At 46.9% G+C, this 72,089-nt stretch overlaps 1 protein-coding gene across 3 annotated transcripts; it reads left to right on the top strand.

The window, feature by feature from the left end:
• The first annotated feature begins 11,663 nt into the window (after positions 1 to 11,663).
• LOC141086298 (D(4) dopamine receptor-like) lies at positions 11,664 to 61,170 on the top strand. Of its 3 annotated transcripts, none has more exons than XM_073572255.1 (3): positions 11,664 to 11,802; positions 26,933 to 27,943; positions 58,815 to 61,170. In XM_073572255.1, exons 2-3 carry the CDS (start codon positions 26,989 to 26,991, stop codon positions 59,015 to 59,017), a joined length of 1,158 nt encoding a protein of 385 aa, XP_073428356.1. In that variant the 5' UTR covers positions 11,664 to 11,802; positions 26,933 to 26,988; the 3' UTR covers positions 59,018 to 61,170. The 3 variants fall into 3 exon arrangements, with proteins under 3 accessions (XP_073428356.1, XP_073428354.1, XP_073428355.1); XM_073572253.1 differs by having other exon boundaries at positions 58,712 to 61,170; XM_073572254.1 differs by having other exon boundaries at positions 11,694 to 11,754; positions 58,712 to 61,170.
• The last annotated feature ends 10,919 nt before the right edge of the window (positions 61,171 to 72,089 follow it).

Raw genomic sequence — 72,089 nt, 5'->3', positions numbered from 1 at the left:
CTCCTTTCTAGTGCCATTCTCTGAGGTACTTGCTGCTGTAAATTCTATTCAAGTCCCTCTTTCTGTCTGATGATTAGGTAGAACTCCACTCGCATGACAGGCAGCTGTAGCCTGCTTCAGGGGTCGCTCCTGTCTGGCGTCTCCGGCTCACACGTGCTGCTGTGTCATTGAGTATCAGTTGGGAACAGAGTGTCTATGATCTTCTGCCCTCCAGATTCTGCTGCTGGAGCTTTAGTACCCACACAGCCTCAGGCTCCGGTGTCCGGTCACTGGCGCTCAATCCTGGGGTGAGCTCGGATGGAGCTTCTATCCCCAGCTCCTCTCCACACGTCCTCTCCCACCCTTGTTCAGGCTCTAGCTCTCTCCACTAACTTCCTCCTCCTGACCAGAGAGAGCAGCTCCCCTGAAGTCGGGTTTAGAGCTCCCCCTGCAAGCCTGGAGCCAGAACTGTGTTGTATGCTGGAACTACCTTGTAAGGGATTCCTTCTTTGCTTCCAGGCATGACATCACTCCCCCCTGGAGGGATGCAAGGCCATTGTGGCAACCGAACTCCTGGAGTGCCACACATGTTCTAAAAATCTCACGCCTCGATTACTGCAACCTCCTGCTCTGTGGCTTCCCCTCTAACACTCTCGCACCCCTCCAGTCTATCCTAAACTCTGCTGCCTGACTAATCCACCTATGCCCTCACTATTCCCCGGCCTCTCCTCTGTCAATCCTTTCACTGGCTGCCATTGCCCATAGCTTCCAGTTCAAAACCCTAAACATGACATACAAAGCCATCCACAACTTGTCTCAACATACATCTGTGACCTAGTGTCCCGATACTTACCTGCGCACAACCACCGATCATCACAATATCTCCTTCTCTACTCCTCTGCTACTTCCACTTCCCACAAAGGCATACAAGATTTCTCCCGTGCATTCCCTCTACTCTGGAACTCTGTACCACAACATATGAGACTCTCGCCTACCATGGAAACCTTCAAAAGGAACCTGAAGACCTACCTCTTCCAACAAGCCTACAACCTGCAGTAACCCTAGTTCATCATACCGCTGCACAACCAGTTCTACCCTCACCTACTGTATCCTCACCCATCCCTTTTAAACTGTGAGCCCTCGCGGGCAGGGTTGTCTCTCCTCTTGTGCCAGTCATTGAATTGTATTGTTTAAGATTATTGTACTTGTTTTTTCATATGTATACCCCTTTTCACATGTAAAGCGCCATGGAATAAATGGCACTATAATAATAAACAATAATAATAATCAGTATTTGTACGCCTAAATCAGGAATGGAACAATCAGAGGAAATGTATAATAGAAACACGTCACCACGTCTGCAATTTTCACCCTGGTTTTGGCTTACAGATACCTAAGCAAAATGCAAGCCAAATACTGAATGTGTGTGTAAGGAGGTGGCAGGGAACCTCAGTTGCCTCCTCTCTCCTACACACCGAGCCCATGTGGCATCTCAATGTTCCCTCATGTTTACATTGCTATACTGTGAAATGATGTGTAATGTATAAAGTGTAATGTATAATGTGCTGTATATAGTTAGCTCAGGGACAGAAGGAGTTAACAAGGGGGCCAGTCTAACAGGAAGGGTGTTGTGAGTTCATTTTTCCCTTCACCATTGAGGTCTGATGAACTCCCTCCTCTGGTGAAGGAAGGTAGTGAGGCTGATTAGCAAACACATGGGCAGCTAGTTGATGACTGGGTGGCTGGAATTGAGGACTGGATATAAGGCTGCCGACGCCCTTCTTCCTGGCTGGTGATTTTCCTGCTGGATTCTTGGAGACCAGTCTGCTTCCTGCATCTCAAAGCTAAGTTTTTCTGCTCTGCTTTGTACTCTTCAGTTTTGTTTTTGTTTTGCCTTTTTTTTTGGGAGTTCTGCCATCCCCGGCCGGGGGTGAGCTGAACTCCATTTTTGTCTCTGATCTGTTGATATTTTGCTCTGTCTTCAGAATATACCTGAGTGCTGATATAGTCTTTTGAAGCCTAGCGACTTCAGGGCCTGTTTTTCCTATCAGTCGGTTGGCTCATTTTGATAGGGTTTTTGCGGATGGCAGACAGCAGCTTTCCTATCCTGTCCTATGTAGTTAGCTTGGGCCCCATCATTTGCTCAACCTATCTTTCTATCTGTTTTAGTGTTTTCATCTTGCTTCACCGTCATTATATGTTGGGGGCTGCCTATTGCTTTGGTGTCTGCTCTGGGGCAGTTTAGTTTTTCCCCTTTCTGTCTTTAGGCTATATAGTTCTCCGGCTGTGATCGAGGGGTTTAGGGCACCGTAGGAACCCCCCACGGCTACTGCTAGTTGTTGTGGATAGGTTCAGGGGTCTGCAATCCGATAGCTGCAAACCTCTCTGGTTTTTCTGGACTTAGCTGGTATTTTGTTTTTTCCTCCTTCGGTGACTCATCATAACAGAAGGGATTTCTGATTCCTGAAGCAAAACCCAAGCAGGCTTGCCCAGGGCAGGAGGCTTTTCACAGCCAGGAGCAGAGGGTGCCCCGGTCGGGGGGACACAAGTTGCCACGGACTGTCGGGCTGTGTGGATGGGCCCTGGTGTTGTGACACTGACCCCAGAAGAACTTTTGTGGTTCCCAAACTGTGCCATCTCATGAAGTTGCGGGACAGAGCAGGAAGCATTGTGTTGTTACAGTAAAGTTTTCCCATTGGAACAGAACTGTGGCCTGTGGTGTTTTCCTGAGTACTCATCCCCAGAGGTTGAAGTAAGCGTGTGATGAAGGTAACTGACTGAACTGCAGGACTGGGACTTCACTTGTCCATTTGTATGCAAGGGGCCGGAGTGCTCACTGACTGTGTATTAGTAAACTCGGCCATGACTACCACCCTGTGCCACCTTGTTACATGTGAATGTGGACTTATTCGAAAAACTAAACAAACATAAGATTGTTGTTCACTATGACTTATTTTGAGGGAGAACAAAAGGATCGGCCTTTGGAAATCCTTCTTTACCCAAACATTACTTTGGACTGTCAACTGATCCCACTGATAATACTTTAGTCTAATCTGTATCGGGGTGGTTAGTCTTCTCCTTAGGGCTCATAACCATACATGTGAAAAAAACGTTCCGATATCAGGACTGAAAAACGGACGAGTGTCATGCGATTGTCATACGAGTGTCATGCGAGTGCAATCCAATTTGTAAATATGAAGATGTGTAAACAGGTAAGGATCACCTTGCATTAACAAACAAATTAAAATTTATTACAATTAAAAAAAAACAAGCTTGTGTCTCCCTGTGAACTCTTATTCCCTGTCTGATGGCACTGTGAGCGTGAGAAAGTTCTCCTGCTCACCGTGCCGTCAGACAGGTCCTGGGAGTTCACAGCCAATGAACTCACTTCACCTTTCTGACATCAGCGCGACCGCAGTGGGAAAATGTTCAGTGTCTGCTAGATGACAGGCTGTATGGCCCCTACCATGCAGCCTGCCATCTAGATGTAGCAGAGCTAGACCCGTCATTGTACAAATGGATTATCATCTTCTCTGCGGAAAGGTGAGGAATACTGTTGTTTTTATTTTAACTCTTTTGCAGAAGACAAGGGCGTCGGTGGAATGGGCGATGTCGTAAGTATGGTTTAATTGAGATTTATTGAGTCTGTGTCATTCTTTCAATTAAAGGACTTTATTCTAGGTGTCTGTGTTTTCATGCAATGTGACTATGGGGTTTGTAATGGGGGCATCTTATTAATGCCTCTCCATTACTAACCTCGGGGCTTGATGTCACCTGACAATGTTACACCCGGTCCCTGTCCTGGCTCTGCACCCCAGTCTGCCGCTGCCCCCCATTCAGGGCACTCACCTCGTGCCTCGCATGCTGTCCCTGTGCAGCAGCCGGCTACCTGTGTGTCCCGTGCTGCCTCTCAGCGTTCAGTTCTCTCCCCTTCCCCCACCTCCTGGCGTCCCATCGGCAGGTCTTAAGCTAAAGCTATTAGGGCACACACGTGTGCTCCCCTGGCTTCTTAAAGGGACAGCGTGCATTTTTCAAAATGGGTAATTATCCAATGGCAGCCCACTGTGTTGTGAACTCCCTTGCTTGGATTTCTGAGCTGAAGCTCCCTCTGCTCCCTCTGGTGGTTACTGAGAGTAGTGGAGCTGGCCCGGTGGCTGGAGGTTCTCCCCCTGATGGTGATAATTGGGAATCTGGGATTACTGGCTGGGAGCATATAATAGAGCTGGCTGCTCTTGAAGGTTGCTGGTGATTTTTTTCCTCTGTGTGCATTTGGAGCTATTTTGTCCCCTGCCTGATCTGCATGTTCAGCTAAGTGATTCTTTTGCTAATCCTTTGCATCTAATCTGGTTGTCTCTTTTTTTTGCTTTCTGTTTTGCGGTTAGGATTCAGCGTGCTCCCTGCTGGGGGCAGCGCCGGGCGCTGCTTCATGTGTTGCAGCTTGTTGAGTTCCGTTATGTTAGAATCTTTTTGCTAGTGGGGATGAGATCGTGTGATCTCAGGTTTTTTTGTATATCAGAAGTGTTGGACTTTTTCATGGTTTTGCACGTGATTGCAGACAGTATCTTTTTCTGTCCTGTCCTGTCTAGACAGCTTGGGCCCCACCGTTTGCTCAGTCTGTTCTCTGCCTGTGTTTGTCTCATCTTGTCTCACTGACAATATATGTTTGGGGGCTGTCTTTTCCTTTGGGCATCTGCTCCAGGGCAGTTTAGATTTCATCTTTCTTTCTTTAGGCTTAGTTAGTCCTCTGGCTGTGACGAAGCGTCTAGGGCATCGTAGGAACGCTCCACGGCTACTGCTAGTTGTGCGGATAGGACCCGGGGTCTGCAATCCACTTAGTTACCAACCTCTCTGGTCTTCTGGTGGCTTAGCCTGATCCTGCCATCCTCCTCGGTGACCCATTCATAACAGAATCAAAAAAACCTGAGATCACACGATCTCACCCCCGCTAGATCAGCACTCTGGTATAAACTGGCAGCAAGCAAAAAGATACTAACACAACAGGGGACTGAACAAGCTGCAACATATGAAGCAGGGCCTAGCGCTGCCCCCAGCAGGGAGCACGCTGAACCCTAACAGCAAAACAGAAAGCAAAAAAAAGACACAACCAGATTAGATGCAAAGGATTAGCAAAAGAATCACTTAGCTGAACATGCAGATCAGGCAGGGGAAAAAAGAGCTCCAAATGCACACAGAGGCAGGGCCGGTTTTAGGCAAAGTGGGGCCCTAGGCAAAGTTTAAAATGGGGCCCCAAATGCTAACATATTGCACATCACACAGAAGCAATTCGGTTGTAGTTACATGCGCTGAGTTCAGGTCGCTAAATGAGTGTGATCGACAAAATTGAAGAAGTCGTTCAACATTTCAACAATTCCAACCCTAACCCTAATTCTAACCCTAAACCTAATGGAAAAATGAAAATAAATATATTTTCTTTATTTCATTATATTTCCCTAACTATTTTTTTATTTTGATCAATGTGATAGTTTATCACAGTGATCAAAATGTACATTGAATGAATGAATGAATGGAATCTGCCAGTCGGCAGATTCGTCGGGCGCACTGCGCATGCGCCAGCCATTTTCTTCCTGGACCAAGATGGCGGCACCCACTGGGGGAGGCAGGGGGGCCCGAGGACTGGTTAGGTACTGGGGGGGGAATCGGGAACCCTATTTCTCTCTCCTCTGATGTGCGATCACATCAGAGGAGAGTGAAAGTAAATACCCAATTGCGGCTTTTTTTTGTGGTCGCCATTATACGGTTAATAACGGCGATTGCAAAATCGGGGTCCTTAAAAACCGACCCGAATCATGTTCTCTGGGGTCTTGGCTACCCCCGGCAGCTGAGACCCCAGAGAAAATCCGACTCTGGGGGGCACTATACACTTTCTCCACAGCGCCGTGAATTAACGGCGCTGTGGTTTAAGTACCCTTAACTACCACCGTTAAAAGGTGTATCTGCGGTCGTTAAGGAGTTAATAAACACTGAGGTGCCGCAGATGACTGTGTGAACAGTGCCAGAGAGAGAGAAGGCATTTGAGGTTCCCCGCCACCTCCTTCAATTCCTGCGAAGGCATACTTCTCTGTCCTGTAGAGGGTAGAGCAAAGTACTGCAGTGCGTAGGCATAATGGCTATCTGGCCTTTTCCGGCTCCTGCACTCTGCAGTACTTTGCGCTACCCTCAGCACGGCAGAGAAGTATGCCTTTGCAGGAGCGCGATGCCGAGGCAACTGTGTGGATGATGCAGGGATGTGTCATCCACACGAACCAAGCAGGAGTTCAGCATCACAAGAAGATGGGAGGCGTCAGACCAAGAAGGACGACACCCCCTCAGACCGGACAGCCCCGCAGGTGAGTATAATAAAAGTTATTTTTCTTCTCTTACAGGTCAGGTTGGGGGCACAAATACCACATTATAGAATGCTGTATATCAGCCCTGAAAGATGATGGCTGTATCTCATATTGGCCAAACCTGTCCTTGCTAAATGCAGACAAATATAGCAACAGGCCATATACAGACAGCACACTGATCTGTTTTACTCTAAGTATCAGTGCAACATGCACTAGTCTGTTCTGTTTTATGGACCAAAACAGTGATCTATACACAGGGTCACATGCAGATATCCAAGTGCCCATAGCAAGGGACTGTCCCATTGGCAGCCAGCTGCAATTAAATAACACATTGGGTTCTCGAGATCACATTGTGGTGTCCCCCCAACCATGTAGATGTAGGGAAGGTGACCTGACGGACGGACGGACTAGTCAGAGTGAAGAAAGATAGGTTTGCACAGTGTAGGTAGGAGACAGTGATTACAGTGGGGAAACAACTAGAAAAGTGTAGTGGACGTGCAGTACCTTGGGATGACCATTAGATGGCAGGGTGGAGTGTGAGCAAAGGACTTTACAGCAGCTTAGGGCTTTAGAAACCGTTGGTCATGGGGGGCGTGGTGACAGTTAGTGACAGTTTCAAGGAACCGGGGAAGTTATAAATTCTGAGGGAGGGTTCCAGAAGATTCCAGTCCCCAGGGGGAGCCCAGGTGACAGGAGGACTATGCCAGTCTGTGTGCCCTGTGGAGAATCCGACCAAGGGGACTGAGGAGAGGAAACGTCAGGGGGGTGGTCCTGACAGGGAAGGACCGCAGCAGAGACAAGGCTCTGGGTGGAAGACACCGTATGTGTAACGACGAAACTGACCAGTAAAGTGCTGTTGGTGTACGGGCCTAGGGCAGCCACAGTAACCAAGCTGTCAGGATTGTCACAGTGTGAGACGGGACGTTACGTATAGATACGTCCCTAGTGTAACATACGGTGTTGAAGCGGCCCTGGACACGGAGGGCAGAGAGAGAGATATCGCGGTGTACCGCGAGGACCGTCAGTCGGACGGTGTGAAATAAACTTGGACCTGTTGCACCCAGAATCTGCCTCATCGTGTCTCTGTATCATCTCTGCGCGGTAAGAAGTGGGATCACCCCCTATCACCCCCCCAGCTCGGCACCCCACCACCGACACTACATTTGGCGTAGTCGGCAGGATCGCCGCCGCTAATACGCTATCTTCTGCGGCAGGCCTGCAACTGAAGGACTGAGGAAAACTTGGACTGCTCTATTTCGGATTATAAATACCTGTGGACTACCAATTACTGACCTGTGGATTACAAATTGGGACGCTGTGTCGGATCTGTGTTGCTTGCAGAGGATCCAAGGCAGTAGCTGATTCTGCCCAAGATGGCGGTATTACTTCAGCGCAGAGGAGAGGTCCGGGTGTTTGCAGTTGTTCAGAATGGACTGGGACCCCCTCCAACGTACCCCAAAAGGAAGCAATATATGCCCGGAGACCGACGTTTCCATATATTGGACCCTGGCAGATGGATGGAAAGGTCTGCCAACGCCCCACCCAGCAGGAGGAGTGGCACAGAAGAAAAACTTGGCTGCGGCTGTCTGACGCCATTCGAGTGCTGCCCAACGGACGGTATGAGATGCTGCGGGTGTCGGGGCATCGGCCGCCTAGAGTGGCAATGGCGGCGAGAGATGGAGCTGCACCAGAAGTCATCTTCAGATTTACGGGCAGGCAGCGGGATGCTGAGCCGGGGAGCGGAGCCTGAGGGGAGTCAGCGAGAACGGCTGCCACCAATACCAGCAGAGGACTTCTCAGCGGAGCCCCCGAGTCCGGAGGGAAGGCCCGCAGGACAGTGGAGCAAGGAACGGAGGCTGCGGGGGAAACTGCGTGATGATGGAACGGAGGCCGCAGCGCCGGGGAAGGTGAGAGTACCCCCGGCCCTACCAGTGCCTCCGCAAGCGGCCCCCACCATTCTGCTGCAGCACGCGGCCCCCTGCGCACCGGAAGGCCTAGTTACCACGGGCCCCGTGGTGTATGCAGAGCTGAGCGAGGTCCCCGCTCATGTCCCCGAACTACCCCGCCCGGAGTCACCAGTGCAGAGCTCACCCAAAGAAGATGCTGCTGCGCTTTCCCTGCTAATAGCAGCTGCATTGTTGAAATCGGCCGTTACTCCGACTCCGTTGGAAGTAGTGGATGCGGCCTGTCCTGAGGCCGCAGTTATGCCGCTGCTGGAGTCGGCTGCGACCGATTTAGCGGGCCCTGTGATTCCAGCCCCCGAGGACCCGGTTCTCCCCATTTGACACCTGACCCCAGCGGCTGCTGGGCCGCAGAAATCTTCGGCCGTTTCTGTCTTGCGGTCTTTTTCAGCGGAGTCCCGCCCACCGGACTCCAGGGCCCGTGCTGTTCCCTCCGTGTGGGAAGCGGAGGTGATCAGGAAGAAAAAGGCCCGGGAGCAGGAAGTGTGGAACCTGCTCCACACTCAAGGAGAGGCCGTCATGGAAAAGAAGAGGACTTGAATGGACACCCTCAGTATCCCCGTGGAGCCCTCACCTCTGTCCATTGAGAGTGGTATAGACTGTCAGGAGTTCGATGCACCGTTGTGCAGATTATAAGGACAGTTGCATTTAGAAAAAAGTTTTGTTGTTGTTTAACTGATGCAACTATTTTCTCTCTCTCTTTCTTTCTTCTTTCTATGTTCTTTATATACGAAAATATGTTTACCTGACAGAACGGGGATACGGAAAAGTGGAGGAGTGTCCAGGTCCAAGGAAGGGGGGGAGGAAGAAAGAGGAAATGCAATGTTATGTTATATTTTAGTTTTAAAGCAAAAGAAAATGAAAAAAAAAAATAATATAAAAATGGGTACTTGTGCTATTATAAAGTTGTTTATTGTATAATATGCCAAAGTAAAATGCAACAGGTCCGGGTTAAGGGAAGGTCTGCGGGACCAAAGGAAAGTGTGAGATCCGGTAGGGATCTAAGAGTTGAGGTCTGGGAGACCGGGACGCCGACCATGACATGTAATTGAAAGAAGGAAAATGAGTTGGAAGACGTGAGAAAGACAGCCGTCCTAGGTCAGGTCCCCAACACCACGGACACCCCTGAAGAAGGAAAGGCGGGCGCCGGCAATGATCTGGTAGGTGAGTGGCCTCGATCATGGCGTACCGGATAGTGAAAGGTAACAGTAGGGGAGAGTAGGGGAAAGATACACGCCGTAGAGAGAATACGGGTGTACCTTGCCCAATTTGAAAGACGTTGTCATGTGGCGTGCGCGCTGGTGAGTAGCAGTAGGCTGCTCAGAGCATAGTGCTCCCAGTATGGTTCGGCCCCCGCAGATAGTGGGTTTGGCTCAACTTCTGGTCCGACAACAGAATGTAGGTGTAGATTCAGAACGACGAAGGCAGGGATGACGATTGTCGAGGACGACAATGGACAAAGGAAGGGGGAGTGTAGGGAAGGTGACCTGACGGACGGACGGACTAGTCAGAGTGAAGAAAGATAGGTTTGCACAGTGTAGGTAGGAGACAGTGATTACAGTGGGGAAACAACTAGAAAAGTGTAGTGGACGTGCAGTACCTTGGGATGACCATTAGATGGCAGGGTGGAGTGTGAGCAAAGGACTTTACAGCAGCTTAGGGCTTTAGAAACCGTTGGTCATGGGGGGCGTGGTGACAGTTAGTGACAGTTTCAAGGAACCGGGGAAGTTATACATTCTGAGGGAGGGTTCCAGAAGATTCCAGTCCCCAGGGGGAGCCCAGGTGACAGGAGGACTATGCCAGTCTGTGTGCCCTGAGGAGAATCCGACCAAGGGGACTGAGGAGAGGAAACGTCAGGGGGGTGGTCCTGACAGGGAAGGACCGCAGCAGAGACAAGGCTCTGGGTGGAAGACACCGTATGTGTAACGACGAAACTGACCAGTAAAGTGCTATTGGTGTACGGGCCTAGGGCAGCCACAGTAACCGAGCTGTCAGGATTGTCACAGTGTGAGACGGGACGTTACGTATAAATACGTCCCTAGTGTAACATACGGTGTTGAAGCGGCCCTGGACACGGAGGGCAGAGAGAGAGATATCGCGGTGTACCGCGAGGACCGTCAGTCGGACGGTGTGAAATAAACTTGGACCTGTTGCACCCAGAATCTGCCTCATCGTGTCTCTGTATCATCTCTGCGCGGTATGAAGTGGGATCACCCCCTATCACCCCCCCAGCTCGGCACCCCACCACCGACACTACATAGATTTCATGGCCGTTGCTCAGTATAGTGTTAACTCCATTGTCACAGTTAAATGCGAGTCTGCTGTGTAAGGCCATGTTCACACTGTCAGTATTTGGTCAGTATTTTAACTCAGTATTTGTAAGCCAAAACCAGGAGTGAAACAGTCATAGGAAAAGTATAATAGAAACACGTCACCACTTCTGTATTTATCACACACTCCTGGGTTTGTCTTACAGATACTGAGGTAAAAAAATGATCAAATACTGATAGTGTGAATGTGGCCTAACACAGTGGGCACCTGTCAGTTATGGAGCAAACTAAAGGTACTGTCACACTTAGCGATGCACCAGCGATCCCGACCAGCGATATGACGCTGTCAGGATCGCTGGTGCATCGCTAAGTGGTCACTAGTGAGCTGCCACACAGGCAAATCTCACCAGCGACATAGCAGGGGTCGGGGGTCGCTACCTACCTGTCAGACGAGGCGATCCTGACGTCCTCCCGTCCGCGTCCACGCATCGCTCGTCGGCGCCACAGGAAGCCCCAGCAGGAAGCTGACGATGAGAAACGGTCCAGGACGTTCTCGCGCGATCAGCGATAACCAGCGGGGGAGCGGTTGGAGGTAAGTATCAGACACAGCGATATCGCTATAACGTCACGAAAACCAGTGACGTTATAGCGATATTGCTTAGTGTGACAGGGCCTTAAGCATTTGATGTGGGTGCAAGCCAAGCAGAGGCTGTGGCTATTCGGTACTAGGCGCCTCATTATGGACTCCAAAGCAGTCATGTGGCGTCGTGCCATTGGTAGCACACCACAGTCTATGCACACAGAGTCAGTAAAGTCCCCAATCTGCAGACACGAGTGGACAATTTTAACAACAGCCATTTGCACCTGCCATCAATCCTGACATATTTTGACAGTACATAGACATGACATTTCTTTATGACATCTGCAGTACAAAAGTGTGGGATAGCAAATAGGGTATACGGGTTGTGTATTATAAATGCAATCAATTTATTCTATTTATGTGTCTTTTGACATGAAGCTTATGGCATATTCTTTGATGTTCTTGGCATAGAAACAGCATAGACATCTGAGTAATGGGAGGCAGCTATATCGGGCTCTCTGCTGCCCCTGCTGGTCTTCATCATCTATATAAGGCAATTACAGACAGCTGGGAGGCTTTTTTTTTTTTATTACCCCCAGATGCCCTTGGTATTTCAGGTGAGGATTTCCTGTCAAGAGAAAAGCAGATTTACAAAAGAACCGAAAGTAAGCGATCAATGCAAAACATTGTTTTTCATCTATGTAGAGCTCCTCACATTGAGTTGGTATAGATGTATTTATTAATTGACATTAGTATACTGGGTCTTTGTATACAAAGCAACGATTTATCAAAACTGAAACAAGCCAAACGTCATAATCTGATTCCCACTATCACCATTAACCTGCAGTTCAAAATATTAGACCTTATGTTTTTTTTTTTTTTTTTTTTTATGGGCACCGTCTTTATAGCGCCTGGTATTAGTTTTGCTAAGTCTCCTGCGATGTATATTTCGCAGTGAGCGCTGTGCAATTTGACACATTTTCCAAATATGGTGGGTAAATGTGCAAATGTAAACTTTATTTACGCTCTTAATTTCTTGGTAAAGGTTTTGCTTTATTCACATGACTGGATCTGATTATTATTGCCACTATGGCCACAATTCATCAAAGCGATTTTCATTCTGTCAAATCACTTTAAAAGTCACACATTTTTTTTACAATGTGGAATTATACTAAAATTTGTCACCTCTTGACGTTTTCACACCAGCTCTGCCCAAGTGGGTGAAGTTGGGTGGGATAAGGACTGGGGGTCATGCCACAGCTCTTCTAATTCATGACAAACTGTGACATACCTTACGGTACATATCTTACCCCAGTGCCCAACTGGAGTAAGGTTTATGGCCAGGTACCTGCTGGTTTTATTAATGGGGGGGGGGGTCTGACTTTATTATGCACCCCCCCCCTTTATGTATCTGGGCCTAAATCAATCACCCAAATTTCCTTTCTGGCACAAGGTCTTCACCTCAATAGTTCATATGAATATTTACCCCTTTACGATTGATAAAGTATAGGTACGTCCTAGGTTGTGTCCTGGCATTTGATGCAGTCTCCAGCGCTGACCGCTTGTTTTTAGATACATCACAGCTGATCTGATCAGTTGCTCAAAACATCCACCTGTGGCTGTTGGCATGCTTAGTGACGCTGTCAACTTAACTTGCGCAAACTGGATGCACGTCACTAGTTCTGCCCATTGGAGCTCCTGTTACATGATCACTGGGCGCCAATGGGTTGACATGACAACCCAGGGTCTGCAAGAGACCCTTGTGGTTGTCATTGCTAATCTGCTATGAGAGCTGCCCCGTGGCTGTCATTCATGGATGACAGTTCTCCTTCAGCCCTGCTATGTGTAGCACAGACGATCGCAGCTTCAAGTATCCTAAGCAGACTACTAACGTAAATGAAAAGTTAAAAAAAATATATAAAATTTAAATATTAAATATAAAAGTTCAAATCACCCCCCCTTTTGCCCTATTCAAAATAAAACCATAATAAAAAATACAAACTCCTGATCTATCAAAATGTAAAAATAATTAATCCAATTGGTAAACAGGGCAACGAAAAAAATCAAACTCCAGAATAAAGTTTTTTTTTTTTTTTTTGGTCGCTGCAACATTGCAATAAAATGCAATAATAGGCGATGAAAACATGTTGTCTACCCCAAAATGGTATAAATAAGAAAGTCAGCTCAGCGCTCAAAAAATAAGCCATCACCCAGTCCCAGGTCCTGAAAAATGGAGATGCTACGGGTCTTGGAAAATGGTGCCACTTTTAAATTTTTATACAAGCTTTAGAATTTTTTTTTTTTCCCCTTTTAAATAGAAAAAAAAAAAAAAAAACCTAGACATGTTTGGTATCTGTGTACTCGTAATGACCTGGAGAATCATAAGTCAGTTTTAACCTTTAGTGAACATGGTAAAATAAAACCCAATTTTCAAATTGTACTTTTTTTTTTCCAATGTCACCCACCTTGGAATTTTTTATCCCTATTTTTCATACTGAATATTATAAGCATTGAGAGAAAAAAACACATTTAGCAGGCGCGGCCGCCTGCGCTGCAGCATGATCGCCTTTATAATATGCATTAATTTGTTTTATTTAGTCATATAGCCTTTTTTTCAGAATAAATGTTTCTCAAAATGCCGACGCCTGCGCAATTGCATCTATCAGCGAGCAATCCGATAGATGTTACTGCACAGGTGCTGCCGGCGCCATTTTGCTAGAGGGAAAAAAAATTGTCTTCATCAAGATGATCACCCCCACAGACCGCCCCGGAGTGCGAGTATATCATTAACTGAAAACTAGAAATAAAGACTAAACAATCACAAGACGGATTTCATCATCTCAGGTATCATTTTAATCAGTATAAGGGTGAGTGCACACAGTGCGGATTCACCTGCAGATTTTTCCGCGCGGATTTGCAGGTAAAACCGCAGGTAAAGTGACCTGCGGTTTATCTGCGGATTTGCCAGCGGTTTTCCCCTGCGGTTTGACACCTGGACAATGGAACAGGAGTCAAACCGCTGCGGAATCCGCAGAAAGAACTGACATGCTGCGGATTTAGGCTGTGTGCACACGATGCAGATTTGCAGTGGATTTTACCACGCAGAAACGCTGCATATCCACATTGTGATGTACAGTTTTTTTGGAAAAAAAACGAATCCGCCATTTTTCATTGCGGATCCGTTTTTTTCCCCATTGACTTTCATTATTGGCGGATCTTGACGGATTGCCGTCCGTTGCATCCGTTTTTGTGAGGATCCGCCAAAATGTTGGTGTCCGTCAACATCCTCAATGATTTCCAAACGGAGCTTGCAACGTTTTTTTGGGCGGCGGATCCTCCAGACAATGGCGGATTCTCTCTGTGTCTCTCTGTGTCTCTCTGTGTCTCTCTGTGTGTCTCTCTGTGTCTCTCTGTGTGTCTCTCTGTGTGTCTCTCTGTGTGTCTCTCTGTGTGTCTCTCTGTGTGTCTCTCTGTGTCTCTCTGTGTCTCTCTGTGTCTCTCTGTCTCTCATATTTTTTATTTTTTTTTTACCTGGTTTGCGGCCTTTGAATCCTGAAGCGGTTTAAAGAAGCTCAGATAGCCTGAATATATGCACAGCAAGTTTTTAGCATTCTTATGGTCATTATTTTAAACACTTTGTGCTTTTTCAGGCAGATTTCGGAGCAGACTTGCCTGAAAGACTTGTGCACCATTTTCTTTTTTTTTTTTTTACACATTTTAGCAGCTTGCTGCGGTCATCGCGATATGATATATTTTTCCTACTTTAAATTTGGCACTTGTATTATCCACACTCCTATACCTGTCGATTTGAAGTTAAAATTTTTTTTTTGCTCAAATTTTGTCTCGTTAGCGTCACCCTGATATACAGGTAGTAGAAAGTAGTAAGCGATTTATAGCACTGAAATATACAGCTATTTTTTTAAGATTTGTTTTACTCTAAGCATTTTAGTACAGCTCAAAACTACACCACAACCTTCAGGCCATGTTCCCACATAATGAATCAAAAAAACCCACGCAGGATTTGCACTACCCATTTTTGACCAGCTGCGTTTAACTGTTCGAGCAAATTGGACGTGATTTCACAAATACTCATTGCCACTGCGTTTAAAGACCGCGATCAATGTGTCAAATCCCCCAGAGTGGGCCCGATCACTGTCACAATCCATGGCGTCGCTTACGAGAGCAATAGAGTCCCTTCAAGCCCCAGATAGGAGCAGGGACTGTGGCTCGCTGTCTTTAGAAGGAACCTCCACCTCACTAGAGCCTCCGGCCTGCAGGGGCCGCTCTCACTCCAGGCAGACCCGGAGGAAACGAATCTACATGGTGTCGCCCAGTCCATCCGGTGCCTTGGCATCCGTAAGCTCTGCTTCTCGCTCCCCGTCACCAGTGGTTGATAGCGAGCAGACCTCGGATTGCGACTCAGATGAGCCCCTTGGCCTGGATACTCCAGGGTCACGTGATTCAGTGGATACCCTCATAGAAGCCGTCAATCAGACCCTGGGGATTGAGGATGATCCTGCAGCGGCTACGGGGCATAAGGTGGCATTTAAGCGAGTGAAGCACCCGCACAGAATTTTTTCCCCTCAACCTGAGTTTGAGGACATAGTGCAGCGGAATAGAGAATGTCCAGACCGGCGCTTCTCGGGTCAAAAAGCGCTTGAAACAAGGTATCCGTTTGCTCCGGACCTCCGTAAAAAATGGATGGAATCCCTGATGGTGGATCTGCCGGTTTCACGCCTGGCCACTAATACCCTGTTATCTGTCTCTAGTGTTTCCTCCATTAAGAATCCCACGGACCGCCTTATTGAGAACTTAGCTCAGTCAGTATATGCGACGTCAGGGTCTGCATTCGCTCCCTCGTTCGCAGCAACTTGGGTAACTAAGGCCATGATATCATGGTCAGAAACATTAAACAAGATCGCGCAGGAACAGGATCTACCTGCAGAGATTTCGGAGGTCGCAGGTCAGATGGCGATGGCCGGAGACTATGTAATTAATGTGTCTTTGGATGCGGCCAATAGTTCGGCACTTGCTGCCGCTAATGCAGTCTCTATCAGAAGAGCCCTGTGGTTGAGGACATGGCGAGCCGATTCTACTTCTATGAAGTCCTTGACTTCCCTGTCTTATCAGTGCGGCCGCCTATTTGGGGAAAAGTTGGACCAACTTATCTTCGACTCCACAGGAGGAAAGAGCGGGTTTCTCCCTCAACAAAAGGTCAAACCGCTTTTTCGTCACCCTTTTGAGGCACGTTTTCGGGCCTTTCGCAACCCAGGGTGGACTACAGGGCCCAATTCCGCCGCCTCACGCCGCCCCAACCAGGATAGGGAGCGGCAGGTCTCATATAGAGCCAACCCTTTCTGGAGAATGCATGCTCAACGGGCCAGATCGAGAGGATCCAGATCCCAAAGATCATCAGCCAAATGACTTGAGGCCTTTACCAGACGACACCAGCAGGGTGGGTGGCTGCCTACTCTGGTTTCACCACATCTGGGCCAATGTCTCTTACGACGCATGAGTAGAAGAATTGGTGTACTCAGGTTACAAAATAGAATTTGTCAGATGCCCTCCAAGACGGTTTTTTCTTTCCTGGCTTCCCAGGGTAGATGCCCAGGCAAGGGTTCTATTGGGAGCCATCAAATCGCTCCAGCACAACGGAGTCATTATTCCATTGCCGGATCCCAAAAGAGCTCAGGGATTCTATTCCAACCTCTTTGCGGTTCCCAAAAAGGATGGGTCGGTCAGGCCTGTGTTGGACCTGAAGCTTCTGAACAGATTCGTCAGGATCAGACATTTTCAGATGGAGTCTCTCCGTTCAGTCATATCGGCCATGGAGCAGGGAGAATACTTGGCCTCAATAGACATCCAAGATGCATACCTGCATATTCCCATTTTTCCTCCTCATCAGAGGTTCCTACGCTTCGCCATCAACGATCAAAATTTTCAGTTCGTAGCGCTACCCTTCGGGCTAGCCACAGCTCCCAGAGTGTTCACAAAGGTTATGGTAGTTGTCATGGCCATACTGCATTCTTGAGGCAGACCTGGACGACCTCTTGGTCAAAGGCCCTTCAATACAGGCGTGCAAGGAAAATGTCAGCATCACGCTGGATACGCTTGCCCGCTTAGGGTGGTTGGTCAATGCAAAGAAGTCATCACTGGTGCCAGCTCAGAAGATCTCCTTCTTGGGAATGATCTTCGACACTTACCGAGGGTTGGTGATTCTCCCTCGGGTAAAGGTACTGGCTCTCCGGCAGGGAGTCCGGGCACTTCGCCAACCAGTCCGTTATACCATCCGATCTGGGATGAGGATTCTATGAAAAATGGTGGCAGCAATGGAAGCGATACCTTTCACCCAGTTCCATCTTCGCCCCCTGCAGCACACCCTCCTGTCAGCTTGGGACAAGAGCCCTTTCACGCTCGATCGGCAGTGTCGTCTGTCCTCTCAGGTCAGACAGTCTCTCGGATGGTGGATAACCAGTTCCTCTCTGACCCAGGGGAAACCATTTCTCCCAGACCATTGGCTGGTAGTGACAACCGACGCCAGTCTCCTCGGCTGGGGAGCGGTGTTTCACCACCACACAACCCAGAGATGGTGGTCGCCACAGGAGGCACGCCTCCCGATCAATTTGTTAGAGATACGAGCAATTCGGCTGGCACTCCAGAAGTTTCATCACCTCCTAGCAGGCCGCCCTGTCCGAATTCAATTGGACAACGCCACGGCGGTGGCTTACATAAATCTCCAAGGGGGCACTCGCAGCAGAGCAACCATGCGTGAGGTAGGGCATATTCTTCAGTGGGCCGAAGGAAACTACTCGGTAATTTCAGCAGTTCACATCCCGGGTGTGGAAAACTGGGCAGCAGACTTTCTCAGCCGGGAGGGTCTTGCGGCCGGAGAGTGGTCTCTAAATCCCCAAGTCTTCCAGCAGATTTGTCAGCGGTGGGGAACACTGGATGTGGACCTGATGGCTTCCAGAGTGAACGCCAAGGTGCCCACATATGTCGCTCGGGCCAGGGACCTGCAGGCAATCGCGGTGGATGCGTTGGCTCTGCCATGGAACCAGTTTCGCCTCCTGTATCTTTCCCCCGCTGCCACTACTTCGGGAGTTGTCAAGAAGATCAAGACGGAAGGGGTGCAGGCAATCCTGCTGGCCCCAGATTGGCCCCGTCGAGTGTGGTACGCAGATCTAATGCTGCTACTTGCCGACGTCCCTTGGCGTATACCAGAGCGCCCGGATCTACTTTCTCAAGGGCCGATTTGCCACCCGAACTTGGGGGCCCTGTGTTTGACGGCATGGCCATTGAATCTTGGATTCTAACCCAGGCAGGGTTCGGGAGCAAGGTGGTCACTACAATGATTAGTGCCTGGAAGCCTGCTTAAGCATGAGTTTACCACCACACCTGGAAGGTGTTCTTCGCTTGGTGTCGAGGCCGTGGTGTTTCTCCGCTGAGATTCTCGGTCCCCCAACATCTTGGCTTTTCTCCAGTCGGGCCTAGACTCAAGCTTGGCCCCGAATTCCCTCAGGAGACAAATATCGGCCTTATCTGTTTTGTTCCAGCACAGAATTGATACCAATTTGCAGGTGAAGACTTTTATCCAGGGAGTCTCCCATTTGGTACCTCCCTATAGGGCGCCTATGGACGCCTGGGACCTTAACCTGGTACTAAGTGTTCTGCAGGAAGCTCCATTTGAACCAATGCAGGATGTGACTTTGAGGTACCTTTCCTGGAAAGTGGTGTTCCTGGTGGCCATCACTTCTATCAGGTGGGTCTCGGAGCTGGTGGCCCTATCCTGCCGAGCTCCATTCCTCCCTTTCCATAAGCATAAGTTGGTGCTCAGACCAGACCCTCCTTTTCTCCCGAAGGTTGTGTCCTCATTTCACATTAATGAGGATGTTGTCTTGCCTTGTCCAGCACCAGTGCACCGTGTGGAAAAGGCTCTTCACACGTTAGACCTGGTAAGAGCCCTCCGGAGGTACGTGTCGAGGACGACGCCCTTTCATCAGACGGACACGCTGTTCGTGCTCCCCGAACGTCGCAGGAAGGGAATCGCTGCCTCAAAATCGACCATAGCCAGATGGATTCGTTTGACTATTCAGGAGTCCTACCACATTAGAGGCATGCCGATTCCAGCAGGGATCGGAGCGCATTCTACTCGGGCTGTGGGCGCCTCTTGGGCGCTTCGGCATCAAGCTTTGACGGAACAGGTTTGCAAAGCAGCAATCTGGTCCAGCCTGCACACATTTGCCAAACATTACAATATCCATACTCAGGCCTCAGCGGATGCGAGCCTGGGTAGAAGGATTCTCCAAGCAGAGGTGGCGCACCTTTAAACAAGAGGTGCATGTAGCTTGGATCGGTGAGTCAATCTCCCACCCAGGGACTGCTTTTGGACATCCCACAGTCTGTGTCCCCCAATGAGGCGAAGGAGAAACATGGATTTTTGTGAGAACTCACCATAAAATCCTTTTCTGAGACGCTCATTGGGGGACACAGCACCCACCCTATTAGCCAGTTGGCTCTTGTTTTGTTTAAAAAAATGTATGTTTACTTATTTGATATAGGGGTGGTGTTTTTCATTAGACATGTTGTACCTGTATTAAAGCTGATTTTGTTGTCCTCCTACTGCTTTGGCACCAAACTGATTTCCGCCCACAATAGGGGCGAGGGTGTATACTGCGGAGGAGGAGCTAACCGCTTTTTTCACTTAGTGTCAGCCTCCTAGCGGCAGAAGCATACACCCACAGTCTGTGTCCCCCAATGAGCGTCTCGGAGAAAAAGATTTTACGGTGAGTTCTCACAAAAATCCATGTTCTATTCAAAAGCAATCCAGAGCACGTGTTTTTTTTTTTTTTTTTTTTTTTTTCTCCATTTGCTTGTTGACACTGCAGAACACAGCCAGATCCTTTTCATAGTACAGCATGAAAACCCAGCTATTTTAAATGGGTTTGTCCATCCTAGCGATCACATCTGAGTGTGCAGAAAATTCTGCCATTTTTGTGGTACTGTAAAAGTTTTTTGGACTGTATTATACAATTTCCTGACACCATTTTGATGGCGAAAAAAAAATATTTAGCTACAGGGCAGATATTTTCCACTTGGTTTTGCGGTCAAAATTGTGCCACTTCAGGCCTCCATAGAATTGCTTTAGTTGTGTCTTAGCCTACTTATTGACCCAATTTTATTGGCCAAAAAAATATATAGGCCAGATATTTGAAAGTGTAGTATCTCCTTCGCGTGCCTAATCTATCTGTGGGCTACAAATTGTGGCATTTGAGGCCTCCATTCAACTGTTTTTGTTGTGTTACCCTATTTCTTGACACTATTTTCTTGTAATACAATAAAAATACAGGCCACATATTTTAAACTGTGGTTTTCTCGCACACAGATCACATAGAAGTTTGCTCCAAATTCAGCCATTTGTAGTAAACGTCGAGGCCATGCTTCCACACAGTCAAGTCTGAGTAGCTGTTAGTCTGGAATGCATATTCCTCACCCTGATCCTCCTTCTTCCCAAAATGCTGAGTGCCCGGAGACAACTGATCCTACACTTGGACACTCCGAAGAGCTGTTCACTTTTCCATTTATAGATTTGGGCCTCCCGCCTGGTCCACTTGAAGTGAGGCAAGATAAGATTGCATGCAGCGATGCCCAAATATTTGATCAGCCACGGTCACACGAAGGAGCTAGTGGGAATGTTTCACAAGAGGTGGATGATGACACAATTGCCAGAAAGTCAGGAGGTGGACCAGGATGTGGAAGTGGAAGACAAGCTGGTGGAAGATATAGTAACTGACAACCTGGCAGGAGGACAGCAGCACACATGGGGAGGGAGGAATAGCACCCCAACAGGCAGGAAGAAGCAGTGTGGTGGCCGCAGACAGAAGGCGGGAAACCATTCCTCCTAACACCAACATGTTGGAAGTTGGCAGTACAGCTGTTAGGTTTTCCCGATTCTGGTTGGTTTTTAAAGACTCTGCCAATAACGCCAAACAGGCCATTTGCACCACCTGCCATGCCCACATCAGCAAGGGTAGCAAACCTACCATCCTGACCACCTCCAGCATGATCAGGCACATGGCAGCAAAGCACCCAACTTTGTGGGCCAAATACAAGGCTCCAGGAACAGTGTCTGCGGGTGACAGCACTGCTTCTTTCGCTGTTGTGCATGCAAGCCAAACCCCTGTCCACAGTGCATGCAAAGATGCCCACACTCAACTAGCACCATTATCAAGCATGTCTACGTCCTTGTCACAGCACAGCCTTCAGTTGTCCATACCATAGTCACTGGAACGCAGGCAGAAATACGCAGCCAACACCACACAGGCCACAGTACTAAATTCACACATTTCTCATCTGCTTGCGCTCGAATTGTTGCCTTTTAGGCTCTTGGAGACAGAAGCTTTCCACAACCTGTTTGCGGCAGCCGTCCCAAGGTACTTGGTCCCCAGCTGCCATTATTTCTCCTGGTGTGCTGTTCTGTCATTATACAAGCACGTGTCCTACAAAATTACCCATGCCCTCAACAATGTTACTGGGAAAGTCCACCTAACCACAGACATGTGGGGACAAGTGCTTGTGGGCAGGGATGGTACATCTCACTGATGGCACACTGGTTAACATAGTGGAAGCTGGGACCCAGTCAGACCTTGGGATGGAACACGACCTCCCAATGCCAAGTATTGCGGGCGCTAAGTCAATCACGGTTGCCCCCACAGTCTACAGCTCCTGCAAACTCCTTCTCTTCAGCTTCCATCTCTGAAATGACCACATCAGTTACAAGCTGGAAGCACTGCCTCAGCCAAGTGGCAACAGGCTGTGCTGAAGATAATATGCTTAGGTGACAAACTGCACAATGCTGAAGAGTTGTGGACTGCTCTGGAAGAGCAGGCAGATCTGTGGCTGACACCACTGAACATACAGCCAGGCATGGTCATGTGTGACAATGACCGGAACCTGGTGGTGGCTCTGAGGCAAGCCGAGCTCAAACACCTACCATGCCTGGCTCATGTGCTTAACCTCACTGGTCAATGGTTTCTCAATCTACCCAGAGCTGCCGGATCCGCTTGTAAAAGTACGCTGCCTGTGTGCCTATTTTAGAATGTTAGCTACAGCTTCCGCCGCCCTTGCCAAGCTTCAGCAGTGTTTGCAGCTTCTGGCTCACAGACTGGTGTGTGATATGCGTTGGACTCTACACTGCATATGTTGCAAAGGATTTGTGCGCAGAAGAGGGCAGTTGTTGACTACCAGCATCAACAAGGCCATTGTTATTCAGTTCAGACTCCACACATAAGACCTCAGGAGTGGACATGGATGTCAAACATATGTACCATCCTACAAAACTTTGAGGAGTCCACCAAGATAGTGAGCGACAATGATACCATAATTAGCATCCCACTTCTCTGCATGCTGAAAAGCTCTTTACTCACAATGAAAGAGGATGCATTGCAGGCAGAGCACATTGAGATGGAGCAAGGAACCATACAGGGTGATTACACACAGCCCAGCCTCATGTCATTCCAATGTGGAATGGCTGAGTTTTGTTACTCTGCCTTTCCTGTGACCCTCCCATTCTCAAAGTTTTTGGTGACACTCGTTACTGGTTAGTGACACTTCTAGACCCACACTACAAGGAGAACTTTCAATCTTTTTTTTCAGAGGCAGACAGGTCTACTAAAATGGGGCAGTACCAGAGGGTCTTTGTTGTGGAATTATTAAAGAAATTTTTTTTTTATCTAAAAACGCTGGTGGCATAGGTCAGTTTGTTGGACAACCAAGGAGTACAGGTGAGAGACACAACTGCAATACAGCAGAGGCAGGGGAACACTGGCAAAGTTCTGGGAGAGTTTTCTCAAACTCTCCCATCGCACTGGCCCTGAGGTGCGGGGTACTCTCACAAGGAGTGCAAAGGTTTGGAAGATGCTGAGGGAGTACCTTGCTGACAGTACCAACCTCCTCTGTGCCTTTTAATTATTGGGTATCCAAGCTGACACATGGCATGAACTGGCTCTCCATGCCTTGGAGGTCCAGGCCTGCCCTGCCGCTAGTGTTTTGTCTGAGTGGGTTTTTAGTGCCGCTGGTGGAGTTATAACTGATAAGTGCATCCACCAGTCAACTGAAATTGCTGACAGGCTGACTCTTGTAGATATGAACAAGGGCTGGATTGGGCCAGACTTCTCTACACCACTGAATGTTGACCGCGAAACATAACCTCAAATCCAGTGTCATTTTGTGGGAGGTATATTTCCATGCACCTCTTCACACCCACACGTGGGTATACGCTTCCTGATTTTGCCTATTTGCCGTTATCATTTTCCTTCTCATCCTCATCAGCCCCCACCACTAGATCACCAGGGTGAACATGTTCTGTGATGTTCACCCTGATGTGATAACAGCCAAGTTTTTTTCAAGGGTGTCTGTACAAAGAATGCCTGTACAAATAATGTTTACACAGTATGTCGAGGTGTACCCCCAGGGGGAAGTGTTTGTCAGCCCACACACTTAATATATGGACATTACAAGTATAGGAGACCAGCTCTTTTAAACTGGGAAAACATTTTTCGGAGGCCATCCTCCATATTTATTACAAGGGGGATAGTGGTGCATGTAAATTTGGAGCAGGCCTTGCATTCACTTCATGGGAAAACTTTATGGGAGTACCAAATGATTCATAATGGGAACTTTGGTTTCATGTTGCCATTCAGTACGTCAGTTCAAAGGCTAATTGGGATGCGTGTAACTTTAGTGCAGGGCAGACCTTGCATTCAATGCATAAGCAAACAGTATGGGAGAACAAAATGAATAATGGAAGCTTTGGTTGCATGTGGCCATCCAGGATGTCTGTTCAATGGGTTATTGGGGTGCATCCAAATTTTGGGCTGCCCTGCCACTTACTGCATAGGCAATGACAGTATGAGACCCACTCTTTAATAATGGGAACAACAAAGCATAGCCAGCTGATGGCTCTCTAAGAATACTGAGGGCTGACTGCTGGCACTATAAAAATGGGCTTTGTGACTTGCAGAGTCCCTCTTTCATAAATGAAGCAGGATGTGTCTGATGTGTCACGCACTACATGGCCAGATAAGGTTGCAAAACGTTCAAATGACATTTCCCAGTGAATGCATTTCTCTTGGTTGAAAGCAATGCTAAAGTTGAAAAACGCATCAAAAACACTATGTGTGAACATAGCCCAAGTGGTGGAGGAACATTTTTTGTTTAGGGTTATTTGGCCTTACATAGAAATCATTACCCTGGAAAGGATGTGCCTTAACATTTCCTAGGAAAATCCATTTTGGTTCTGTTTTTGTATGTTTTATTGTGCACCTGTAAAAGTGGCATAAGACTCTGACAACATTGTTCATAGCAGTGACCTGGGAGTCAGAAATGCTTCCAGTGGTATTCCCCATGATGTTCCCATGTTATATGAGCACTTTTCCCATCGATTTCCAACATTTTTAGACCCTAAAAAGACCCCGGGGTTGCGGCAAAAATGCTTGTGTTTCCCATAGACTTACATTGGTCTTGCTGCTCAGGTCGAGCACCCAAGCATTCTAATTTGCTTGACCCGAGCAATGAGCACCCGAGCATTTTAGTGCTCGCTCATCACTAGTGTACATATCTTCATATAAAAGTATTGGAGGGTATTACAAATACATTCAAGCAATTGCATGTTCACAGTTCTGCAAAGACTCGCGCCTCGTAATTCTTTACTTTGCTTTACTTTTTACTTCATTAAAATAATGGACAACGGAAAGGGTGCCAGATGAATCAGATTAGTCAATTGGGTCCTTCTGGTGCCATTTGCTGCATTTGTGTCTGATGCTTTCTCTGCATAATAATTCTGTTTTTTTTTTTTTTTTTTTTGTTTCTGGACTTGAAGAGACAAATCTTAATACAAAATTTAGCTGTTAAGTGTTTAAGTTCTCTAATGAAAAAAATCTATTTTTCATTATTTAAAAAAAAAAAAATTACAAAAGTTAAGCAATTTGAAATACCTTTTTATTACGTTTTTGGATGGCAATATAGGTCACCCAAATATGTACCCCATGGTGAGCATGGCAAAAAAAAAAAAAAAGAAATCACCCAAAGAAGATATTGTAACTTTTTTTTAATACTAACCCAGAAAGAACTTAAGTTTTTCAATGTTAAACTAAATGGTGTTATTAAAAAATACAAATCTCCTGCAATAGAATTGTGACTGAAGACTGGTATATCAGTAGAAAAATGTTATGACTGTTGTAAAGCAGGAATGTGAAAATTAAAGGAGGACAAAGATCAGGTAGAAAAGAATTTAAAATACCCCCAGTGTCTGACGGATGGGCAACATGTATCAGCTGTCTGGTTCCCTTTAACTACTGTACCTATGCAAGTTTCAAACATTTGACACTGGCTCACGATAACCAAATCTTTTATTGGTCTTCTGACCAAACTCAACAGCCTCATATATGCCTATGAGGATGCAGAGGTCAAATTGGGAGACTCATGGTCAGTTAAATTGCATCCCATACTCTTGCCGTGATTGTCAAATCTGCCTTGGTGAAAGCAAAAATATTAAAGTGGAAAGAAAAAAACTTACAGTGCGAAAATAATTAATTCACAAACATACCCCAAATATTGATAACTCCATGACTCTTGGGGATTACTATATACCACAGAATAAGTCAATCACTGTTGTGATAACCATGTAGTAAAAAATAACTCAAAGGCAACATAGGACACAAGCTGTTGTGGAAACAAAACAACCTAAAACGAGACCTATGCAACTGCATAATTGTAGCATCATTTGGTTTAGAAATTCCATCCTAGCATTTGTCTACTAAATGGTGCTAGTTCCCATGATATGGGTTGACTTTGTGACCATTGGTATGTGATCTCTGGGACTCCCACTAGCTCTGAGAATGAAGGGTGTGCAGTACTATATCCCCTTCAGGGATGCCTCTGTGCAGTAGTTGCCTGGGGTATGGCTGGTGAATAAAATACAGGCTCATAAGCAAAAACTAATTGTTAAAAGATATCATTAATTGATCAAATTTAAAACCAGAACAAAAATTTTTTAAGGAAAATCACACACAAATATGTGCAGTGATTAAAAAATAGGGGATGTAGTGGACCTATATGACCCAAGTAGGCCCCTACCTAACAGCGGAGGTTGATATCCTCTTGAGATGCAAATGGCGCCCCCTCTTCATGGCGGCTATCCCTAATCACCCTGTTGAACCCTATTATCAAGGACAAATATCAAATCCACCAATAAAACTGAATAACCAGGATGCTTAGTCCAATACACTAAAGCAGTCCAGGGATATAAGGGTATAAAATAATCATCAACCACCAATTACCATAAACCAAACAAATATGCACACAAGATAAAGGCTCAATCAGTAGCTGAAAAAACAAATTAATTTATTTTGTTTTAGGGTGGGGGGAGGGAAGGATCTAGTCCTAATGTCCCTATTTAGAGATCCCTACCTAGCAGCGGAGGTGTCTACACCCTAATTTGTACTGATGCCCCCGCTCCGCGTCAGCTGTCCCTTAATGACCCTGGATATCCCCCTCTAATCAACCAAACCTGTATTCCCACAGGAAGGGAGGACAGGGGCAACCAGATGACTGGGAGCATCGCCATGTGGGGAGATTCAGAAGAAGATGCAGCCCTAAACTAGTACTACAGCTCCTTCATTTTTAGTCTCTGTGGCAACCCAGAAGTTGGATTGAGATATGGTTTATTATATAGGACTAATCTTTTAACACATTTTACGATTTGAAATGATTGCTATTTATGCACCTCTTTCTTTGTAGAATACATGTCCAGTTCCTGAACGCCTTGCTTTGGACCATCTGTTTCTGTTGCCATTATGCTGTCATCATTTTTTCTCAAAGCCTTGACAAATGTATCAACATGGAATTCAAGCTCCATAACGATGAATCAGAATCGCATGATGGAAGGCTGGTTCACTGATGGTAATCATGTACTGAAAATGGGCATCATCACGGCACTTGGTTGTCTAATCATCTTAGGGAACGTTTTTGTTCTTTTAGTCATTGTCTCGTCAGTTTCTGGCTGGTCCAGTAATAGTCGGTATATTCTAATCTCCTTGACCGGCACAGATGTCACATTGGCCTTGATAGTAGTGCCACTTAATCTGTATGGAAGCATTGTTCTAGAACCTGGTGATGAAGATGCTGTCAATTCTACTATTGGGTCATATTGTCACATAGTGGCCTTCGTTAATTCTTCCGTATTTGCCTCCTCAATCTACTCACTGGCAACCATTAGCCTGGAGCGCTACGTATCAGTTTTCTTTCCCTTACACTACAACAGAGTAATGAGCCGCCGCCGGGTCAAGTTATTGATTGCTGCAGCTTGGTTGCTGCCACCAATCTTCTTGTTTCCTATTTCCATCCCTGGTGGGAGAATAATACGTGTCTATTTCTCCCGGGCCTCTCTTATCTGTAACCCAGACTATGCCAGTAATATGACTTACTCTCTACTTCTCACAACAGTCATCTTTTTCCCTTGCTCGGCTATAGTCACATTTGCCAACCTTCGTCTGTGGCTGGTGGCAAAAAAACAGAGCCGAAGGATGAGCGTGTGCTTAGCTGGCAGAAGTCAGAAATTGGGAATCCCTACAGTATGTGAAAATGTGCCTTCAAGAAAACAGCTTGGAGTAAATACCAGTGTGTTCATAACCAAGGAAGCGGGAGGAAAGGGACAACGAAAGGGAGATGCTGCATCCAGGGTCCTCGTTCCAGTTGTCTGTGTATTCTACGCATGTTGGGCACCATGTATGATCACTATCCTGTATAATGGTAAGACATGTTCTTTTCAGTGTGCATTTTCAATCCCATACCAATTTACCTTTTGGTGGAAGTGGAACCCAAGTCCAGAAATATTTATTATGCCTAGCAATCCATAATGGAACTTGTACATGTTATTACAAAGATTTCTATTTTCACTCTATTACAGTTAATTACTATTCTCAATGCACTTAGTGATCTGTGCATTCCTTTGTCAAGGAAGTAAAATGTGCTGAATATTTTTTTATTTTTATCTCAATTATAAGTGGAGTATCTCTTCTGTATTTACGGTCACTCTTGAGTTTAAGACTACATGTCCATGGAGAATATTTTAAGTTTTTGATGTTTGACAATTTCTGCAACTATTAAGTAAATCGGGTTGCTGGAGTTTTTTTTTTTCTTGTGTTTTTGACGCTGCTGTTTTTCTTTTTGGTATTTCAGGTTTTAAATAGTGGTGAGCGAATGTGCTCGGATAAAGCGCTATCCGAGCACAAGTGTGCTAACCAAGGGTCTTCGGCTTGCTCGAAAAATATGTTGGAGTTCCCACAACTGCATGTCTCACGGCTGTTCGACAGCCGTAAAACATGCATGGATTGCCTGTTTGTCAATCCCTACATGTGCTGCAGTTGTCCAACAGCCGCGGGGGACTCTAACATATTTTTCTAGCACGCCGAAGACACTTGGTTAGCACATGAGGATGACCAGATAACTTGTTGTCCAAGCACATTCGCTCATCGCTAGTTTTAATCAAAGCTGCATTGTTATTGATACTTTTTAGGCTGTGTGCCCACGTTGTGTTTTTGTAAGCATTTCCGCAGCGTTTGTGCCAGCTCAGACGCTGCAGAAATGCTTACATGATGCTTCTAATTCATTTGCATGCGTTTTTGGCTTTTTGTGCCAATGCATGCGGTTTTAACCGCTCAGGAATCGCTTAGCGGCTAAAAATGCAGCATGCACATTATTTTCCACATAGCTGAGTGTTTTTAGCCATCCCCAATGTTCCCAGAAATCGCGTGTCAAAAAACGCGTAAAAAACCGCGCAAAAAACGCGTGTCTTTTTCCACGCATTTTCTGGGAAAGGGGATCCTTTTCCTGAGCGTTTAAAAACACTAGTGTGGGCACATAGCCTTAATATTTGTCTTTAACATCTTTCATGATAGTCATGTGCGAAATAAGGCTGTGTGCCCACGATGCGATTTTTAAGCGTTTTTGCCGCGATTTTCGGCGTGAAAACGCTGCGAAAACGTTTAAAAAAACTCATACAGAATGCACCCCATGCATTCCTATGGCATTCCGCACATGCTGTGCTAATGCTGCGCTTTTTTCTGCGGCGGAATCGCATCGCGGAAAAAAACGCAGCATGCTCATTCTTTTTTGCGGAATCGCAAAGAATTGCTGCGATTCCGCACCCATAGGAATGCATGAGAACCGCTTACTTCCCGCATGTGGCTATGCCCACCATGCGCGAAGTTAAGCGTCTCATGTGCAGTTGGTATGAGGCGCCCCTGAGGCTCGGTCGCCACAGAGGTACTGCACCTTCTCCTAAGGTGTAGTGCCCCACCACCTAGGTAAGTTGGGAGGTCCTTTCCACACTCCAACACCTGCACCCCACAAACAGGATAGTTCAGCAGGACCACATTGCGGCTCCATGCTTAGAGGGTAGCAGAGCACCTTTCGTGGGTCCTTGCTTCGTAACACGAGATGAGCTGGGAGGTGGGTAGAGTTGAGATATATAAAAGGTTGGGAAGGTTTAGAATGACAGGTCAGTCGGGTAGGAAGTCACTCAGACAGGAGTGAGGATCCCTGGAAGAAGGGATGGAGGAAGGAGTGCTGCAGCTGCCTCAGTGATCTGAGCCAGCTGGCACGGGAAAGGAACAGAAGGAGAAAGATGTAGAACTGCAACCTAAGCTTCCATAAGAGAGAGAAGGAACAGTGCGGAACGAAGGAGTAGGAGAACAGAGAGGAGTTGTGGGTTGGAAGAGGAACCCTGCCTATAGGTTCTCAGTGCAAGGCCGAGGCCCGGTCCCCGAGGTTGTATGGACACTTATGGTTCTGCAGCAGACACCGGTGGAGTAGTTGGCTGTAAATGCATTACTCCCATCCAAGACTCGGGGCACAACAGCAACTGAATAGAGAGCCAGGACTCGGGAGAAGGGAGTCCCTGAGAGAGGCTACAGCTGTCTGCCATACGAGTAGAGTTGTTAGGAACATCTGACAGGAGGAACTTCAGAGTACCACGGTGCTGGAGCTCTTCACACCTTAAGGCGCAAAAGAGGAGTCATTCAGGAAAGGTACATGTTGGCGGAGTGTTGGAGAGGAGAATCCTGACTTGTCCGGGAGGTTGATTGAGTCTCTGCCCCGGAAGACACGGCACGGAGGCAGGCACCAGTGTGTACTACGGACTGTGAGTAAAGCTTTGGAACTACAAGCCCTGGTGTCTACCATTCATTTGTGCGCTAACATCGTCAGCACTGCTACATCTGGGTACCAACATTCCTCACACCGCCCGCACCTATACATTGCCCTGGGGTTACAGCTTCACCTGTGGGGAGCTATACCATCTATGCTGCAACACACCATCAGCCTCAGAGGATCTGCACGCAGCATTGGCTTAACATCTTGCTTGCCAAACACCACAGGTGGCGTCACGAACTATCACATAAACTATATCACAAACCACCCTTGATTTGGGCGCCCAGGGCCACGGACCGGGTCACCGCCGCTGTGACACCACATTCCCCGGACACCGGCCCGGTACCGAGTACCCCACAGCCCTGGGAGGGTGACCCAGGTACCCACGGTGTGGAGGAGAGGAGACTGTCCTCCAGGCCCTGGGTACCATAGCCCTGTAAAAAAAAGAATAAAAAATAAAAAATCGGGATATATTTACCTTCCGGTGTCACACGCAGCCTTCCCGGGCCTCAGCGTTCCCAGTAATGCCTTGCGGCAAGGTCCTGTGATGACGTAGTCTCGCGTTACTCTAGCGGTCTCCTGAGATCGCTATAGCAACGCGAGACCAACATCACCACAGGTCTCGCAAGGCATCGCTGGGAACGGGAGCGTCGCTGAGACTGCGCGGGATGTCGGAAGGTAAATATACCCCGACTTTTTATTTTTGTATCATTTTTAACATTCTATCTTTTACTATTGATCCCGCATAGGTAATAGTAATTTCATATCCACGTTGCTGTGATCAGGGATACAGAAATGTTTTGCCACAGGTAGATCCATTCTTTTTTCTCTTATTGTGTGACGATGAGCATTCATCCTTGTTCTAAGGTCTGTATGTGGGGGAAGACAGGGCAAAAGCTTAGAACAAGGATGAATGCTCATCGTCACACAAAAAGAGAAAAAAGAATGGATCTACCTGTGGCAAAACATTTCTGTATCCCTGATCACAGCAACGTGGATATGAAATTACTGGTATTGAAAGGTAACTTCAATTCTCAGAGAGACGGACGAGTTTGGGAGTACAAATTTATGACGACCTTTGACACTCTCAGTGCTGGAATGAATGTGTCGCATGGATTTATGTCTTTTTACATCAATTAAGGAATTTCCTTTTAAAACCGTGGGGGCTTCACAACACAGAACTAGACCCCAATCAGAGGACCATAAAACATCCGGACTCCTTATCTATGAACTGGTCCAATGTTTATATTTATGTTTCTCCCTCTCCCATATTGATAGTTCTGCTTCACGTCACTTGTCTTATCTATTGCATTTTTTCTAGACTGTATTGTGCATAAATATGTGACTTCAGATTTTGTATTAGTCTAGCCTGATGAAGAGACCTGAGTAGTCTCGAAAGCTTGCAATGTGTTAGCATCTTTTCAGTTAGCCATTAAAAGGTATCAACTACTGAGGACTCTCAATCCTGAATATTTTTCCAGCTTTGTAGTATGTCTCATCAGAGAAATCTACATCTTTCTCCTCCTGGACTTATCAGTTATTTTTAAAATTCTCAATTTGTGGGTAGAATTTGTGTTCAGTGAAGTCAGACTTTCCAATTATTGAGATAGGAGATGACATTTGGTGTTTAGAAGATTCTATGTAGATGTGAGTAGGAAGAGGAGGCTCTGCCTTTATTCCAACATCATAACAGGAGCAGGGAAAGGGACTAATGTTGCCTCACAGGGATCTGAATGAACTCAGGTGCCAGGAACAAGTTGCTGGATACGTGCTCATTAGTAATAGTAAGGAAAGGAAAAAAGTTCCATCACCAGGTGTCTCTTCATTAAAATCTTCAATATTTTATTTTCATGTCAAGAATAAAACATCATGTGGGGGCGCAGCCCCTTAATGCCTAGGCGTTTATGGGCTGCGTCCCCACATGTTTTTTTTTTTTTTCTTGACATGAAAATAAAATATTGAAGATTTTAATAAAGGCGCTTGATGCTGGAACTTCTTTCCTTTCCTTACTATATGCCTTTATTACCTCTACCATTCTCCTCCTCTCTCCCTTTTACATAGAAGATGACAGTTACTAAGATTGTACCTCAGTCATGTAAAAACCTGTCTTTATGGAATACAGATTTTGTGAATTGAGAATTTTGATAATGAAATTTCAGTCCTGGCTGAGAAAGCAGTTTTGTCTAAGATATATTAAAGTTGTTTTAATGTGTATTATTGATTTATGAAATTAAAGTGATGGTTATGCTTTAAGACTTTTCCCACCATAGACCTTTCCATAATTTAACTGAGAGATAAAGTTGTAAGTAGAGTGACAGTGAGAGTTGTAGTTGTATCTGGGCCCTTAACCACATAGGTGGGGGGGAGGGGGGCAAAGAGTCTTTTTGATCCATTTAATAATATTAATACTAGAGTTGAGCGAAACGGGTCGAAAAAATTCAAAAGTCGCCGACTTTTGGCAAAGTCGGGTTTCATGAAACGAAACCCGACCCTAGGATGAGGTCGGCCACGAGGTCGGCGACTTACCCGCCAAAGTCGCGTTTCAAAAGTTTGTTTTGCGCTCTTTTTCAGCCAATCAGGATCCACGGACACTGTGGGCAACGTGATGACATAGGCACGGGTCACCACCATCTTTCAGAAGGGCATGCAAGTGATTGGCTTGCTTTGGTGGGCGTCACAGGGGGTATAAAAGGGCGTGCACGCCGACCGCCATCTTACTTCTGCCGATCTTAGTATAGGGAGAAGTTGCTGCTGATTCTGTAGGGAGAGCGTTAGGCAGGGAAGAAGACAAAAAAACTGCTTCTGCTGCTAGCGATTTGGCCTGCACAACACACCAGTCACTGTGTGTGCAGTGCAAGGGGAGGCTATATAGTGGTGTATCAGTGGTGTTGGTTGTTGGGCTGCCTTCTAAGGCTTCCTGACATTCCTGCATTGCTGTTTACCCACTGCTCCGCAAACTGCTTTTTTAAAAGCAATCACAATTTTTTTTTTTTTTGTCCTGCTGAGAAGAAAAAAAAACTGCTTCTGCTGCTAGCAATTTGGCCTGCACAACACACCAGTCACTGTGTGTGCAGTGCAAGGGGAGGCTACATAGTGGTGTATCAGTGGTGTTGGTTGTTGGGCTGCCTTCTAAGGCTTCCTGACATTCCTGCATTGCTGTTTACCCACTGCTCCGCAAACTGCTTTTTTAAAAGCAATCCAATCTCCCTTATCCTCTAGTCACTTTTGTCACAGCTGTGCCATCGAGCCTGTCACATAGCGCTCAGATATTCTTTGGGCCTCACACAATCCAAAAGTGTCCAGTGTCCAAAAGTGTGTGCAGAGATTCAAAATCTCCCTTATCCTCTAGTCACTTTGGTCACAGCTGTGCCATCGAGCCTGTCACATAGCGCTCAGATATCAGTGGGCCTCACAAAATCCAAAAGTGTCCAGTGTCCAAAAGTGTGTGCAGAGATTCAAAATCTCCCTTATCCTCTAGTCACTTTGGTCACAGCTGTGCCATCGAGCCTGTCACATAGCGCTCAGATATCAGTGGGCCTCACACAATCCAAAAGTGTCCAGTGTCCACAAGTGTCTGCAGAAATTCAAAATCTCCCCTGTCCTATAGACACCTTGTACCTTGTTTTACATTACTATATAGTTTGTTGGATTTTGTCTACATTTCTACCAAAAATGAGGAAGGCTGGTGGAAGAGGCCGTGGAATTGGGCGGGGGTTGGCAGCTGGTAATGATGGTGTTGGTGGTGTATCTGATGGTAGTGGCAAGAGCAAAATAGGACCGAATGCAGGAGGTGCTGACCCTGCGTCATCGTCTGGCTACATAAGGCCTCGAACGCTTAGTTTTCTAGGAGTTGGCAAACCGCTTTTAAAGCCAGAGCATCAGGAAAAAGTTTTGTCTTACATTGCTGACTCAGCCTCCAGCTCTATCGCCTCCTCTTCTTCAGTTGTAAAAAGTAAAAGCACTGAGTCGTCATTGGAGGCTCATGTTCATGAACCACACCTTTCCTTGTGTCCTTCACCCCAACCAAGATTGAAGGATGACGCAGGCCATACTACTGATTACTCCATGGAGCTGTTTTCACATACCATGCCTGGATTATCAAGTCAAATGGTGAATTACCCAGGCCAAGATGAATCTGACATGGAGTGCACTGATGCACAGCCGCTGATGGATGATTCTGCTGGTACATTCACTCAGAGCACTACATTGTCCTCGCAGTGTACAGAGCCAGATTCTGACCCTGATGAGACTCAGGTGCCCCTTCCCTCACACTATACCACCATACACGGTGACAGAGGAAGGTGTACATGACATAGAAGAGGAGGTGATGGATGACCCAGTTGTTGACCCAGATTGGCATCCATTGGGGGAAGAGGGTGCTGCTTCCAATAGCTCAGATGAGGAGCATCCACAGCAGACATCGACATCGCAACAGCTGTTATCTGGCAGGCCCGGAGCACTCCAAAGACAGGTTCCAAACATCAAAAGAGTTGCTGGACAGCTTGTCCAGAGGGTCAAAAGATCACAGCGTGCTAGGCCGCAAAATGTCTGCCAAAGTAGGAAGAGTGCAGTGTGGCACTTTTTTGACCAAAATCCTCATGATCAGGCCAAGGTTATCTGTAAGAAGTGCACAAAGACCTTTAGCCGAGGGAAAAATCTGAAAAATTTGAATACCAGTTGCATGCTTAGACATTTAACCAGCATGCACTTGCAAGCGTGGACACAACACCAAACCTCAAGTGCCACATGTGCAACTGATCACAACGAAGGTAGTCAGCAACGCTACATTGTTTCCCCCACTGTAAGCCCACCGGTTAGCACAGCAGCAAATGTTGAGGTGTCGTTGCAAGGCCACAGCAGTCAGGGAATCCCACTGTTATATCAACGAAAGACTGATTCTAGGCCATCAGAAAGAACACCAACTCCATCACCATCATCAACCCTCTCTCAGTCCGCCCTGTCCACCGCTACTTCCACCATATGCAGCTCTCAAGTCCAGCTCACCCTCCCAGACACTATGAGTAGGTCAAGAAAGTACTCAGTCTCTCATCCACGTACACTGGGTTTGAACGCCCACATTGCCAAACTAATCTCGTTTGAGATGATGCCCTTTCGGTTGGTGGAAAGCACAGCTTTCCGCGAACTCATGGCCTATGCAGTACCACGCTATGACCTACCCAGTCGCCACTTCTTCTCTCGCAAAGCCATCCCAGCCCTCCACCATCATGTGAAAGACCGCATTGTCCATGCACTCAAGCAGTCAGTGAGCGGAAAGGTGCACCTCACAACTGATGCATGGTCCAGTCGGCATGGCCAGGGCCGTTACGTGTCCATCACTGCGCACTGGGTTAATGTGGTGGATGGAGGGTCCACAGGGGACAGCGGTGGTGGGACAGTGCTGCCTAGCCCACGGTATAGGAAACAGTTGGCTGTAGGCGTTCGACCCTCCTCCTCCTCCTCCAGAAGCGAAAGCTCGTCCACAGAGCGCAGTCGTACGAGCACTCCATCTGCAGCTGCCACTGTTGCACACGATGTGTCCCCCTATCGAGCAGCTAGTGGAAAGCGTCAGCAGGCTGTGTTGCAGATGATGTGTTTGGGCGACAGACACACCGCCGAGGTGCTGGCCGAGTACTTGAAGCGACAAACTGAGTCATGGCTGGGCAGTGTACATCTTGAGGCAGGCAAGGTAGTTAGTGATAATGGCCGTAATTTTGTGGCAGCCATAGCCCTTTCAAAACTCAGCCACATATCTTGCTTGGCTCACACCTTGAACCTGGTGGTGCAGTGCTTCCTCAAAAATTATCCGGAGTTAACAGCCCTGCTCCAGAAGGTGCGAAGACTGTGCGCGCACATCCGCCGGTCGCCTGTACACTCCGTTCGTATGCAGAAGCTGCAGCGATTGCTCCACCTTCCCAACCACCGCCTCATTATCGACATTGCAACAAGGCGGAACTCCACCCTGCACATGGTGGAGCGGCTGTGCGAGCAGAGGCAGGCCATAATGCATTTGTGGGAGGATACACGGCCAGGCACTTTGAGAGCAGACATGGAGTTGACAGGTGTGCAGTGGTCGAAGCTGAAAGACCTTTGTAAAGTCCTTCAGTGTTTTGAGGAATGCACACGGCTGGTAAGCGCAGACGACGCCATCCTAAGCATGAGCATTCCACTTATGCGTCTGCTCATGCAAACTTTGACGCACCTTAAGGAGCAGGCGTCTGCAGCCAATGTTGATGAGGAGGAAGAGGAGGAGGGAATCCTTGATGACATTCAGCCATTGTCTGCTCAGGGACCTCTCCTGGACGAGGTGGAGGAGGAGGATGATGATGGGGATGATTACTTAGGGGAGGAGGATGCATCTCGTGGGGCAAGTGAAAATGTTGGCGTGGCAAGGTCTGGTACAGGGTTTGTGCGTGACTGGAGGGATGTGGATTTGCCAGAAAGTGCTCCTCCACCCAGCACTCGCAGTGCATCATTGACACCGGGAACATTGGCCCACATGTCAGATTATGCCTTGCGGATCCTAAAAAGGGACCCCCGCATTGCCAAAATGATGAACGATGACGACTACTGGTTGGCCAGCATCCTGGATCCACGCTATAAAGGCAAATTACAAAACATCATGCCACAGGAGAACCTTGACCTAATATTGGCTAATAAACAAGCAACTCTGGTAAATCGGTTGCTTGAGGCATTCCCAGCACACAGCAGCGGTGATGGATCTCACACGAGCTGTACGGGCCCGGGGGCAGCTTGGCAGAGGTGTTCGTGGTGCACACAGCAGAAGTGGCGTTGGAGACAGGGGTTTCATGACAATGTTGTGGACTGATTTTTCAAATACCGCTCACACAACTGGTAATACTGCATCGATGGAAAGTGACAGGAGACAGCAGTTGTCAACTATGGTTACAAACTACTTTTCCTCCCATATCGATTTTCTCCCACACAGGTCATTCCCCTTTGACTATTGGGCCGCTAAACTGGACACCTGGCCTGAATTGGCCCAATATGCCTTACAGGAGCTCGCTTGCCCAGCTGCAAGTGTGCTATCGGAAAGAGTCTTCAGTGCAGCTGGATCAATCCTGACAGAAAAAAGGACCCGTCTGTCAACCCAAAATGTGGATGATCTAACCTTCATTAAAATGAACCACGCATGGGTTTCCAAGGATTTTGTCCCACCTTCCCCTGATGACACATAGGGTGACAGAAAAATGGCTTGCTTTGGTCCACCTCTTCCTGGTACTTCACCTATTTCGCCTTTTGCATCAGCTGAATGTCCAACATCAACATATGCCACTTTCTAAAACTCCCTAACTGTGCTGCCTCCCCCCCCATGGCCGGGGTCACCACCTAGCGCACGACACCGTGCGAGTGCCGTTGCCCTGGACAGGTGGGTAGGCCGACTCTTGGGCGCGGGCACTGGCACAGGGTCCCTCATAGTGCAATCAAGTGTCTCTGACGGTGGTGGTGCACACCCGCCGTCAGACACACCGCTGTACTATGAGGGGCCCAGTGCCAGTACCGACGCCCACGAGTGGGCCCCACTTGCTTGGGCAGGGCCCCAGCATTTGCAATCTTTACCTCTCCCTGCTCCTCCGCTGTGTAATCTGGGCCGTCAAATCCATACTGTGCCTGACACCGTCTGAGCCTGCCTCCTGATGTATAGACATAAATTTTGAATGTGTACGCTATCCATACATGTTATCCGGGGAAAAGGGACCCTTTCTAACCTTTGTGCAATCACGTGCAATCCATACTGGGCCTAACACCGTCTGAGCCTGCCTCCTGAGACATATATTTTGAATGTGTACGCTATCCATACATGTTATCTGGGGATACGGTACCCTTTCTAACCTTTGTGCAATCACGTGCAATCCATACTGGGCCTAACACCGTCTGAGCCTGCCTCCTGATGTATAGACATATATTTTGAATGTGTACACTATCCATACATGTTATCTGGGGATACGGTACCCTTTCTCACCTTTTGTGCAATCACGTGCAATCCATACTGGGCCTAACACCGTCTGAGAATGATAGATGGGGCCCACCATACACTGGAACATTCCAAAGGTGGACATCAGACACTGGAGCAGCATTTACAGGGCCCATTATACACTAGAGCATTAGAAATGGGGCCCATTATGTTTGGAGCATTATTTGGGCCCATAAGACAGTAGAGCTTCATCCATGGGGACCAACATATACTGTAGCATTATGTGGAGCTCATCATATACTGTTTCAAACATTATATGGGACCAATGATTCTGTATGGAGAAATAGATGGGACTCGTCATGAGATGTAAAAAGTGAGGTATTTTTCATTGTACTATACCGCTATTTCTCTGCTTATCGGAGCATGATGAGTTGTGGTATGTGTTAAAGGGGCGCTCCTTCGCCCAGGGCACATGAAAACCTGGAGCCAGCCCTCCCCCCCCCCCCCCCCCCCCCCACAGTCTGTAGCCAAATAACCCCCATTTTTCAGTGCGTAACTTGTATTATGAAGTTAATTAAGGTTGACAAGCTTAAGTAAGAAGAATTGATGCTTTTGGCATTCAAATGGGCACTGTTGGTGTGTTTCCTGTCCTCCTCTCACTGCCGACTTTTATTCCCCATTGACTTACATTGGGTTTCGTGTTTCGGGACGACCCCGACTTTTCCCTATAATCGGACGATCTTGCTCGACCCGACTTTTGGAAAAGTCGGGTTTCACGAAACGAAACGCGACCCTAAAAAAACAAAAGTCGCTCAACTCTAATTAATATTATTAGACTATTGTCAGAAGCCCTGTTAAAGATTTTGCATGGGGCCCACAGGCTTCAGGGTAAGTCACTGGTGATAATAATCTGATTATGTGGGTTCCACTTTTGGGATTAACATGATCACTAGCTCAACTGCAGAAAAGAGGACTTCAAATAAGCAATAGTTGAACATGCATGGTGCTGCCTCATTTTAAGTCAATAAGGCTGATGGAGTCAGCCAAGTACACCTCTCCACTGTTTAATTCATACTTTGACATTAAATGGAGAGTCCGGCTAAGGCCAGAGTCACACTCCCGTACAACACAGCCGAGTACTATGTGATAAAACATGGCATAGTAATTGGCCCTGTTACTCTATGGGGCAGCTCACATCTGCGATTATTTTCTCACTAGAAATAGGCCCGATGCTATTGCATCGGGAGTGCGGTGAAATGAACATCTGCCAGTGGGCGGCTCAGCCAATGAGCCGTGCCACACGGCTTTGGAGGGGGATTTGAATCCCCCGCCCCACCACCTGAGCCAATTAGCGGTGCCGAGTGGGATTTGAATCCCCCGCCAAAGCTGCGTGGCACCGCTCATTGGCTGAGCGCCGCGGGATTCAAATCCCCCGTCGGCTGAGCCAATGAACGGTGCCGCGAGGGATTTGAATGTATGCATGGCCCTCTCACCCTCCTATCCTGGTATGCATGGCCCTCTCACCCTCCTATCCTGGTATGCATGACCCTCTCACCCCCCTATCCTGGTATGAATGGTCCCCGAACCCCCCAATCCTGGTATGCGTGGTAACCTCACCCCCCTATCCTGATATGCATGGTCCCCGAATCTCCCTATCCTGGTATGCATGGTCCTCTCACCCCCTGTCAAGGGGTCCTTCTCCGATACCACACAATCAACAGAGCGGGGAAGTGTGAACAATCCCAAGACCTTTATTATAGGCAAAACTAAAAGGTCCATAAACAATCCACCACACTGAGGATACAATAGTCCAGAACACGAATGCAGTTCAGTAACAGGATGAATGTCCAAGGAGATCAGAGTCCAATAATCCAGCAGCTAAAGGAGAAAATGGGTCCATATGCTTCCTCTTCTCTCTGACGTGCTGTCTTCACACGATCATCACCACACAGGGTCTGACTTGAACAGCTCCTGTCCTCCCCAGCCCCCTTCTTATGTCGGGGTAGTCAGACAGATTGAGGATGTTTTCAGGCCTCTCAGACCTGACAAAGGTTCCTTGGGGATTAAGGCACTACAGGGGGTTCATCAAGAGGCATAGATACAGTCAAGCTGCAGACAGTAAGTGAGCTAATTCAATTATCTGACTCTTGGAAGATAATTGAGACTCTAGACAATATGGGAATACACGGAATGATACAGGGCAACAAGAGAACACTATGGAAATCCGTAAACTATAAATATACACAAAATGATACCCATGTAAAATATCACACCATCACAACCTCTCCCCCCCTCATAAATAAGTGAGGACGCCATGAGGGCTACACAGACCTTTGGCCTGCTCACTTTAGTTCACATTGTTCAATCGCTTATAGTTCCTTGTACAGTGGCAGGGGTAGGTCGGCCTGGGGAGCGTATGTTTCTTGTCGAGACAGTCCATCGTAGTTCTGGTGTTGGCTTCCCTGCTTGTATTGGATAGAGAAGCTGTAGGGTTGTAAGGACAAGCTCCACCGCAGCAATCTTCCATTGTCCCCCGATATGCGGTTCAGCCATGTGATGGGGTTGTGGTTTGTAACAATTGTTAAGTCTCTGCCATACAAGTATGGCTGCAATTTTTTAAGCGCCCATACAATGGCAAGGCACTCTTTTTCAATAGTGGCATAGGCATCTTCCCGACCCAGTAGTTTCCGACTGGAAAAAGCAACAGGATGTTTTTCTCCAGCGGCATTCACTTGGCTAAGTACTGCCCCAATCCCAAAAGTGGATGCATCTGTCTGCATGAGGAACCTGCGCTTATAATCAGGGGCATCCAAGACAGGATCAGTGATGAGGGCAGTCTTTAACGCTGAAAAGGCATCCTTGCATGCAGTCGTCCACGTCACATTCCTAGGCATGTTCTTGCGGGTCAGGTCGGTTAGAGGCTTGGCCAAGGTGCTAAAATTAGGAACAAATTGTTCCCTTCCCCACGACAGCACTGCACATGAGAGAAGGCATCTGCCCCCAGGAACAGGAAACCTGCAGCAGAGATAAAAGAAGGGGGCGGCACCTCTCTCCTCAGTTTAAGGTTTCCTGTTCCTACGGGTGGATGCCTGCAGCAGGCTTACGCACCTTCTAGGGGGATCCCTCTCTGTGTTCGGTCAGGAGGCTGAGGTCCGGGTAGAGGGAATGGGACAGCTGGACGCGGTCGCGCGTGCCTGTAACCCCAGCTGAGGGGGGCTGTCAGTGACGCGCTCATCCCCCTCCGCTGGACTCCCCGGTGGTCGCTCCAGGCAGGAGGCTGGGCCGTGAGGAGGTGTGCCAATCATGACGCTGGTGCCGACTGAATGGGGGATAACTTCCTGTTGCATCGGAAGTAATGTCACATGCTGGGGGAAGCCTGTGTGCTGGACACTTCTAGGAGGGAGCTGATCCAGGAGCGCGCACACCGCTCCCCCGTATAAAGAAACGGGACACACTCAGGTGGCAGCAGCTGGAAGCATGGCAGACCCCGCAACTGAAGTGCGCAGACCAGAAGATCCAGAGGCTACCGTGGTACCCGAGGGGTGGGTGATTGCCTTTGTAAGGCAAAACTGTGTGGGTAATGATGCCCTTTATGTCATGTCTCCCCCTAGGCAAAAAAGGCCACCTCCAAAGAGAAAAACAATCCTTGTGCTTTGTGCAAGAAAAATCTCCCTAAAGCGTACGCCAAGCGACTGTCGCTCATGTATTAGGAAAACAGCGGCTGAAGGATCACCATCCGTACTCCAGAATATAAGAAACATCATCCGGGATGAGGTCGCAACCACTGTAAAGGAGCAGTTAAAAACTGCGCTCAGCTCCATCAAACCCACCCCACCCCCACCTGCGAAGGCCCAAACAGATGACGACTCAGATGAAGAGCTGAGGGAGTTGGGATCCTCTGGTGACTCCGACCTGGACTCCTCGGATGAGGAGGAAGGTCACCCTTATTTTTTTTATCCGAGGACATCGGAAAATTACTTAAATTGGTTAGATCTACCATGGGGGTGGAAACTCCTAAAGAGCCACGTACAGTACAGGACTCTATGTTCAGTAATTTAGAAGTAAAGAAACGTAGAGTTTTTCCCTTCCACCATTATTTGCTAAATTTAATAAAAAGGTAGTGGAAAGAGCCCAACAAAAAGATGGCCATACCACAAGCACTTAAACGGAAATACCCGTTTGATGAAGAGGTATGTGAAAAATGGGGAAAAAGCTCCTAGACTGGATGCTGCCATCTCCAGTACCTCCAGAGGGATAGCCCTGCCATTTGAAGACATGGGTGCCTTAAAGTACCCCCTCGACAATAAAGCAAATGCTTTTTTTAAATCTGCCTGGGAGGCCTCAGCATGGTCATTTAAACCTGGAGTAGCCGCCAATTGCACAGCGCATGCTATGGTCAAGTGGTTAGAGCAACTCCGTGACCAGATAAAAAATAAATACCCAAGGGAATGGCTGCTAGAAGCAATACCTTCCTTTCAGAAAGCGGCAGGATTCCTTGCAGATACCGCAGTGGACTCCGTCTGAGGTGCCGCCCGTGCATGCACCTTTACTAACTCGGGTCACAGAGCACTATGGCAAAAAAATTGGGGGACAAATTTCCAGTCTAAGCTCAAGCTCTGTGCAGTCCCATGTGAGGGATAATAACTCTTCGGAAAGTCGCTGGACGAAATCTTAGAGAAAGCGGCAGATAAAAAGAAATGGTTCCCACCACCCCCTGTCTCTAGGCACCATTGGAGTGACGCTCGCTCGTCCGTTCATGGGGCAGGGAATAGAGGGGGCTGGGGCCGCTCGGACGACAGATCCATACGGGGCAGATCCTCGAGAGACAGGAAGGAAAAGGGGTTCCTCTTTAGTAAAACCACCCCAAAGTCCGACACCAAACACCAATGACGCCGGGATGGTGGTGGGGGGGGAAGACTTCGTTTTTTTTTATCCACCAGTGGGCAGCTTTACCCGCCTCAGAATGGGTAATCAATTTATTGGCCGAAGGTTTGCAACTAAGCTTTCGCAGCTCCCCACCACAACTAATAAAAATGACACATGTCGCCAAAAAGAACCAGGCTACATTAGAGAGGGAGGTTCAGCTCCTCATACAAAAGGAGGTGTTACTAGACGTACCACACCACCAAATAGGAAGGGGATTTTACAGCACCCTGTTCCTCACGCCAAAGCCAGATGGCTCACTGAGAACAATATTCAACTTAAGAGCATTAAACAAGTATATCCGAGTGGAAGCTTCAAGATGGAAACTCTAAAATCGGCAATAGGGCTACTCGACCCAGGCTACTACATGGCGGTAATAGATCTGACCGATGCTTACTACCATGTGCCCATATGGGAAGGACATCAGCAATACCCAAGGTTGGTGGAGATTGCTCAGGTCCCCACTCACCTTCAGTATCAATGCCTTCCCTTTGGAGTGTCAGTGGCCCCTCATATATTCACAAAGATCATTTCAGAGATAGCATCCTTTGTGAGAAAACAAAACATACTGCTAGTACCCTATTTGGACGATTTCCTCGTCGTTGGGAACAACGAAGAAAATTGTCGAGAGGCAGTTACAAAAGTGGTAGAGATACTAACCAAAGTAGGCTGGATGATAAACTTCCAAAAAATCAAGATTAATTCGGGGCCATAGACAAGAATTCCTCGGAATTCAATTAGATTCCGTCAAACAGCAATGTGTCCTCCCAGAAAGGAAGATCCGGACCATTCATCAAAAAATACAACAAATACATCCTGGTCAGGCCATATCAATAAGAGGGGCGATGTCACTTCTAGGTACCTTAACAGCAACAATCCCGGCGGTCCAGTGGGCACAAAGCCACACAAGAGAATTGCAATGGCAGATCTTGGCTGAGCAGGGAAAAGACCCTTGCAACTTAAATCGGAAGAGAATCTTGTCACCACAAGTTCAGGACTCATTAAAATGGTGGCTGAGCACCGAAAATTTAAGCAAGGCAGTACAGTGGTCTGTTCAGAACCCGGTGGTGCTAACCACGGACGCAAGTCCGTTAGGTTGGGGGGCACACCTAGGGGTCCGGATTCTACAGGGCAAATGGGAACCCTCAATGAGTACAGCATCTTCCAATTTAAAAGAAATGGCAGCTGTAAGGCGAGCATTTTTTCAGGCAAAAGAAGTCCAAGGCAAACATATTTCAATTTTATCCGACAACAGTACGGCCATCGCCTACATAAACCGGCAAGGGGGTACACGGTCAACTTTGCTGATGGCAGAATCCAAAAAATTATTTATGTCTGCAGAAAACAATCTTCTGTCCCTGACAGGGACACATTTGAAAGGGACAGACAATCTTCTGGCTGACTTCTTTTAGGTGGCATATTCCCTAAATCGGGAAATATTTTGGGAAGGTTTGTGCCATCTGGGGCACACCAGAAGTGGACCTATTTGCCACAAGAAGCAATCGGAAAGTAAACAAGTTCTACTCTCTAAACCCAAGAGAACACCCAGAAGGGGTGGATGCACTGCTACACCGCTGGGAATTTCGCCTAGCTTATGCACTTCCCCCGATTCCGCTAATCCCAATAGTCCTGAAAAAGATTCGGGAAGACAAGGCACGAGTAATCCTTATGGCGCCCTTCTGGCCAAAAAGGGCATGGTTCACATGGATCAGACGCATGTCTATCTCGGACCCATGGATCCTTCCGGATATCCCGAATCTCCTACACCAGGGCCCAGTACTACATCCTCAAGTGCACAGACTCCATCTCACCGCATGGAACTTGAGGGGACTCCTTTTGGCAAAATGATTCTCGGTCCCCTTGGTGACCACCCTGCTCGCTAGCAGGAAAGAGGTAACCTCAGTCAAGTACCAAAAAATCTGGGAAAGGTTCCTGGAGTTCTCAGGCCGACAGTTATCCGAAACGAGCCAGGAAGTTCCAATAAAGGAAATCCTAGAATTCCTCCAAAAGGGGCTAGAAAGAGGGTTGTCCATGAGCATCCTGAAGGTGCAAGTATCTGCCTTGGGTGCGCTGTTTAACCAAAAACTTGCCAATCACCCCTGGGTCTACAGGTTCTTTTGAGCCTCCTTCACAACCAGACCCTCGAAACTCCTGGTTTCCCTGACTTCAGCTCAACGTGTCTGCGAGCTGCAAGCTATCGCTGTATATCCCCCATATACTACCTTTTTGGATGACAGAGTAATCATAAAAACTGACCCGGCCTTCCTCCTGACAGTCAATTCCAAATTTCACAGGGACTAGGAGATAAGTTTGCCCTCGTTTTGTGCCAACCCAAAATCCCAGGGAGAGCAAACCTTTCATTGCTTGGATGTTAGACATTGCCTACTCCAATATATAGAGGTCTCAAAATTATGGCGACAGTCTTCAGCCCTTTTTGTCTCCTTCCAGGGGACAAAGAGAGGGGGAAAAAAGGCTTCAAAATCAACCATTGCACGATGGCTGCGCATGGCTATTTCACTGGCTTATTCTTCCTCAGGTCAGACTTCCCCACTGGGTGTAATGGCTCACTCTACAAGGGTCATAACCACATCCTGGGCCGAAAGAGCTAATGCATCTGTAGAACAGATTTGTAAAGCAGCAGTATGGTCTTCACCATCCACTTTTTTTCTGTCATTGCAGGCTAGATCTTGGGCTCTCGAATCTTGCCTTTGGGAGAAAGGTGTTATCTGTTGTTGTCCCACCCTAGGAGTCTCTTCTATTTCTTCCTCTCATGTGTGGTGCTGTCATGGGGAGGGGAAAAAATGATAATTACTTACCAGTAATTTGATTTTCCAGAGCCATGACAGCACTGCATTGATTCCCGCCCTATCTTGGTGATGGTTGTGTGATGCACAAATATATGTGTATATGAGGAAAATATATATATATATATATATATATATATATATATATATATATATATATATATATATATATATAAATAAAATATATCAAAGGTGGATAATAGTGACTTAATTAAAATAAAAAATACATGTCAACTATTAAGGCAGTTACCTTGCATACTCTGAAACAAACTGAGGAGAGAGGTGCCGTCCCCTTTTATCTCTGCTGCAGGTTTCCTGTTCCTGGAGGTGGGTGCTTTCTCTCATGTGCGGCGCTGTCATGGCTCTGGAAAATCAAATTACCAGTAAGTAATTATCATTTTTCAATAGTAACCAGCAGTTCCTAAAAATGCAAGTACCTGCTTTTTAGTCTGGGGTCTACACCAGTTGCTAATGGCTTCTACCTTGGCAGGTTCAGGCCTTAGGGTCCCACCCCTTACTCCATGCCCGAGGTACTGCACCTAAGCCTTCCCTATTTGGCACTTATCAGGGCGAATGGTCAGTCCTGCAGTAAGGATACAGTCTAGCACTATGCCCAAGTGTTTAAGATGTTCCTCCCAGGTGGTGCTAAAAATGGCAATGTCATCCAAGTAAGCACAGGCAAAGTCCTGACATTGTTCTAACAGTCAATCTACCAGTCTCTGGACAGTAGCGGAGGCAGTTTTCATCCCAAAGGGCATTCCCAGGAACTCAAAAAGCCCAAATGGAGTAATGAAGGCTGAGCGCTCCCGAGCGTCCTCCGTTAGTGGTATCTGCCAGTACCCCTTGCTCAAGTCTAACATGGTCACAAATTGGGCACTGGCCAGTCGATCCAAAAGATTATCAATCCTGGGCATGGGGTAAGAATCACTCTTGGTGGGATCAATTAATCATCTGTAATCAACGCAGAATCGTGTTGTACATCCTTCTTGGGGGACCAGGACGACAGGAGAGGCCCAAGAACTGTGAGATGGCTGAACAACTCCCAGTCATTTAATCTCCTCCAGTTCGTTCTTTATCATGCCTTGAACAGCCTCTGGAACCCGGTAGGCAGCCTGCTGGATAGGGTGTTGTCCGGGGGTTTCCACATGGTGGCTGGTGAGAGTAGTTTTCCCACTGCTTTGAGGAGAAAGCAGGAGCTCTCAGCCTTAGAACGGCGAAAATATCATCCTTTTGTATATCCAATAAATGGGAGCCCAGGGGCACTTGTTCCAGTGATCCTCCCGCTTGGTCAACCTGGAGAAGATCGTGGAGATAATCGTCGGCGGGGGTATCACTAGGGGGTGGCAGACAGAACAGGCAGAGATCGGTCGTGGTAGTCTTTCAGCATGTTAATGTGGACTGTTTTCTGTCGTTGACCACTAGACTCCAGGGCAATAAGGTAGTTAGTGTCATTAATTTTCTTGACAACCTGATAAGGGCCTTCCCACACTACTTGAAGCTTGTTGGCAGGGGAAGCAGTAATCATGAGTACTTGTTGTCCTTCCATAAATTTCTGGGTCCTGGCATTACGGTCATACCAGTTTTTTTGTCTGGACTGGGCCATTCGCTGATGTTCTTTAGCCAAGGTAGCTAGCTGGGCAAGAAGGTCTCTGAACTCTAGAGAAGTGTGAGAGGCCCATGGACCTTCCAGCTAAACAGTAGTTCAAAGGGCGAGAACCCTGTGAACTCTTGGAGAACCTCCCGATAGGCGAAGAGGAGATGTGGCAGGTATTTTTCCCAGTCTTTTTCAATGTCAGCAAAAGCCCTCAGCATATTTTCTAGGGTTCTATTAAAGCATTCACACAGTCCGTTGGTCTGCGGGTGGTATGGGGTGGTGCGAATGGCTTGAACACCACAGGTATGCCATAGGGACTGGACTAGATCTGACATGAACTGAGTGCTTTGATCCGATAATATTTCACTAGGAAACCCTACCCGGGTAAAGATGGTAACAAGGTCCTCGGCTACCTTTACTGCTGTGTAATACTGGACAGGGCCACAGCTTCAGGATACAGAGTTGCATAGTCCACCACTGTCAAGATATATTTTTTTCCCCGACCGGCTGGGGTGGGCCAGAGGATCTATGATGTCGACAGCTACACGTTGAAATGGTTCTTCAATTATGGGCAGGGATACCTTATGTCGAGCTCCTGGATGCCGCATTCGCTGGCACACATCGCAGGTGCGGCAATAATAGACTACTGACTGCGAGATGCCAGGCCAGTAAAAACTTTGGGTGAGTCTCTTTTCAGTTCTTTTCCTCCTTTGATTTCCAGCCAAGTGGATGTCATAGGCCAGTTGGAGTAGCTGTGCCCTGTACTTCTGAGGGACAATGAGTTGCCTGGTCGTTGTCATGGTTGCCCTTGTCACTGACCTTTGTTACATGGTAATACAGTATGTTTTCTAGACTGATGCCATCCCCATTATCTCCCATGTGCCCAGTTTCTGCCTTTCGCTTAAGGGCTGCTAAGGTAGTGTCACCCTCTATTTCTCTCCTAAACTCCTCTCTGTCCCAAGACTCTCCCACTGTAGTAGCATCAAACGTATTGCTTACCAACTCTGATGCGGTCCGTGGTGGTTGCTCCCCGGAGAGGTCTGGATGACGTAGTGCTTGAAGGGCCTGTAGTCGGGTGACTGCTCCCACAAATTGGCACTGTAACTCCCCAATGTCGTTCCCAAGGAGGATATCTACAGGAAGTCCTCCCATAACTCCAATCCAACACAGTTTTTCTCCACAACCATAATCCAAATGCACAGAAGCTCGCTGTATATAATTGCGGGCACCCCCCTGCCAGGACAATGGGAATTCCCGGACCTTTGTGAATTGCCTCGGGTCGAACCACACGGGGGTCAGCGATAGTCAGGAATGCCCCCGTGTCTCTAAATCCTGACACTTTGTATCCGTCAATTAAGACATCCTGCAGGTGGCGCTGCCGTTGCTCTGGGTAGCTAAAGAACAAATGCCGGAGTCCGTACACTCCAGGAGGGGTACCTAGGGTGCCATGGTCGATGGTCCACTCTGGTGGGGGTGGTGTTAGCTCTTCCTCAGGCAGGATGGAGTGCACAAGATGCACTGGGTGAAGTGGGGCTGTGTGGGGCTCCCTCCGAATCCTTGAGGGACAGCCTGCAAATGTCCAGGTTGCCCACACCCATAACATCTCCTCTCTGTGATACTCCCAGGTCGTGGTCAGAACTGTTGGGGCCCAGGATGGTGAGGCGTGATTGTCATTGGCTTGCGACTAGGTGGAAGGGCAGATATAATTGGAGGGGGATGGGGTGCGGGAGCAGGCCGTAGTTCATTGTCCAGAAGCCTCCTCCATTGCGGTTGGACAGTAAGGGCTTTATTGGCCAGGGCTGCAGCTCTATCCACAGTACACGGCATGTGCTCCTGGACCCATTCCTTACCTCTGCGGGGCGCTTGGCAAGAAATTGTTCTATAAGGAATGCCTGTATAACATCTTCCACAGTAAAGGTGTTTTCTGCTTCCAGCCATCTCCAACATGCCTGGGACATCTTATGTGCATACATCCTAAATGATCCCCCCCCCCGTGGTGCATGGGAGGTCTCAGAACTTGGCCCTATATGAGTCTGGGGTGATAGCATGGTAATCCAGGATAGTCCGCTTTACAGTGTTATAATCCCGATTCCGCTGTGAGTCAATGGTTCGATAAGCCTCTGCTATGCTTCCGTTCTGGAGTCCCACTAACAAACGCATCCAGCCAGGGTGGAGCACCTCCATCACAGCACACTGCTGCTCAAAGTCCTTAAAGAACCCCTCCACATCTCCGGAAGCCTCATCAAATGGCTTAAACTCTGTCCAGGTGATCCATACACACTCCCGGATCGTTGGGTTTACAATTCACATTGCATTACTCCCTCTTTCAAGCTCCATTGCTTCTTGTCTCCGCTGTGCCCGGTGGGCAGCCTCTTCTTTATACTCCTGAGAGATGCTGGGGCCCAGAACCACCATCTCTTCTTCATACCACACCAACCACTGGCTTTTTGGGGTGGGGATCCCGGTCTCCAGCGCTTGTCATTGAGACATCTGGGAGGAGGTGGATGGGCTAGCACACACCAGTAAATAACTTTAAGGCTTCTTTAGTCAGTCCCTGGTAGTTCAGGCCCAGGTCTCTGGGTCTCTCCTGTAAACTGGATACAGTCCAATTTCTGTACTCACTCTGTGGGTGGTTTCTCCATTGGGTTACACTCTGTTGATCCCACCGCTGCAACCAGTTGTCAAGGGGTCCTTCTCCGATACCACATAATCAACAGAGCGAGGGAGGTGTGAACAACCCAAGACCTTTATTATAGGCAAAGCTAAAAGGTCCATAAACAATCCACCACACTGAGGATACAATAGTCCAGAACATGAATGCAGTTGGGACAGTCAGACAGGTTGGGAAGGTTTCCAGGCCTCCCAGACCTGACAAAGGTGCCTTGGAGATTACGGCACTACGGGGGGGTTCATCAAGAAGCATAGATACAGTCAGGCTGCAGACAGTAAGTGAGCTAATTCAATTATCAGACTTTTGGAAGGTAATTGAGACTCTAGACAATATGGGAATACACGGAATGATAGAGGGCAACAAGAGAGCACTATAGAAATCTGTAGACTATAAATATACACAAAATGATACCCACATAAAATATCACACCATCACACCCCCCTTTCCTAGTATGCATGGTCCCCTCACCCCACAATCCTGGTATGCATGGTCCTCTCACCCCCCAATCCTGATATGCATGGTCCTCACCCCCCAATCCTGGTATGCATGGTTCTCACCCCCCAATCCTGGTATGCATGATCTCCTCACCCCCCTATTCTGGTATGCATAGTTCCCGAACCCCCCTTTCCTGATATGCAAGGTCCTCTCATCCCCCTATTCTTGTATGCATGGTCCCGAACCCCTCTTTGCTGATATGCATTGTCTTCTCACCACCGTTTCCTGATATGCATGGTCCCCTCGCCCCCCATTCCTGATATGCATGGTCCTCTCACCCCTCTTTCCTGGTATGCATGATCCTCTCACCCCCCTTTCCTGGTATGCATGGTCCTCTCAACCCCAAATTCTGATATGCATGGTTCTCTCACCCCCTATCCTGGTATGCATGCTACCTCTCACCCCCCTATCCTGATATGTATGGTTCTCTCACCCCTATTAAACTGCACACGTACAAAAAAAATTTATACTTGCCTTTCTTCCCTGTGCTCCAGCGCTGTCACCGTTCTGCCGGAGGCCAGGGAGGAGTATGGTGCCGGAGTCATATTGCTGAAGACACACTGCAAATGTGTCTTCAGTAAAATGTCGCCAGATGGCGCTATGCGCATGCGCGATTCCGGCACCGCATTCCTGCCTCGGTCTCTGGTGAGAAGAGAAGCTCCGTTGCAATGCTCCTCCAGGTCAGGTAAGTATGTAATCCCCTGCCCCGCTGCAGGCTGAGCCAATGAGCGGTGCCATGTGGGATTTGAATCCCCCACCAAGCCTCAGCCGGCAGGCGGCTCAGCCAATTCAAATCCTGCACGGCAATGCTCATTGGCTCAGCCGGCAGGGAGGGAGATTTGAATCCCGCGCCGCTCATTGAATCCCGGCCGCCATATCAAATACCCATAACTTGCCGTTTGTGTCACAGCTTCCTGCTGCAATGGATTGTGGGATAGCGACACAATCGCCGGAAGCTGTGACAGAGCCCATTGGCAATTATATAATAGACTAGAAATAGGCCCAATGCTATTGCATCGGGAGTGCGGTGAAATGAACATCCGCCTGCGGGTGGCTCAGCCAATGAGCGGTGCCACGCGGCTTTGGCAGGGGATGTGAATCCCCAGCCCCGCCGGCTGAGCCAATGAGTGGTGCCGGGCCGGATTTGAGTCCCCTGCCGGCTGATCCAATGAGTGGTGCCGTGTGGGGTTTGAATGCATGCATGGTCCCCTCACTCCCTTTCCTGGAATGCATGGCCCTCTCACCCCCCCTATCCAGGTATGCATGGTCCTCTCACCCCCCCATCCAGGTATGCATGGTCCTCTCACCCCCCCTTTACTGGTATGCATGGTCCTCTCACCCCCCTATCCTGGTATGCATTGTTCTCTCACCCCCTTTTTTCCTGGTATGCATGGTCCTCTCACCCCCTATCCTGGTATGCATGCTACCTCTCACCCTCCAATCCTGATATGCATGTTCCCCTCACCCCCTATCCTGGTAAGAATACCACCTCTCACCCCCCCATCCTGATATGTATGGTCCTCTCACCCCTATTAAACTGCTCACATACAAAAAAACCATTTATACTCGCCTTTCTTCCCTGTGATCCAGCGCGGTCACGTTCTGCCGGAGGCCGGGGGAGGTGTGTGGTGGGAGGAGTGTTGCGCCGGAGTACGCGCATGCCCATACCGCGCTGTCCGGCTCCATATTACTGAAGGCACGCTGCAAATGTGTCTTCAGTAAAATGGTGCAGGATAGCGCTATGCGCATGCGCGATTCCGGCACCGCACTCCTGCCCTGGTCTCCGGTGAGAAGAGAAGCGCCGCGGCAACGCTCCTCCCAGCACAGCACTCAGATATCACCCGAGTGTGGTGCAATATAAGCAGATGCTGGCAGCAGAGGAGGTGGAGAAACTTCTCCTTTTCCACAGCTACACTCCAATCCTCTGTGCGAGAGCATTGGAGCACAGTAGCATGACACTCAGCTCACACTATGCAGAGCAGGAGTGGAGAGTCATTAGCATATCACATCCTATGATGTGACTCCAGCCTAATGCTTGATGGAGGCTCTGTTCAATTTCTTCCTCCCCATGGAGGATGGAGTCTGGGAAGATTAGTGAGGAGCAACAGGTGGGTGTTTTCATTCCAGTGATTTTTGGGGGTCCCAATGGTGAGCCCTAGAAATCAGAAATAACTAATAAATGTCTTTAATGGGGAAAATTGCTTTAATTTGTTAGTATTATTTATATAATTAAGTCACTTGAGATGGTGGGAATAGATTACCAGGACCTGGTTTCAGCTGAATTGGTGGTCTGTGGCTGTTGGACTGGAGAACTGTCATTGGCTGCCCTCTTGATTAGCTCACCTGGTGTGGCATCATTGTAGTGGCGTGACACAAATTTAAGTGCAGCTTTTCAAGTGCACGTTAGAAATTTACCAGAAGTGATAAGAAAGTAATGGCTACAACGGTTTATTAACTGCACTGGCCTTTTCATTCTCCCACAATTACAATCAGCATTCTTACAAATGCCCTTAAAGTAACTGTTCCATCAATCCTTTATTTTGCTAACCCCATCACTCTCTCTAAATAAAAATTTCTCCCCTTCCCTCTTACCTCCCCACCTGACCTCCATTGGCTGACCTGCTTCTAAACCTCAGATCCTGCCCACTAAAACCCAAAATAAGTCTGGCACTCTCCTTCCCTTACTTGTTTGCTCTATTTGCTTCTCCTCACTGTTGGTGATAGATCTCCAAATTCTGAACCTCCATAGCTGATACCCCACTTATTTCTCCCCCTTATCACTCCCCACCATTAGAAACTACTGCAATTTCTCCAACATAAAATCCAATCCTCTTGACCCACATTCTCCCCCACACACTCCGCTGTTTTCTTTATCTGGAGAGCTTTGGAAAGCCCATTTACAGTGGATAAAAAAGTATTTAGTTAGCCACCAATTGTGCAAGTTCTCTCACTTAAGATGAAAGAGGCCTGTGATTGACATCATAGGTAGTCCACAACTATGAGAGTAAAAATGAGAAAACAAATCCAGAAAATCACCTTGTCTGACTTGGCAAGATGGATTTTGCAAATTATGGTGGAAAATAAAAGAATATTTAGAATTAAGAGTCCTCAGTGGTTGATACCTTTTTAATGGCTAACTGAAAAGATGGTAACAAATTGCAAGCTTTCGAGACTACGCAGGTCTTTTTATCAGGCTAGAGTAATACAAAATCTGAAGAATCACAGATTTATACACAAGACAGCACAGAAATAACGCAATAGATAAGACAAGTGATGTGAAGCGGAATAGTCGTTATGGGAGAGAGATAAGCATAAATATTGGAGCAGTTCATAGATAAGCAGTGTGAAGGTTTTATTGCCCTCTGATTGTCGATCTGGTTCTGTGTTGTGATGACCCCAGAAGGTCTGAGGAGCAAATTCCTTATTTGATGTAAAAATACATAAATCCATGCGACACATTAATACCTGCACTGAATGTGTTGAAAGTTTTCATAAATTTGTACTCTGAGATTCTTCTCTCTCTGAGACGTGACGTTACCTTTTAATACAAGTAATTTAATGTCCATCATGCTATGACCAGGGATACAAAAATGTTTTGCCACAGGTAGATCCATTCTTTTTTTCCTCTTATTGTGTGGCGATGAGAATTCATCCTTGTTCTCAGTTTTTGCCCGGTCTCCCCCTCATACAGACCCCCAGTTGGACATTTAGTACTAATAATTAAGTACACCACATGAGATGTGATGCAGCTGAACATACCTGGGATCTTGTAGTCCTGATGTGAATTGGGGATCTTTATCTTGTCCGTGGTCTTCATAAATGGACAGGTTTTACATTTTTTCTGGTTGCAAGGAAAGGTTCCTGCAGCTGTTGGAGAGGACAGGGAGCTTCTGACAATTATGCTTCTTAAATTTGGGGGCTGCCTAAAATACAGCAGTGGGGGGTCTGGAAATATGCATTGTAATCGGGCATCTTTTTGCAGTAAAAGTTGTAATTTCCGTGCAACTCCACTAGAGGCACCCGATTATTTTCTTCAGCTTTGTAATGTAGCAGGTGATTCCTTGATATTCTGGTGGCCCTTGTAATTTGGTTTTCAATTGTTCTTGGATGGTAGCCCTGATTCAAAAAGGTTTTTCTGAGGCGACCAAGGTGTTCATCTCTTTCCAAGGGGTTGGAACATATACGATTGTATCTGATGGCTTGGCTGTAGATAATAGAGTTCTTTGTGTTTTGGATGGAAACTGTCCCATTTAAGGTATGTTGGACGGTCGATTGGCTTCTGATACAGGGATGTCTCTATTTCATTGTTCTTTAGCTTAATGATGGTGTCTAAAAAGTTAATTTCAGTGCTGGAATAGTTGAGTGTTAAGTATTTAAAAACATGCAAGATTTCTGGCTCACATACCTGTAACTTCTTCAAGAGGCTCCTCTGTCCTCCACTCATTACCTGTTGCATTGACACCTGTTTGAGCATGTTATCAGTATAAAAGACACCTTTCCACAACCTCAAACAGTCACACTCCAAACTCCACTATGGTGAAGACCAAAGAGCTGTTGAAGGACACCAGAAACAAAATTGTAGCCCTGCTCCAGACTGCGAAGACTGAATCTGCAATAGGCAAGCAGCTTGGTGTGATAAGAAAATGAAACACATACAAGACCACTGAAAATCTCCACGGAAGGGCTCTCCCCGTCGAGTCAAAATGATCACAAGAGCGGTGAGCAAAATCCCAGAACCACACGGGGGGGGGGGGGGGAAATCTAGTGAATGACCTGCATAGAGCTGGGACCATTGAAAAAAATGCTACTATCAGTAACACAATACATCGACAGGGACTCAGATCCTACAGTACCAGACGTGTCCCCCTACTTAAGTCAGTACATGTGTGGTCCTGTCTGACGTTTGCTATAGAGCATTTGGATTATCCAGAAGAGTAGTGAGAGAATGTCATATGGTCTGATGAAACCAAAGTAGAACTGTTTGGTAGAAGCAAAACTCATCATGTTTGGAGGAGACAGAATGCTAAGTTGCATCCAAAGAACACCATACCTACTGTGAAGCATGGGGGTGGAAACATCATGCTTTAGGGCTGTTTCTCTGCAAAGGGACCAGGACGACTGATCCATGTTCATGAAAGAATGGGGCCATGTATCAGAAGGAGGTTTGCACTCAAAATCTCACATCATCAAGGGCATTGAAGATGAAAAGTGGATGGGTCTTTCAGCATAATGATCCCAAATACACCTCCAGGGCAACGAAGGAGTGGCTTTGTAAGAAGCATATGAAGGTCCTGGAGTGGCCTAGCCAGTCTCCAGATCTCAAACCCATAGAAAACCTTTGGAGGGATTAGAAAGTCCGTGTTGCCCAGTGACAGGCCCAAAACATCACTGCTCTAGAGGAGATCTGCATGGAGGAATGGGCCAACATACAGTACCACCAACAGTGTGTGCCAACCTTGTGAAGACTTAAAGAAAAAATTTGACCTCTGTCATTGCCAACAAAGGATATATAGCAAAATATTGAGATGAACTTTAGTTAATGACCAAATACTTATTTTCCACCATAATTTGCAAAATAAATCTTGCCAAATCAGACAAGGTGATTTTCTGGATTTGTTTTCTCATTTTGACTCTCATATTTGTGGTCTACCTATGACTTCAATTACAGGCCTCTCTCATCTTAAGTGGGAGAACTTGCACAATTGGTGGCTGACTAAATACTTTTTTTCCCCACTGCATGAGCAATAAATTCAATGGCATTCACAACCTCTTTATGTATCCCATACTATCCTTCCTTGACCTTGCTGAAACATGGCTGACACCCTCTGACACATTGTACCCTGCTGCACTGTTACAGTAGACTTCACTTCACCCACACTCCTTAAGGGGGTTTTACACCTAGCGATATCACTAGCAATATCGCTAAAGTGTCACTGATTTTGTGACTCAGCAGCGATATTGCTAGTTATATTGCTAGATGTGATACTTACCTCCGACCGGCTGCCCCGCTGGCTATCGCTGACCGCGCAAGATTGTCCACGTCCATTTCTCGTCGGCTGCTTCCTGCTGGCGCCGAAGAGCGATGCGTGGACACGGGTGGGAGGACGTCATCATCGCCGCGTCTGAAAGGTAAGTAACGACCGCTGCTGCATCGCTGTGAGATCTGCCTGTTTGGCAGCTCACTAGCGACCATTTAGCGATGCACCAGCAATCCTGACCGGGTCATATCATGGTCGGGATCGTTGGTGCATCGCTAAATGTAAAGGGGGCTTAACTCATGCACTACAAAGAAGAACCATTCATCTTCCATGTCTAATTGCACCTTCAACCAAATCCCACCTCCACCCTCCCTTCTTTTGAAGTGCACTCTGTATCCAGTCTTCTCCAACCTCCAAGTAGCCGTCATATACCGACCCATGTGTCTGAACACTGCCACTTCATCTGACTTCTAGACTTTCTCTAACATTCCCACCATCATCATGGGTAATGTGAACATCCCTACTGACACCCATCAGTTGGCAGCGTTCAAATTCCTGTCACGTCATCCTTTGGTCTTACTAAGTGGTTCTCCACAGCCACCCACACACAAACTTGCATTAGGCCTCATCTTCACATGCCTCTGCTCCATATCTAACATTACAACCTCACCTCTCAACTTAACTAACCATCATCTACTCGCTTTCTCATCGCTGGCTTCCTCACCTGCCCCCCATGTCAAGCAATTGGCACAATACAGCAGAAACCTCACACCAAACATTCACAACCTCTTGGTCTATTCTATCACTGTCCTCTATCTTCACTCCACGACAGTGCCATCGTTTTCTAGAACTTCACATTATTCATCTATTGACTTGGTCGCCCTTCTCTTGCACGGCAGGGAGCAATGAATCAATAGTCACCCCTGGCACATAAACCTCCCTAAAAAGTTTTGGAAAGTGTCCAGAGTTACAAAGTGGTGCTAGAAAAAAAACACTCCACAGGATTTCACCACATTCAAACAAGTAACTTTTACATTCAAGATGGCCCTCAAGTCTGCTAATCAGGACTATGTCACAACCATCATATCACTTTATCCCACAACCTTAAGCAGTTATTCAAATTCAACACTTTGAACTCCCTCCTCTGCCCCCTCCGACCTCCCTAATCTCTTCAGAAAACTTTGCCACACATTTCAAAAACCAGATCAACAAAATTGGGGGAGTCATTACAGCTCAGCCACCACAACTCTTATGTTTAACAGGCCACTATTCTTCACCCATAACACTTCTCCCCACAATCAATGAAGGAGAGCTTGCTAATCTCTCCAAATTGCACCTCACCACTTGTGTTCTTGACCTGATCCAATCCCACCTCCTCCCAATCTCCCCACCACACTTATTCTGACTAAACCCATCTCTTCAGCCTATAATTAACATCTGTTACCTTCCCTTCTGCCTTCAAACATGGCACAATTGCACCTACCTTGAAAAAACATCCCTTGACTAGATTTCTAAGTCTAGAAATCCTCCTGTATCGCTTCTCCTCTTCACCTCCAAACTTCTCGAACAGCATGTCCATGCTGAAATTTCCTCCCACCTCTCATCTTACTCACTCAGACAATGGCCAATTCACTATACTCCTCCTACTAGACCTGTCCTCTCCCTTCGACACAGTTGACTACTCCCTTTGACACAGTTGACCACTCCCACCTACTACTTATCTATCTTTGATGGCAAAACCTTGCCTTCTCCTGGATGTCCTCATACTTCACTAACCGCACATTTGGCATCTCCCATATGACCCCCTGATCCAATATTGAATTTAGCACATACGGTATCAGGTACAGTCTTCAAAAGTACTTTATTTGCAGGTTGCTGGACAGCTTCTAACTTCAATGTAATATGTGCATTGAAATTTTTCATTCAAGTTGCTTGTACAAATACTCGTTAGGATTTTTTTCTTTTTTCAGCAATTTCCCGTGAGAGAGTCCCTGAGTGGGTGGAATTTGTGTCCTTGTGGCTTCCTAGTGGAAACGGCTTCCTTAACTGCTTTGTTTACTTCTGGATCAACAGGAGCTTTCGGCATAAATTCCGTCAACTTGGCCGGAAGTTGTGTCCATGGAGAACATGCTGGTCCCACCGGAAAAGTGGTAGAAGAAAGTCCACTGTTCATGTCACAAACAACAATGCAATGTCTGCTTTACAGGAGAGGTCGTGTAGTATGTCATCCACTTGTATGCTTCTTCCACAATCGGCAAACTCTGTTTTATGAATAGCGTACTTGTGCAGTCTTACCAGTGGTTTTCGCTAATTAACTTGAACACTATCCCGTTAATCATATGTTCCATTTTCTTTATCTAGAAATACAATTTTTCAAAAGCTAGCGATAAAAAAAAACCCAAAAAAACAAATGTAATTGACCTAATAGTTCACCTGGCTGTGTAATAAAGAAGGAACAGGGTAAAAACTTAAAAGAACAAAACACTCAAGAAAAAGGTTTAATGTGAGATCTGCTGAAGTCACATTCAGGTTTCATAAGTCTGAACCTGCCAATTGATGAAACGACTGCTCTCAATTGACATATTGGAAATGAATTAGACTTGATTTTTTTTCCCTTTTAATTGTCTGAATATTATGTTTTTAGTAATGCAAGCATTCACTATGGTTAAGCCGTCATAAATAATGGATCATGTTATTAATGATCAAAAAAGTAAAAAAAAAATAACAAAACTGTAAATACATATAAAAAGAATAAAAAATGCATAAAGATAAAAACCAAGTGAATTTCATGTGATCGTGTTGCATGGCGTTCTAGCTGGACCATGGTTTGGTGCTGGCTCAAACTCATTACGTGACAATTTCTGCCTTAAATCATGCCTGTTGTCTGAAACGTTGGCATTTGGATTTTATTTTTTTTTTTTTTTATAAAAACTACTAAAATGAAAGCGTTCTATAGATGGACAGGCTCTATCTTGATGCATTGGATACAACCTTTTAATATTTTTGCTATTCGACACACATCTTACATTTTGTTTCCTGGATGTTGAATGTATTGAACCTTAAAGGATGAGGGATAGTTCTGGATTTCATAAAACATGCCTACTATTTCAGATAGCCTTGGTCACTGTAATAAAGCTGAGGTGCAATCTAAGACTCAACCCACTTACATGAAGCGTGGCTAAAGGCTCCTTTGTACAGACCTTTTTATTTTTCATATTTTTTCATATATACAGTACTTATTTTTTAGCAGCCATTCAGGCTATCCCATTGTCATTCAATTGAAACACTGCAATATCTTGAACAACTGCAAAACCCCCCCCCCCCAAAAACCAAACCAGTTTGCAACTGCTGCACACAGCTAAATTGGAGTGGGTGCAGATAGTCGGACCACCATTGAGCAAATATTGATGGATTACCCTGAGAATTGGTTCCATTTTTAAAGTCTGGATGAACCATTTAACATGACTTGAGAAGTCTAATGTACAGAGAACTAGTCTGCAGCCTGTGGTTCTATTGCTACTTTGAAATAACTCTTAGTGTGCCCTGACATCAGCTGGGAGTGTTAGTTTCACAACAGCTAGATAAACTTTTAAAACAAAATGTTTGGAAAATGTTGGACATGGTTTGATAGATAAAAAAATAAAATAATGGTAAAAAAAATTAATATTTCAAAATGGTCTATTGACCTGCAGCTTCCATTAAGAACTACCTTACACGAGGACTCAACTTATAAATGCAATAAATCCTTTCTGCTGGTGTTAAATTATTCAACTTAAGGAGCATTACATGGCACCTAGAATAAAGTGTCTGGTATGTAATTACTATTTGCAGTAGGTCTGTATAGTTTTTGCAAAGAATTAAACCACAGGAGAGTAAACGATCCAAAAGAAAAAAATCTGTGGGTGTAAAGAAAAAAATCCAAAATGTCACTATATGAATGTTGTCTAATGTAGCATTTTGAAAAACTTCAGGAAGTGCCTGCTATTAAAAAAAAAAAAAAATAATAAAAAAATAAAGTTTTAAGGCAGTGTTCCTTAACTCCAGTCCTCAAGAGCCATCAGCAGTCATATCTTGAGAATTCCTTCGCCTGTGCAATACTAGGGAAATCCTGAAAACATGACCTGTTGGTGGCTCTTGAGGACTTGAGATGGAGAACACTGGTTTAAGGGATCAGCTTGTATGTGCCCTTTTTTCTATATGGGGATTGGATCTACTCCCAATGAAAGGTTCTTTATTTCAAATTCCAGATCCCCCCCACTAAAAAAGCAGGTCTTCTACTCTCCTGAAGTTAAATATTTTTTTTCCTGATTTGCTTTATATTTTATTTTGGTCTAGTGTCGGGTTTTATTTGTATTTTCCATGTTTGTATACAGTTATTAATATGAAAAGATGTGAACTATTAAAATAAAGCTTCAGGCCTTTGGTGATATTTCCTGCTGTGATTATTCAACATCACTTTCTCATCTATCCTGATTGATAAGATTGTATGCATGCCATGTAGGTGTAGATATACAGTGGCTTGCAAAAGTATCTACTCCCTTCTGGCATTTTTTCTTTTTTCATACCACATAACCTAAAATTTCACTTTTTTTAGGTTTTGCATCAGTTCATGGAACAAACATGCTTACAACTGTGAACGTTTGTTTGTCCTATTTGGTTTTCTTTTTATTGTGACACAATCTAACTGAAAACTTTAGTGTGCAGAACTATTAATCCCCTAAAGTCAGTACTTTGTAGAGCCTCTTTCTGCAGCAATTACATCTCCAAGTCACTTTGGATACGCCTCACTGAGCTTTCCACATGTTACCACTGGGATTTTTGCCTTTTCCTCAAGGCAAAACTGCACCAGCTCCTTCAAGTTGGAAGGTTTCCTCTGGTGAAGAGCAATCTTCAATACTGATCAGATTCTCAATTGGATAATGGTCTTGGCTTTGACTTGGCCATGCCAATACATTTACACGTTTCCCCTTAAATCACTTGAGTGTTGCTTTAGCAGTATGCTTTTGGTCACTGTCTTGTTAAAAGGTGAACCTCTTTCCCAGTCTAAAATCATTGACAGACTGATATTGCTCGAATATCCCTGTACTTCACACCATCCATCTTCCCCCTCAACTTGGACCATTTTTCCTGTCACTGCTTCCACCACCATGCTTCATTGTGGGGGTGGTGTTCTTTGGGTGATCAGTGGTGGTTTGGTGCCAAACATGGCGTTTACTTTGGTGGCCAACAAGTTAAATTTAAGTCTCATCTAACCACAGCAACTTCCTTCATACATTTGGGGAGTCTCAAACACAGAGGCGTATCTAGGGGGGCAGCTGGGGCATTGCCCTGGGAGCAGCCGGCAGGGGGACATAGTTGGGCTGCCTAATGCGGCGGTCCGCAGTGTCTCCCCTGGTGGCTGCATTCTGCCACCCCTGGACTGGAAGTCGGCCGTTCTGTATTGGCTGTCAAGCTGACAGGCGGCACAGAGAAGCTGCCGAGTGCCGACTCCCAGAGATCAATTGTACTGGCGTCTATACAGACACCAGTACAATTAAAGCTCTGACCGCCGGGTCAGAGCGACGTCAGCAGCATGATCAGGTCATGTGATCACGCTGCTGACATCACTCGCTGGCACCCAGAAGGGCGAACACTGGTGGGGTAAGTTTGCTCCGCTCTGGAGCTGAAGAAACCACCAAAGATTAAGGGAGAGGGGGAAAAATAATGTGTGGGGGGATTTGGAGTGGGGATGGGGGGACTTAATGTGTGTGGGGAGATTTGAGGACACAAAATGAAGAGTATGTATGAGGAGATAGTATGGGGGATGGGTGTAGACACAGTATGGTGAGTGGGGGGATGGGTGCAGACTGTATGGGGAGCAAACTGGTAAATGTATGTGGACACAGTATGAGTACCGAAGGGGAAAAATGTATATGGACACAGTATAGGGAGTGAGGGTGATGGGATGTGTGCAGACACAGTATGGGGAGTCAGGGATATGTGTGAGCAGACAGTATAGAGCAGTGTTCCCCCAACTCTGGTCCTCAAGAGCTACCAACAGGTAATGTTTTCAGGATTTCCTTAGTATTGCACAGGTGTTTGAATTCTTGCTTGTCCAAGTGATGCAATTGTCATCTGTGCAATACTAAGGAAATCCTGAAAACATGACCTGTTGGCTCTTGAGGACCGGAGTTGGGGAACACTGGTATAGAGTGAAGGGGTAAATATATGAGGAGACGGTATGGTGAACAGATGGGATGTTAGAGGAGACAGTATGAGGATGGAGGGGAATAGTGTGAGGCGACAGTATATTGCAGATATTTTTATTTAGGAGCATTATTATGCAACTTCTATCTTTAAGGGCATCATGTGGAGATTTGCTGCAGAAGACCGGACAAGATGGAAGTCTGCAGAGACGAGATGTGAATGAGAAAACTCATCATGGGGTCTGGATAAGAAGAAGAAAAAGAGAACGACTCCAGAGACGTCATCTATAAGGTACCTGGATGTAAATATTTGTGAAACTGACTTATTCTCATGGTTTTATTTATGTTAGGAACATTAAAGAGGTTGTCCATGTTTGTGCTGAGTCTGCAGTCATTCTACGTGACTGCAGACTTCTGAATTCTCAGTGCTCACTGAAAGCTGTTAGGATTCTCTCATGCCAGTAATTTACATACATGCGGTCACATGCTGATGAGACGTGTGGCCTCACTCAATGAAAATGAACGGAGCGAGGCCGGGCACGTCTAGTCAGAATGTGGCCAGAAGTATATAAATCACATGCTTTTGCTGACATGACCGTGTACTCTTGCCACCGGTACGGGAGAATCAGTAGCATAGCTGCAGGGGGGGCGGTGGCCCCATGCTCTGAGGGGGCCCACCGGAGCTACACTACACAACACCACTATTCTGCGGCAGAGCAGGGAGAATCGATCTCCCTACTCTGCTGCCTGGGCCGCTATGGGCCCCTGAGAAGGCGATGGGGGGGCCCCAATGCCAGCAGTGGGCCCCCCACCTCTCAGCCAGCAATATCGTCCTGGGCTGCTCTGTGCGCACAGGACCTGTGATGAGGTCACAGGAGGGGCGGAGTCAGGGGTCACATGATCAGGGGCTTCAGTGGCTGCAGGACTCTGCTGTGCTGGTTGTCATGGTGCTGGCTGGATGAGGTGAAGTTTGTGTGGTGTCAGGAGGGATTTACAGGGTGGATGTAGCAGAGCTGTGTGTGTATGAGGTGTACAGAGCGGAGCCGTGTGTGTAGGTGTACGGAGCAGAGATATGCATGCATGAGGTGTACGGAGGAGCAGAGCCGTTTGTGTACAAGGTGCACGGAGCGGAGCTGCGTGTGTACAGCGTGTACGGAGCAGAGCCGTGTGTGTATAGGGGTATCAGGTGGCGTAATAGGGACACATACGGCAGCAGCGGCTCAGTATTGGGGTATCAGGTGCAGTAATAGGGACACATACGGCAGCAGTGGCTCAGCATTGGGCATCAGGTGCAGTAATAGGGACACATACGGCAGCAGCGGCTCAGTATTGGGGTATGTGCAGGTTGGAGATAGATGGTGATGGGACTGGAATATGAGAAGTGAAACGTGTCTTTGTTGCATTCTCTGTAGCAGAGTCATGGCTGGAGGAGTTGTCATGTCGGTCTGGGCCAGATGGAAAAGATGTGAAAAGTGAACGATTCCATCAGAAAGATCGTCAGCGGTAAGACACCAACTATAACTGTGCAGTAATCACTTATATGTTTTGCAGGACTAGTATTTACCACTGATCATATGGTGGTAATATCGATGCTGGTCTTTTATATAGAGATTATTTTCAGTAACAGTGCGGTCATCTCCTACATCCACTATTGGGGTGCATCACCGAGTTGTAATCAAAGTCACCTAGTTAAGAGCCCACTCAGAAGTTTCGCCCCCCCCCCCCCCCTGAACCAAAACCCTAGCCACACCTCTAGGGAGAATCCTAAAAGTGTGCAGTGCATTCGTTGTGAGAATTCAGAAGCTGCAATGTCAGGATTCAGCTCTGCAGGTTCCAGTAGTCATCACATGGACACTTCACTCATATGTGGCTTTCATACTTATGGTCCTGTGACAACGAGCTTCTCTTCCTGCTACTCTCAGTTTTTCACTGAACATTGAGAGCATTAGGAAGAGCAGCTTGTTGGTACGTGACTAAGTGTGCAAATCGCATGTGTGCTTGGGGGAGGGGGACGCCGGACCGAATTCTTGCCCCGGATGTCTTTTGGCAAACTCAAAACAAGCCTTATAATTTTTGTATGTAAGTAAAGACTTTTTTTTTTTGTGCCCACACTTCCAAAAAGACAATCTCTTATGGAGTGTACAGCGTATTGTGGTCTTATGGACAGATACTCCAGACCCTGCTTGGGCAAGGAAAAAGTAAAAAGAACCACTAGATGTTGCGCACACCACCAATATTATCAAAATAGAAAACTTTATTACCACTCATGGACATTTAACCCCTTAACGACCGCCCATACGCCTTTTAACGGCGGTAATTAAGGGTACTAAAACCACAGCGCAGTTAATTCACGGTGCTGTGGAGAAAGTAAATAGCGCCCCCCAGTGTCGGATTTTCTCCGGTGTCTCGGCTGCCGGGGGTAGCCGAGACCCCAGAGAACATGAATCAGGTCGGTTTTTACAGACCCCGCTTTTGCAATTGCCTTTATTAACCCTATAACGGAGACCGCAAAAAAAAAGCCGTGGTTTTGCATTTAATTTCTCTTTCCTCTGATGTGATCGCACATCGTTGAAACCCTGTCACACTACTTTTGTTCTGATGATGCAGTACACGATGAGGGCGGTACTTTGTGACGTTTGCAGGCACCCAGGTGTGGATTAGCGTTGTCTTTTCCATTCTATAACATAGTAAAAAAGGAAACGCTGTTGAGACCCCAAATGATACCTACTAAGATCAGGAGATCCGTTGATGAATTGATATAGCAGTGTGGAATTGCAGCCAGAGAAACGCTATTTCGATGTGTGACCAGCAAGAAGGGACAAAGAACACAAACGCTGCTATGCTGCCTTCTTAACGGGTCAGGAACAAAGAAGGAAAGCACCACTGTTACATTCTTTAAAGGCAAGGGCACCAATCAGAACACAGTAGCGGCCACCAATCGGAGCTGAGGGGCGTGGAAAAGGCACCGCTTAAACACGCCTATTCTTGTTTCAAGTCACTAGCGAGGTCGTTGGTTTGGTGTCAAACAGAATGATGCATGCTATCCCGCGTGGCCTCAACGACCCAAAAAATGTCAAGACTTTTCTGATTCGACCAGCGATTTCACAGCGGGGGCCTGGTCGCTGCTACATGTCACACGTAGCGATATCGCTTATAAGGTCGTTGGTGCATCACAAAACTGGTGACTCACCAGCGATCTCGCTGTGTGTGTCGGGGCAGTTAGAATTAGGGTTGGGATTAGGGCTAGGGGTGTGTTGGGGTTAGGGTTGGAGCAAGAATTGAGGGGTTTCCACTATTTACCAACTTTGGGGGTCTAATTTCTCCTGTCACCCTTGGGAAAATTAAATTGGGGGCTAAAAAAAATCGTTTTGTGGAAAACAAAGACTTTTTTATTTTCATGGCTCTGCGTTATAAACTGCTGTGAAGCACTTGGGGGTTCAAAGTGCTCACCACACAACTAGATAAACTACCTGGGGTGTCTAGTTTCCAAAATGGGGTCACTTGTGGGAGTTTTATACTGTTTAGGCACATCAAGGGCTCTGCAAACGCAACATGACGCCCGTAGACCATTCAATCAAAGTCTGCATTCCAAAATGGCGCTCCTTCCCTTCCGAGCTCTCTCATGTACCCAAACAGTGGTTCCCCTCACATATGGGGTATCGGCGTACTCAGAACAAATTGCACAACAACTTTTTTGGTCCAATTTCTCCTGTTACCCTTAGGAAAATAAAACATAGCGGGCTAAAATTTCATTTTTGAGGGAAAAAGTGATTTTTTTTTTTATTTTCATTGCTCTGTGTTATAAACTTCTGTGAAGCACTTGGGGGTTCAAAGTGCTCACCACACATCTAGATAAGTTCCTTAAGGGGTCTAGTTTCCAAAATGGTGTCACTTGTGGGGGTTTTCACTGTTTAGGCACACCAGGGGCTCTCCAAAAGCGACATGGCGTCCAATCTCAAATCCAGCCAATTCTGCATTGAAAAAGTCAAACGGTACTCCTTCCCTTCTGAGCTCTGCCCAAACAGTGGTTTACCCCCACATATGGGGTATCAGCGTACTCAGGACAAATCGCACAACAACTGTGGGGGTATGATTTCTCCTGTTACCCTTGTAAAAATAAAAATTTGTGGGCCACTTGTGGGGTCACTTGTTGAGGGTTTCCACTGTTTAGGAACATCAGGGGCTCTCCGAACGCAATATGGCATCTGATCTCAATTCCAGCCAATTCTGCATTGAAAAAGTCAAACGGCGCTCCCTCCCTTTGCGAGCTCCGCCATGCGCTGAAAAAGTTGTTTACCCCCACATATTGGGTATCAGCATATTCAGGAGAAATTGCACAACAAATTTTGAGGTTCATTTTCTCTTTTAACACTTGTGAAAATAAAAAAAATTGGATCTGAAATAAATTTTTTGCAAAACGTTAAATGTTAATTTTTTCCTTCCACATTGCTTTACTTCCTGTGAAGCACGTAAAGGGTTAATAAACTTCTTGAATGTGGTTTTTAGCACCTTGAGGGGTCTAGTTTTTAGAATGGTGTCACTTTTGGGTATTTTCTGTCTTGTATACCCCTAAAAATGACTTTAAATATGATGTGGTCCCTAAAAAAGGGTTTTGTAAATTTTATTGTGAAAATAAGAAATCGCTGGTCAAATTTTAACCCTTATAACTTCCTAACAAAAAAAAATTTTGTTTCCAAAATTGTGCTGATGTAAAGTAGACATGTGGGAAATGTTATTTATTAAGAAATTTGTGTGATGCATCTCTCTGATTTAAGGGCATAAAAATTTAAAGTTTTAAAATTGCAAAATTTTCGCCATATTTCCGGTTTTTCATAAACACAAGACATATCGAAGAAATTTTACCACTAACATGAAGTACAATATGTCACAAAAAAAAAAATCTCAGAATCCGTGGGATCCGTTAAAGCGTTCCAGAGATATAACCTCCTAAAGTGACAGTGGTCAGAATTGTAAAAATTGGCCTGGTAATTAAGCTGCAAACTGGCTCTGTCACTAAGGGGTTAAAACAAGTAAAATCATGTAGGTCCCCCCCAACAAGTGTTATGCATGATCCCAATAAATAACAACCAAAATATCCAAAAGGAGATTGAATATCCCCAATTTACCACAATAACATTGATAACAGTTTCCGCCCCGTCCGAACAATGAGAAGGTTTGAACCCAAATGAATGGCACCATTCAATAAATAGCCATTAGCCACCCGTCCGCAGCAATGTGGGTTAAGGGAACATGCAATGCCCCCAGCAAACAAAGAACGACTCCTGAAATAGAGGTCCTGCAGCCACAATGGAACCAACTGCATGGAATGACCCCTGAAACACGAAATGCCTATAAAAACGCCAATGATTTGTCAAAATAGGAGGGCATGAAAAGAATGGGAGCCACAGAACAAGCCCCACCAATGACAAAAAGCCCCGTCACACACAGTGATCTCGCTAGCGGGATGGGGATCAGCGACCGGCCTCCCTGCTGGGTATCGCTGATCGCGCTCGAACGTCCTGGGCTGTTTTCTGATCGCTGGTCTCCCGTTGGCCAGCGCGCATCGCTGCATGTGGCAGCGAGAGACCAGCGATGCTGGACACTGGTTTCTAATGTAAACATCAGGTATCCAAGAGCCGCACTGATGTTTACATTGATAACCAGCTTGCTCGCTGGTCCTGATCGCTGGAGGGGCTGTCTAACGATGTCCCAGCGATCCCATCCACGTCGGATCATTGGTGGGATCGCTGGGACATCGTTATGTGTAACGGGGCCTTTATAACAGGCACCAATAGCCTATCACAACGGTGAAGCATAAATAAAGGGGGGCACCAAGGGAAAAGCCAAGCTTTTCTCTTGGCTCCCCCCTTCTATTTATGCGTCACCGTTGTGAGAGGCTATTGGTGCCTGTCATTGGTAGGGCTTGTCCTGCGGCTCCCATTCTTTTCATGGACTCCTATTTTGATGGATCATTGGCATTTTTATAGGCATCTTATGTTTTACTCTTCGCCACGACAGCACCCACTGGAGGTATCGGATCCGCCCCATTTGGAACAGGAAACCCTACAGGAAAGATAAAAGGGGGCGGTCCGCCTTTCCTCCTCAGTTTTGGTTTCCTGTTCCAAACGGAGCCACGATATCCTTCAGGAAAGAATACCTGGGCCAGGCATGCCGCCTGTGCAGTCTCCATGGGAACGGCAGGGGCTGCGGTCCGGAGGCAGCGTCGGGGGAAATTCCGCTAGACGGCTCCCCCCTCGTCTGGTGAACGACGGGTGATGACGGGGTCCGGGGAGGGCCGCCCCGTCTCACCCAGGAGAGCGCCGGGATGCACCGCTACTGGGAACGGTAAGAGCGCCAGTGGCGCAGAAGAGAAAAAAAAAAAAAAGAAGAGGAGGTCTTTTTTAAAATGAAAGCGCCAGCAATGGCGGTGCATAAAGAGGGGGACCGCATGGAGAGCGGGGGCCGCACATCAAAGCGGCGCGGTAGCCGGCCGGCGCACAGTCTCCTGACCCCCCGGAAGTAATGGTTGAACTTCCGGGGTGGGATGGCTGAGAGCGCGTCGGGGCATGCGCGCGGTGATCCCAGGGAGGAGGAGCAACTTCCGGGGGGATGACAGGAAGAGGAAAAAAAAAAAAAAAGGGCAGATTATTTAAACAGCGGCGCAGCTGAGCGGCGATGCAGCAATGTCGTCCCCAACGGAAGCACACGCTCCAGCGGGGGATTCTGCAGGAGGTAGCTCCACCAGGGACCGCAACACCGGCCGCAGGAATGAAGCAGGAGAATCAAGGCCTAGGACGGGATCTCAGCCATCTGATCCGGTAATATAAGGCTTCACTGGGTGAGTGTGCAAAGTATATACTCTGCCTACTAAGCTGACCTCTCCCCTCCCCCCCCCCGCCTTGGTGTCCCCTTCTAGACCAAGAAAAAGGATAAATCCAAGCATAAAGAATGTGCGTTATGCTCTGAACCTCTCCCTGACTCCTACCCTAAGAAGCTCTGTAAGCAATGCACCAGGGAGACAAAGCAGGGGGCCGCATTGTCGACAAAGGACATTAGAGCTATAATCAGGGAGGAGATACAGGCTATTAACCGCGCCAAAACTTCCTCAGAGACTGGCAGCAAAAAGCAGTTAACCCTCAGCTCAGAGTCAGAGGAAGAAGGGGGGTTAATCTCTGACTCCTCACTCACATCCTCGTCATCATCAGACATGGAGGGACGGTCATGTTTTCCCCTAGATAGTGTGGACAACCTAGTCAAATCGGTGAGAAGCACTATGGTGTGTGAGGAACCAAGGGGTGCCCAAACCGCACAAGACATAATGTTTGCGGGATTGGCGGAAAAGGAGAGCGTTCCCGGTAATACCGACAATTAAGGCCCTAATAAAGAGGGAATGGGAAAAACATGACCAAAGAAGTTTTCTCCCATCAGCCTCAAAAAGAAAGTATCCATTTAGTGATGAGGAGCTATTAAAATGGACCAAAGAGCCAAAAGTGGATGCCGTTATATCCTCTACCTCGAGACAAGCGGCTATTCCAGTAGAGGACGCAGGCTTGTTGGCAGACCCGTTAGACCGCAAGGCAGAATCATCCTTGAAGAGGTCTTGGGAATCTACCACGGGTATTTTTAAGCCAGCGGTAGCCAGCACATGCACCACTAGATCTATGCTCGTGTGGTTGGACCAGCTGGATCAACAAATCGAGTAAAAGGTGTCCAGAGAAAAATTACGGGCCGCTATCCCATTAATTAGAGGGGCAGCTGCCTTTATGGCTGATGCGTCGGCGGACACTCTACGGCTGGCAGCAAGATCAGCAGCTCTGGTGAACAACGCCAGAAGGGCGTTGTGGATGAAGAGCTGGAAGGGGGACGCGCAATCAAAGGCTAAGATTTGTGCAACCCCGTGTGAGGGTGAGTTTCTCTTCGGGAAAGCCCTACACGAGATACTCGCCAAAGCAAAGGAGAGGAAGAAGGCGTTCCCTGACTCTTCTATCCCTTTCTATAGGAGAACCTTTAAGAGGCGACCGTTTGGAAGAAGGAGGCAAACGGAAAGATCAAATAGATGGGCCGCAAAAGAAGAGAAACAAAAGGGTACCATGTTCAGGGGTCCAACGTTCCGAAGGGAAAATAGAAATTAAAAAATCAGACCCACCTGTAGGGGGTAGATTACGGTTCTTTTATCCAAAATGGGAACAAATATCCTCAAACCCATGGATCTTGAGTGTTATTAAAGAAGGAATGAAATTAGAATTCCTTCAAAACCCTTATGTTTTCTTTATCCTAACCCGCCTTAACTCTATGGCCCAACAAAAAGCCCTCGAAGAAGAAATTCGGAGCCTACTATGCAAGGGGGTTTTAGTAGAGGTCCCAGAGGGACAGGAAGGTAGAGGCTTCTACTCTCCCTTATTTTTAATTTCCAAACCAGATGGTACATTTAGAACAATCATTAATTTAAGGAAGCTTAATACGTTTATAAAAAATTATAAGTTTAAGATGGAATCAATCAGATCCACCATAAAGCTTCTCTTTCCAAATTGTGTGATGGCGGGAATTGACTTAAAAGATGCTTACTATCATCTTCCTATCCATAATAGATACCAAAAATATCTAAGGGTCGCAGTGGTGTTCGATGGCAAGGTCCGTCATTTTCAATACACAGCCATGCCTTTCGGCCTCTCTACAGCGCCAAGAATCTTCACCAAGGTGATGGCAGAGGTGATGGCCTATCTTCGTCAAAAAGATACTTTAATCGTACCTTACTTAGACGACTTCCTAATAATCGGGAACTCGGATACCCAATGTACCGAATGAGTGGCTGATGCAATCTCATCTTTGCAGGACCTAGGCTGGATCATCAATATACAGAAGTCCAGGCTCGTTCCGCAATCCCTCCAGATGTTTTTGGGGTTCCAACTGAACTCCATAACCCAGAAATGTCTACTTCCTCAGGTAAAGATTGCACTAACAAAAGAGAAAGTAGAGGCAGCCATAGATAGACCACGCATGTCTCTGAGAGGGGCAATGTCGCTATTGGGGTCGCTAGATTCCTGTGCCCCTGCAGTCCGGTGGGCCCATTATCATGTCCACACACTTCAGCATCAGATCCTCCAGGAGGAGAGGCGACATGGTGGTCAACTCGAGAGCAAGATAACTCTAACTCAGGAGGTCT

The sequence above is a fragment of the Dendrobates tinctorius genome, unplaced genomic scaffold, assembly GCF_039654945.1.
Source record: "Dendrobates tinctorius isolate UK_male_01 unplaced genomic scaffold, ASM3965494v1 ptg000031l, whole genome shotgun sequence".
NCBI lineage: Eukaryota > Metazoa > Chordata > Amphibia > Anura > Dendrobatidae > Dendrobates > Dendrobates tinctorius.
Note: the sequence above shows the minus strand (reverse complement) of the source record. Positions and strands in the feature narration are given on the sequence as shown.

Coding starts and splice junctions, on each gene's coding strand:
- LOC141086298 (XM_073572253.1), top strand. CDS start 26,989: ATGCTGTCATCATTTTTTCTCAAAGCCTTGACAAATGTATCAACATGG. Junction 27,944..58,711: donor GATCACTATCCTGTATAATG/GTAAGACATGTT, acceptor TTCTTTTTTCAG/CAATTTCCCGTGAGAGAGTC.